Source organism: Engystomops pustulosus, chromosome 5, assembly GCF_040894005.1.
Source record: "Engystomops pustulosus chromosome 5, aEngPut4.maternal, whole genome shotgun sequence".
NCBI classification, from domain to species: domain Eukaryota; kingdom Metazoa; phylum Chordata; class Amphibia; order Anura; family Leptodactylidae; genus Engystomops; species Engystomops pustulosus.
The window spans coordinates 173,162,460-173,223,407 of record NC_092415.1 but is presented as its reverse complement, the minus strand read 5'-3'; the positions used below and the strand labels follow the sequence as shown (position 1 = coordinate 173,223,407).

Here is a 60,948-nt window from a genome sequence, read left to right as displayed (position 1 = left end):
GGATTCACACTTCCATTGCCCGCCGTACTGTAGCACGGCGGGCATGCGGCAGCGCGCAGGAAGAGGAGGTGAGCTCTGCTCACCCCCACCCCTCTTCATAGGGATATATGGCGCACAGCCATAATAATTGTTATTATTTATATGTATATGTACGTTGTATCTTACTGTTTTGTATATATGTGTAATTGTGATCATGAATGGAGGTGTTGCTGTTGTCGTTGTGACAAAGTCAGTTTCCCCTATGGGGACAATAAAGCATTCTATTCTATTCTATAGGATATGTCAAGTCTTTTCACGGGGTACGGAGTGGTATAGTGCCGCACGTGTGCTGCACCGTACAACTCCCGTAGGGCGGCGTGCACCCATTGCCGTCTATGGGGGACGTATATCGGCCGTATAGACATCCCGCATGCGGCAGTGTGAATGTAGCCTAAGACTGGCTTTTTATATTAGATGTCAGCTAAATATTCATTTGGCATATGCATCCTTTGCATGGTCAAGCCCATACAAATACAAAATAGGAAGATAGGAGATAACAGAAACACTAGACAGGGTGATATACTGCAGCCCGACTCTTATCCCCTGAATCAAGAGGCTGTCCTAATCAATCAGTGCCAATGAAAGTAGTGATATCGAGCGTCATTTGAGTATATGGCCATATATATTTTGTTATGGTTCTTACACCTGCGATACAACAGGATTGGTGCACTGGATGTAGCTACTGAAGCTGCTCCCTGTGATAATATGAAGATGTGACCTCGCACAGACAGTAGGCAGCTGCATTTTTATGTTTTTTACCTGCTTCTAATGAGTTCTATGTCTTGAAAATTACATTTTAATGTCACCATAAAGCCAAGAGTCAGATCATTAGCAGCAAAGTAATACTTACATTCTTGGCTCCAAAAGCCCCCGACTGGCAGCCATCATATGTTTCTAGAACTGAGAAAGTTCTACCTATAGCCCAAACTTATTATACAAAAACTTATATCATTTATGTAATTTGATTATTTGTCTGTATGTATCTATTAATGGTTGCTCAATGTCAAGAATTGAACAGCATTTCATGCTATCGTATTTTTGGTTTCTACAATAGTTCTCCTACATGCTCTGCAATCAAACACATGCAAAGCTTGGGCCCAAACAGAGATGGGAAGGGGTCTTAGGACATGGGACAGATGACAAAACAGGCAACTTTTTTTTTAAGGCTTTGGGAGATAAATTATATGTAGACATTTATTATAAGGGTAACATGCAATATACGGTTGTAACTGATTAAGCAGGGATTGATTTTGGAGTGTCTGCCTCAAAAAATTAAGACATAACCCATTAAAAAGCCCTAGCCCAAATTTTTAGTCTTTTTGGAGTAGGGTTTCAACCCTAGTTACAGGCGGGCACATTTCAAATGGCTATATTTCTAAACAAATTTCATGTAGAAAACACAGTTCTGTAATTAAAGAGGATAATCCCCGATCAAATATTGCACATGGATGGCGTTTCTACTTTTAAAATTACAATCGGAAGTGTGATTTTCATAAACGGCCCCCACTCCCAACTGTAACTTTAACTGTGGATATCTCTGCCTATGGCACCAAGAAAAAATATCCTTGTGCAATATAAAAGGTAGGATCTCCTCTTTAAAATGACACTAGAACTGTCTCATTTTTTTTAATATGTGAAGGAGGGAGATAACAGATGCAATGTGCTACAAGCAGCTACATGGACCAGAGGTAAGGAAGGTGTCATTGCTAGACATTAGAATCATTGGCCCCAATTGCTCAAGGCACTAGTCGAAAGAAATTCCCATTGGATTTTAGGATTTGGAGACGATACAGAAGATGAGGACATGATTTTATTTGAAACACTGTTGATATTTTGTTCAAAACTAAAATGTGGACGTTTGTTCATGGAAAACAATAATAAGACGTGAAAATAGGCCTAATACATTTTTCGAAGCAAAAGAAAATAAAATGACGGTCTTATTTTTTGAGAAACACTTGACATGGAGATTGGGTCTTCACTGACAGAAGGTGGTAGTGTACCAATCACCCACCTCATTTACAGGGTTGATCTGTCACTGCAGTTGTAAGACACTGTGGTCTTTGAACAAAATGTATAGCTGGATGATCGGTGCCACCCCCCCTATAGGGAGTCCCAGAGGTTCCACATCGTAGTGTGACACTACTGAAAGGAGGTCTCAAGAGACATTCATTTTGGGGAAATTTAGTGGGAAGTACATCTGTGTTAATAGTCCATAGCGATGGTGCATTTGGTGCTGTTCACATGGTGATGTTTATGTAATGGCAGAGTTAAAATAATCAATGACACATTTCCAAGTCAAGAATTGTTGGACAACAAATTTCACATAATTTTATTTCCAAATCCACAATAAAGAACAAAAGTTTATACAAATCAGCACTGTAAAAATGACAAGTCAGAGGCTATGCTGGCAAAATATAAAGGGAAACCATTGTTTCCACTTCCGCTTAATTATTTTCCCCCTCAAAAATGTATAATAGGCTCTAAAAAAACCACCTCTTGCAAAACATTTACTCTAAATTTTCAAAACTGGTGTCCAATTGAATATCTGGTGCATATCAATATATTAACATTTATAGAGAGAGCGATCAGTATGTCAATGTAAGTGCTCACCCTTTGACATGCACAGAAGGCATTGAAATGAAATACAAATATTGTTGCAATAAAAGTGTCCTAAAATTGAAAAGTTGGACCAAACATGCTTCCCCACATGTGACAAAATTAACTTTCATCCTACAGCAGAAAAAAAGTGATAAATAAATTAAAGTTTCTAAAGAAAAATTCAGCATCATCACATTCACATGACAACTACTCAAACAAATACTCAAAAAAATTATAACACTGATATTCTAAAGCTGATAAATACATGAACAAATAGAAGGTGCGTTTTTATAATAAGTGAAAAAGGGGACAGTGAAATTACATTAAATAAGACTAACACAAGACTTGAGAATTAGGATTGCCATTAAAACTAATGTAAGGATTTTTTTCCTATAATCCCTAATTTGGTGGATTAAGTTTAGAAAACTGGATTTTCAGTTAACGTTAATAAAACCGATGGGGGAGAATTATCAGAAGTGTCTGAGGAGCAGAATTGTTCTAGTTGCCGAAAACAACCAATCAAAACTCAGCTTCCATTTCCCCCAGCGGTTTATAAAATTAAAGCTGAGCACTGATAGTTCTAGTTGCCCATGCAAACCAATCAGAGCTTAGCTTTCATTTTATAAATAGATGTGGGAAAATGGAAGCTGAGCTTTGATTTTTTACAATGAGCAACTAGAACAGTTTTACCTCAGACATGTAATATCTTATGAAAAGTATACAGAATAATATGCAAGATGTTGATCTAGACACTTCTGGCATTCACGCACCGCTTTAGAACTTAATGGGGTTGTACACATACAAGCCTTATCTCCTACTTACAGGAAAGGGAATGAATGTCTGATCAATGGGGCTCTGAGCGTTTAGAACCTCACCCATCACAATAATGGCCGTCCCCATGTTTAGATGTAGGAGACACTTCCAATGCAGGGCCGGCACCAGGACTGGGCATACCAGGGCAAGTGCCGGGGCCCATAGCTGCTGGGGGGCCCCACATAAGAAATTCATGGGGTTGTACGTAAGGAATTAATGGGGGTGAGGGGGGCTGTATCTAATGAATCCATAGGGTGTGAGGGGTCTGTATATAAAATAACCTTGAGTAGGCTGGTATGATAAACTAGGGAATATTTTGGATTTCTGAATTTTTAATACCATCACGTGAGTTTGCGGCAAAGGGGCCCACTGAGGCTTTGTCTCCCAGTGGCCTACTAAACCTGGAGCTGACCCTGTGCCAATGCATTTAATTTTTGAGCGCTTTGCCTCTCCTAAACAGCCAGATAGAGATAAATGACACTGCAGCATACATGTGGGACTGCTTCTCTGTTCAAACTAAGGAGGACTTAGCACCCCCATTCTCATAGTTGTTGGGGTCCCAGTTGGGGAGCCTGTGTGCGTCTGTGTGTCCTTTTTTTTTTTTAAACGGATGGCACGCAGATGTACTAGCTGCAAAACTTTTTAATGGATCAGCACTCTTATTATACAACCAATCAATTAAGAAGTATAGCATGTGCAAGTCAGAACCAAGGATCTCAGACCATAGATTACGAGGATCCATGATGCCAAGAAGCAGAGCATGTCCTAGTTAGAACCAAGGATCTCAGACTATAGATTATGAGGATCCATGATGCCAAGAAGTAGAGCATGTCTTCGCCAGAAGCAAGGATCTCAGACCATAGATTACGAGGATCCATGATGCCAAGAAGCAGAGCATGTCCTAGTTAGAACCAAGGATCTCAGACTATAGATTATAAGGATCCATGATGCCAAGAAGTAGAGCATGTCTTCGCCAGAAGCAAGGATCTCAGACTATAGATTATGAGGATCCATGATGCCAAGACTGATGCCGATATTGGCCACATTTGTGTGCCGGTAGCCCATTTCCTTATTCTGTGTATTGTGGGTAAGTCTTGTTCATGGAATATCCCCTTTAAAGCAACTTACCTTCAGTTAGTGGTGCAATATTACCAGGACTACAGCAATGATATGTTCTATGGGCCACTTTGATAACATTTAGCCTTCCGGCACTGCTTTGTCGCTGCTGGTGCAGAGGAACAAATTGCTCTCCATTAGGTACAAGAAGATGATGCATTTGGGTCCTAGTAAATTAAGTGACTACAACATTACCATAGGCTTTACTTTACAAATATGCTGCTTTAAATTTATGAAAACTTCAGCCTTGAAGTATTATACACTGATGATACATTGTAATGCAGGGATTCTAATTAATAAAAGCTGGCAATGTATATATTATGACAGATCAATGACCATGGATACAAGCGTTTAGGTTTAATGCAATGAACAGAACAGCTAATGCTAAATGCAATAACACAACATTGAAGTGTACATCATGGTCTCAGCACACAGACCCCCTGGGATATTTTGATGGCATTCACCAAGAATTAAGTTGGGGTGTAATATGCATACACACTAGTGCCCCATTGAGATCCACATAGTGCCCTCACCACTTACCTCCAAAGTGCTAGGATCTGACTATAGAGGCCTATGAGCGGGCAAGTCACACATTTAATAAACCAAGGTACACTCTAAGTGCTCACAAAGAGAAGGAAAAAATAATATTTAACATGCAAACTAAACATATGCACTTTGGTGCCTATCTGTACGTAGAAATCCAGAACTACAACTTCAGCTAATACAAACCTTATAGAACAGATCCATTATACAATGCACCAGAATATATACAAAAGTTGAAATTTTATTACCCTAGTCGAGTTATTGAGATTGGATTTCAGGTCTATGAAAATAAATATTGTATTTGTGTGGAGCTATGTCTAATAATGTCGTCTATTTCACAAATGATACTTATATTTGCTGAACATTGCAATAATTAAAATAACAATATGCATGTATATATATTGTATATACATAAATACGCGCACACACACACTCAGTCACGCTCATTTGCTCTGTGTCAGGATCATCATCAACAGTCCCAAATTTCTGACACTAGTTTATAAATTTACTTGCTTACAAAACCTATTGAAACCAACATGCAAACCTTAATCTCGTAATTTGTATTATTTGACAAAGTAGTGAGATCCACATTTCAAAAGAACTGCCCAGTGTTGTATAATTTTTGGAAAAAAGGCTCAGAAAAATGATACCTCCCTCCTTGAAACCCCTCACCTTTTCTGTTCTCACCAGTCTCTACTTCCTGTTCCCGTTCCACTCACAGGAAATAGCTGCTCAGCCAATTACTGGCTAAAGCAGGTCAACTCCGAAGTCACTGATTGGATGAGCAGGCATTTACTCTGTGTGGAAACGAGACTAGACCCAGTGAGTGTGTGAAAATAGGAATAGGGGGAGGATTCATAGATGGGAATGGGAGAAAAAAAAGTATGGGAGCCATAGAGGGATCGTAGAGACTAGTTATTAATTATTCATTTTTAATGCACGTTCTACCCTTTGTCAAAAAATAATCTTACTGGACAACCCCATTTACTCAGTCAGAGCCAAAAAATGTTTAAAAAACCTTTTTTTTTGCTCTTAGTTATGTGTTGGCTTCAAAAAGAACTTTGCCGCCACAACACCCCCCCCAAAAAAAAAAACTTGTATAATGAGTCAAAGTTGTTCTTGCCAGATCTATCTGCAGAACAAGGATGTTTTTTTCTGCATTTTTTTACATATGGCTCTCTACAACCCATATAAAAAAAAGAAAAGAAAGGAAATGACCTTTTAACATAACACAGTAACCAAATTTACTTACACAGGGTAAATACTGTATGTTGTAAAGGAAATGATTTAATTTACATGAATTGTGCTTGTAGACATCATTTTTGGGGAGTGGTTTAACAAAATTTGACAATGCTGCACTATGAAGTTATCCTTACCTTATGTAACAGACACATATGATTGAACCCATACTTCCAATGAAGCCTGCAGCCTTTCCGCCTTATAGGAATCTCACAATTACCCCAAAATAATAATAATTTAAAAAAAAAAAAAAAACACACAAAAAAAACAAAACAAGAAAAATAAATGGAATGTGGAAAGAACTGACCACAGCAGATCTCTCCTTGTGATCATTGGATATGCATAAAAGGTTACATAAGAAACAGCATATTTATCGTCAGGTAGCATCAAACTATATGCATCTTGCATAATTATCATTACACCTATATAAATAAGATTTTTTTTCTGAAAATTTAGTTTAAATATCAGATCTCCATACAAAATTACTTCTTTGTAAAGGTAACTGCAGACTAATTTTTGCTACCATAGATACAAACTGATTGTATGGCCCATTTACAAACAAGAGTTTGTAACATATTTGTGGCCCTGAGTCTATCGCCATTCATTTACTTAGAAGGTTCGTCACGAAACCAAAAGTTTCTCGAGAGGAAGATGAATGAAAACGCGTTAGAACGTGAAGGCTTTTTACAAAATGTAGAATACACGATGCAGATCAAATATCTTAGCTTTCTATTGCCTAATAATAGAAAATGGATATTTATTCACAGCTTCATCCCACTATCTTCGGAATATTTAAAAGGAATAAATTTATGATAACTTCTGATGGGTATTCTACCGAAAAGATCACAATTCTGTAAATCCACATACTTAAGTGCAGGAAAAATAATAATAATAATTTAAAAAAAAAGTCCTCAAAATTCATCTATGTTTGTGGAAACATTTGGGGTGGCTGGATTTGAATCTTGAGAAATGGCTGCAACTGTGACGATTCTTGGGGAACCAAGGACCCCAGTGACAGATGCCTCCAGGTCCCCTGAGGTGACAATAGCCAGGGCTGTCCCACCTCCCTTTTTGTTTTGGTGGGTTTTCACATGTTTGGAGAGATGATCGCTCCTCATAAATCTCTTTGAACATTCCGGACACTCAAAACGCTTTTCACCTAAAAATTAGAAACACTTTTTAAAAAAAAGACTTCTGTATATTAAAAAATATCTTGGAAAGTGCAGCTGTCACAAGAAACATGGGAACATGTCAATGCTCACTAGTGAGCGCCAGCATTTCTATCTTTTTAAGCAAGGGTGTCAAACTCATTTTCACCGGGGGCCACATCAGACAGTTGGCTTTAATCGAACAGCTCATCAGAAATGGGCCTAATAGACAACTACCAGTACGTTGTCAAGTAGTTTAACACCTTCCAGGTCATGTTTCTTTAATGGCCCATCATGCAGAAAATCAACTTTGAAGTGATTAAACTGGTTGTATAAAGTCAAGTAGGCGGAGAGTTTAACATTAAAGTTAAGCTCTCCCCACCTCCTTCCCTATGACTGACATCATTCACCGGACATCTGGAGATCTGGTTAGCAATGTTTCTGGATGCAAGACCATCAATTACAGTGCAGGGGGCTTTCTGAGGGAGGTAGAGCTTGACTTCAGTTCTAAACTCTCCGCCTCCTTGACTTTATAAAACCAATTTACATCTCCCTTCAACTCTGATTTTCTGGACGATGTCACCACACTGGGCCATGAAAGAAACGTGATTTGGAAGGTGTTTACTTGCTACAAAACTTACTACTAGTGGTTTATTATTCCTTAACAGTTAACAGGCATCTACCCCCAGGATAAAGGGCAGTATGTAAATGAGCCTGAGGGAACCTGGAGCCCCTCAGGCTCATTTGCATACAGTCTTATCCTGGTGGTAGATGTCCTTTAAGCAAGCTGTTTAGTAGTTACATCTATGCAGTGTTACCATAACTATCAGCCCTTTGAGGGCACCTACAAAGCTGCACATATTATTAAATAACCTGAGACAACACCATTGGGGGGGAGGGGACATGTGACTCACTGTCTAAACCAGTCCATAAGTACAAAATCTGAGTCCAGCAGGTATACACAAAAATTGGGATTGTTCAGCTTGTAAAATGCACTTCTCAAGCTGTGCTCCAATCTGCGCTGAAGCCTCTGACAAAATACTAAAGCAAACTGGGCCTGCCCAGCTTGTAACATGCAGCTTACACATAACACCCATAATGACCTTGTAAGGGACAGGGCTTTAAAGGGTATATTCACACAAAATTCTGCTGTTGAAAATTGATTTTGCTGGCAAACACAGGGAATTTTTCAAGCTGTATTTAGAGGAACAGAGTTAGGCCTCTTCTACACTTGCGAGTTTGATGAGATAAACTCTCAACACGTGCTGCCTGGATCTCCCGGCCCGAACGCTGCAAACCGGGACTGAACTCAGCATGTCATTTCACTCTCGGTCTGCAGCGTTCGGCCCAGGAGATCCCGGCAGCAGGCGTTGAGAGTGTGATGCGAGTTCTACGCATCACACTCGCAAGTGTGGAACGGGCCGAATAGAACCATTTGTAACAAATCTGCTGTGCGTGCATTTCCACTTTATGCTGCACACAAAAGTGCTAGGTCTGTGGAAATGGGGCCTCGAGATGGTCAGACAATTTACTTTGTCAGCAAGGATGTTGGCTCCTTGCATCATATTTCTCTATAATGCAAGGAACTGAACTGTGCTCAGCCCGTGGAATCTGACCAGCGCAAATGTCCATTTCCACAGACCGATCATGTAGGCCAGGGAACCGGCGTAACATCCTACCTGTATGAGTTCTTCTATGCCTCTGTAGCTCATCACTCCTTGTGAATCTTTTACCGCAAAATATCCAGTTGCATACAAAAGGTCTTTCTCCAGTATGCCAGCGAAGATGTGCCCGCAGATGGGAGGTCTTCCCATACACCTTTCCACAACCTTCAATGTGACAGATGTGCTGCTTCTTTTTCCCAGGCTCACTGCTGCCTCTAATACAATAAACACATAAATAGTCAGCAATATACCATCATGTACTTGTGCCACCTGTATGATATGGGTCAGTGTCATTGTTGTAGATAGGAAAATCCAATGCAAAATCATGCGCCGAAATCAAGCTTGAAAAACGCTCAAATGAAACGGGCTTAAATCCCAATACAACTGCCTCCATATATTTAGCATATAATTAGAATATCTGTTTATATATAAATTCTTTATATACATTTTTTATTGAGATGTTCTTTTTTTTACCCACTAAATTCTGCAACAGGAGCCACACATATCAATGCTCAATAGTATGAGGATGATTTCCAATGGGAATTTCAGGCACATTTTTAGCGATATTAGATATTATGGTTGATGGCCATCTCATCCCTTATTACGATTTATTAACCGACTGTTCCATTTATGGTTACTATTAGGCATTTAAGAGGAGATTCACAATGCGTTTGTCAGCTATCTTCTCATATTCATCTAGCCTCACCCGCTGTCAGGATTGTGGCAAGGTTGTGAGGTTTTCGTTACCGTATATAAGTATACAGTATAAGCAGCAAAAATGTGCTGAAAAACCTCACCTCAGCTTACACACGAGTCAAAAAAAAACAAACAGTGTCCTCACCTTTCAACCCCCCCCCCTCCTTCCCTGGCAGGTCCTCTTCTATACAGTGATGCTCCGGCATTGGCTCCGTGTCCCCGTGCCGTCCATTGCAGGGATCGCGATGTCAGCCACACGCTGACATTCTACTATGTGCCCTGGCATCGGCACACAGCATGATTTCAGCAAGTGGCTGACGTCATGGTGACCGGGACGGACAGCACGGGGACACGGAGCCAATGACGGAGAATCGCTGCAAGAGGAGGACCAGCCGGGGGGTGTCGGAAGGTGAGGAAACAGTTTGTTTTTTTTCCTACAGGCATTATATTGGGGGCAGGGGCTTGCAGGCTATCTACTACAGTTGGCCGGCAGGCTATCTACTACAGTTGGCCGGCAGGCTATATACTACAGTTGGCCGGCAGGCTATATACTACCGGTGGCTCTCAGGCTATATACTACAGGGGGCTGGCAGGCTATATACTACAGGGGGCTGGCAGGCTATATAATACAGTTGGGCGGCAGGCTATATACTACAGTTGGCTGGCATGCTATATACTGGACTGGGATGGCAGGCTATATACGACAGTGGGCCGAAAGGCTATATACTACAGGGGCTGAAAGGCTATATACTGGGGACGCAGTGACCAATGCATTTCCCACCTTCAGCTTATACCTGAGTCAATAGGTTTTTCAATTTTTTGTGTTAAAATTAGGGGTCTCGGCTTATATTTGGGTCAATTTATACTTGAGTATATATGGTAGATTGCATTAAGATCCAACGTGATTCTTTTCAAATGCAAAATTTTATAACCAATGTCACCCCCCCCTCCTTTAGGATGGTTCAAATACTTGGAGTCTTAAAGCTTCCCGATTACCACCATGATGCGCTTTATTCTGATAACAACCATCTGGTTGAATATAAATCCTTCTCTGTTCTGGCAGGTTCCACACTACATAGAACCCCCCCACCTACCCACCAAATAAAAAAAAAAAAAAAGAAAAATTTGGAATTCTAAAAAAATGTCAGGGCAGATATCTGTCAGACAGCAAAGAGGTTTATCTCTTGCTGATTTGCTCCGGGTCAATTTTCATATCAAATAACTTAGGATCAAAGAAACGGTGTATTTTCTAGTATTTCTTTGAAGTTTTTTGCTTTAACTTATTTATTTTGATAGCCTTTCCATAGTAAAGGTCATCAATATCAGATCAGTTGACCTCGGAAATTTGGAATCACCCACGGATTCCAAATTTTGCACAATAAACATTTTTTTTTTGTGTTGCCATATTCTGAGTCTAAGCTTTTTTTCTTCTTACAAGCTGTGCGGGTTTATGGGTGGGAGAGTTGCTGTTTTCATTGGAAGCATTTTAGAAGACAGATGTTTTTTTATTCCAGTTCTTCGATGTATAAAACAAAACAATTCTGACATAGTTCTTTTATAAATGGCATTCACCATATGGGTTAAAGGGGAAAATCAGCTACAAAATCAGTCCAAAAGTTATGCATAACTTTTCCATTTCCTAGTGATGTAATTTTAGAGAAAATTTTGGTGATATTTATATGCAGATTAGCTCCTCAGTGCACCGGGGCCTGAGCTGTTCTTGCTAGCGCACCTGTTTTTTTTAATAAATCAACATCTTTTACAATATTATAGACATTCTCCATAAAGAGGGCATAAAAAAGTAGAAAAATGAGTGCACCAGCAGTTTGTGGCCACGTCTCCGGTGCATCCAAATTATTTTTTGCCTAAAAATAAAAACAACGTTTATAAAAAGGCTTAAACAATTTTGTTTTTGCTTGTTGGGTAAATTTGGGGTCTGATGGAACAACCCCATTAACCCCATTATCCCCTGTCCATAGAGATACAAGGTGAGCAGTGACTGTCTGACTGTTGGTACCCCTTTATTCAGAGAAAGCGAGCATAGAGTTTGGCCATCTTTGGCTCTTCCATAGAATAAAATGGAGCAGCAGGGGTACACACTTGGCTTCCAACTATTACTGAAACTCGGATATCATTTTTTTCTGGTTCTGGGGGAGCCCCATTCTCATTATCAGTGGGGGACCCAGCAGTTGGACAATCTTATGATCGATGGAGGACCCAGCAGTTGGGATCCAGTTGGCAGCCTTGTGGATAGAGGGTGACTTCTAACTTGGGACGACAAAGGCATTGCCGATTAGGTAAAAATCCTTTTTAACACACATGCAGACATGCAGTATATTGTTCTGCCATAGGATATGAACATGTTATATATGATATATAAAATAAGCCTTTAAAAGTGAGTCATTAGTGAGTCAGGAAAAAGTGACTCTTCTCAGTTCGTTTGCTTGCAAAGTAGGTTCATCATTATACAAGTAATGTTATTGGTACATACCTTCCTTCTCCTTCCCTGCAATTGGGACATGAACATGCCACTCTCCGCAGTCTCTTTCCTGTTTGCACCTCTTGATCAGATGACGGCTGGGACTGCTGAAGCTGCACTTGTGTAATCTGGTCGGGGCTGACGGCGCCAATGGTTGCGTTAGTGAGGCCGCCTACGGCGACGGTCACAGGTGCTATGGTGGCTTGCTGTACTTTCACTCCATCTGCTCCTTGCTGTTGACCTAAAAAGTCAGAACACAATTTAATATTCTGAAACAACTCCATGTATGAGACACAAAGTAAATTTCACAGACAACAATTTATATCTATTTTCCTAGAGTTTTCCAAAAATAAAAGTTTCATTTCCATGTCCTCCTATGCCCAACAATAAGGCTGGCCAAGAATATGCTACACAGCAGGATAGATGTAGGCTTACTGACAACGAGTATATGAAGGAAATCAAATCATGCATGATAAACTAGGGTCACCGTGACATTGGTAATCTCCTCATATTTCTTATTCCTTTATATATTTTTATTTTAAAAAATGATGGCACACAACGGATCCTGGTGTTGTTACCAGAGCCCCTCCATGCTATACAGGCTGTTACACAGTACAGGCAGTCCCCGGGTTACGTATAAGATAGGGTCCGGAGGTTTGTTCTTAAGTTGAATTTGTATGTAAGTCGAAACTGTATATTTTATAATTTTAGAACCAGACCAAAAAAATTTTGTCCCCAGTGACAATTGGAGTTCAAACATTTTTTTGCGGTAATTGGACCAAGGATTATCAATAAAACTTCATTACAGACGCCTTACAGCTGATTATTGCAATCTGGGACTATAGTAAAACATTCAGAAAGCTTCACCAGAGGTCAGAGGGGTCTGTCTGTAACTATGGGTTGTCTGTAAGTCGGGTGTCCTTAAGTAGGGGACCGCCTGTATCCCCCTCCCTGCTGCTCGCTCAGCACTTGCAATGCTGTTATCTCACTGCAGCAGAGGAAACTTCAGCACATAGTGGGAAGGGGGGTGCGGGTGCGACTGCACAGTGTAACAGCTTGTGAAACGAGAGCACAGATTGTCTCATTAGCATAATTATAAAAGTTGTTTTTAGAAGGAAGGAGGCCATGGATAACATATATAAAGAGGATTTCCACAGTCACAGTGCATGAATCTAGGAATAAGTGTCCCCGGTTTATCATGATGGATTTCGATGGTAGATTTCTGTAACCCCTTATTGTCCAGAGATCTATTTTAGGGTCCGATTTCTGTCAATATCAATGCAGGCTATTAGACCCCTTTAGTTTTGTCTTTAAGGGCATCCACCAGTGTGTGCTACCACTGGCAGGATCTGTCTTCTTTTGGTTTCTTATGCCCTTGTTTATGTAAAAAAAGTTTTGGGTTCATTTATGAAAAAAGGGATTTGGTGAAAAAAAAAATGTCGGTAAGGAGTAGAAGCATTTTTTTCTTAAAAACAAGGGCATAAGAATCTCCTAGATTTCCTTTAACCCATCGACAGCTTATCAATCTCTGAACCATGGAAACCATTGACCATTTTATAATTTTTATTTGGTTGGCTCTAAAAAAAAAATCTGAATTTATTTATTACAATTTACTTTTTTCTTTTAATTGGGATAAATGTGCCAAAGAGCGAGAAAAATATTTATTTCCGTTCAAAGCAATATTGCTTTTTATTTTTTAAATTTGCTAACGAAAACCAGAATGATGTCAAAATGGGTTCCCCGTTGGTTGTTTTTTTTTTTTTGTTTTAATGTGTCTTTTAAAATGTTCTTCTTTTCAACTTGTGTCTGTATTTGTGTATGTTTTATTTATATATAACCGGTCCCCTGGATGGTCATGAAAGTGCTGTGGCCTCAGTGATTCAGATCTTCTCCCCAGGACATCCAGCTGTTACCGCTAGACCGCAGGAGAGTTACTGCTGCAACACCTACTACCATTATCGCCCACTTACTGACCGGCAGTAAGACCCCCCCCTATCAATATGCTGCTGCGGGGGGATAAACTGATCAATATGGGCTCCAGTAGCACCAGCACACAGCAGCACCAGCACACCGTTCTCTACATACAGCTCACCACGCATAAAATATTTCTGCTTCACCATTACTGTGTTATAAAGTTGTAACATTTGCTGTGATTGCAATTCATTACTGTAACGTGATGTAGCTGTAACTCCAGTCACCAACAAGTGAGCCCAGTCCAAGAAACTAGCTCCGTGTGCTTTTGGGATTTCCCAGACAGAGCCTTAGGGTGCAGTCCCACGTAGCACTTGCCACAGCCCAATTGCATATGCGTTTCTATGGTGACCATCACCCGGTGTCTTGTATTGTATAAAATAGAGATGCAGTGGCATAAACAAACAAAAAAAAAAGCGCTACGTGTGACTGCACCCTTATAGACGGCAATGGCTGCCCACACGAAGCAATGCGACATGTCCTATCTTTTCCTATGTTATGGCGCCGTGCGGCAGGCATCGTTATGGAGAGGGGAGGGGGTCACCTCTCCTCCTTTCCATTGCGGTGAAGGTTGGGCTATGGGCAGCCTAAGGCCACACCCACACGACAGTTGTGGGAACGTATATACAGCCGCAAGTTTGAGGCTGGATATACGACCCCATAGGCACCTATGGTGCCCGACCGCGATATGGTGAGCACAACCTTACTGTACCGTGCTGTCACCTCAAGAAAGATAAAGCATGCTAGATCTTTGGCCGTAAGAACCATGCGGCATAGTTTTGTGTGGGGAGGGGTGAGTGCCGCTTATCTCTCCTGCTCTCCAGCGTGCTGCCGAGTGCTATGGCCGGGCAAGCACACATTCGTGTGAATCTACCCTAAAACTAAGGGACATTTACTCGTAGATCCAGGCACCATGACTGTGGTGATCCTCTTATATTTGTTATCCATTGTCTCTGTCCTTCTAAATTGTTGTAATGAGCAAGAAGTGCTCTGTAGGCATTACTAGAGCTCCTCAATGCTGCAGCTTCACAGACTGTTACACTGTGCAGTAGCACTTCCACCATCCCATTGTGTGCTGCCACTCCCGCTGCTGCATCGAGATTGGGGCAGAGGGTGGGGGAAGAGCTGAAAAAGCAGAGGGAGAGGGGGAGGCAGTGTAAAAGCCTCTGAAGCTACAACACAGAGGGGCTTTAGCATAATTTTTTAGGTCGATTATACAAGAAAGGAGGCCATGGATAACAACTATAAGTATATTACCACAGTCAAATTGTCTGGATCTATGAGTAAGTGTCCCTGGTTTATCATGATGGATTTTGATGGTAGATTTAATTAAAGAGTAGTGTAATATGTAAAAGACTGGAAGTGCATGAGCAGTACATGATGCACTGAGAGCGGGCATAATGTCAGGTGGGCTGCTATGATAGGCTGCATACTGATATAGACAGCTTAACACGAGAAACGGCAAAAGAAAAGTGCGACCCAATTCAAAAGGGAAATATAGTGATCCTAAATGTCCTCAGTAGACTCTGTTCTGCCGTGCCTGCCAGATCATGAAATTGCAGAAACAGGTCACCCCATACAATACCGATTTGTTGTAGCAATTTTCTGCAGTATTGCATGCTTCTTTTAGAATGGCAAACCCATATTATTCCGATACAATGAAAAACTCCATTCCATATGCTACGTGTGACATTCTGGCAATACTGTTAAAGGGAACCGGTTACCAAATTTTTCCTCACTAATCTACCAGTCCTCTCAGGTAGCGTATGAAATGTCCTTTCTCGAATTCCCCTTCACCCATTTACCTACAAAAGTTCTCCTCCAAAATCACGTAAAAATGAGTAGAGCCAGATTTGCCTGAGATGAATGAAGTTTAGAGGCAGCAAGACCTAGATCTTTGGTTCTATAGTATACGTAGAAACATGGTTTTAAACCATTTTAAATGTAAGACTCATTCAGATTATATCAGGCTTGAAGTTCTGTGATCTATAGAACTACTTTTTTGTAGGGGGCCCACAGATCTACATTTCTGGCCCAGATAATCTCTTCTAGCCAGAATTCCAGAATGTCCATTAGCCATATCCTCCTCTTCCCGTTTTTTAAAACTCAAGATGGACAACATGGAACTCATAGGGGGACATGTATCACTCCTATTGCTCTTTTTTTTTTGGTGTGCAACTTTTCGTGAGACTTTTCGCAGTTTGAGACTTTTAAGATGAAGAATCAAGCAGCATACGAAAGTTGTTTTTTTTTTGCAGCAGGTAGGGAGAATAGGGGTAGGGAAGGAGGGGGATAGGGAGGAAAAAGGTAAAATAAAGAGTAGATGAGCAGAGTATTTATATGTAAGCATATTTGAATGAATAAGATGTATTTTTGTAATTTTTTATTGTACCTGTTTAACGATATGATCAATAAAAACTTAAAAAAAAAAAAAAAGTAGCATACGAAAGTTAGCTGCCTCAAGGATTTCATCCAGTGTGCCGGATTCATTTTTGTAGCCCAGATATTTGTTCAACTTGTGAGGCTTTTGGGCTCTGAAATGGTCCCATTCTTGACCAAAACAGAGCATGGTAGACCCAGACCTACTTTTGAGAGCTACTATTTGCGACTAAAAAGTCACACACCACAAAAAGTCACAAAAGTGTGACTAAACAGGCAACTCATCACATGTATCACGAAGGGAAAAAAATGAAGATACATTGCAATGATTAAGTAGGCCAACTTCAAGAAACTTGAAAAAGTGGCAGCCGAAAAAATACACGTGCCCCATAATCTTTCCTCCGCCTGACACATCCATCCCACCTGTCACAATGGCTCCACCCTCTGCCCAGTCCCTAGAGTCCGTTGTCTCGGAGTCATCTTTGACTCTGCCTTATCCATTGAAGAGTAACTGTAAAGGTTTTTTTTCCCACAAATCAATAGCTCTTGGGTTGCTTTGCCTATTATCTTTACTATATGCATTGAGAAGTAAGAGTTCTCCTTACGGAGACTGCCAATTAAGGCCACCATGTAGTCGTGTGGAGTCTTATAGCCATGGATGCTCCATTAGGGGGATTCTGGGAAAATATGCAAATGGAATAAGGAAAACCACGCCTCGTTTAGCTACCTTGTAAGGCAGCTCCCTTGACATCAACCATGACCTACAAGAGGCTTTATGACATGATGCGGGATTAAAACCAAAACAGTATATCTATTCCAGAAGGAACAGACTCCCAACTGTAGACAGCACTGTGTAATGTTTTGACCTGATTTGGTATCTTCAGTACAGCGTAGGGAACGGATTTGGCTATGTGAGAGGCTTGTAACTAGGGTCGGGAAGCTAAAAGCGTGCTTTTCCTTATCCCATCCTGGAAACCTTTGCAGATTTTCCCAGAATCGCCTAGTGGAGCATCCATGGCTATAAGTCTCCACACACCTACACGACGGCCTTAATTGGCAATCTCTGTAAGGAAAACTCTTACTTTCCAACCAAACCAGTTCCATACGCTGTACTGAGGAGACCCAATTAGGTTGAAACAGCGATGTCTACAGCGATGTCTACAGCTGGAAGTCTACAGAACTTTCTGTCTTTCTCCTTGTCGTCATCAGTATCAGCTCTGTGCAGATAAGCTATTAACCCTTAGCGCTCACACAGCACAGGCTATAGACTTCATATAACTGGTTTACTTATGATTTCTACTTTTACTGGATTTACTTGTGGGAAACTACATGGATTTAAATTACTTAGAGAGAGAACACAAGGCATCATGGGATCTGTGGGCAAGCTAACTGGCCTCAGCCTAAGGGCATAGACTGACAGACATTAGTCTCCGCCCACTTCACTTCTGGTGAGAAAGATTTTTGTCAAACACTTTCAGAACAGAAAATGCCATAACTTTGGAAAGTATAGGGTGAGCTGCACAAAGTAGGCATCATTCTGTTTGTCTTCAAAGGGGGAATCACATATAATAATTTGGTAAAATCACTATAATTTTACAGTTACGCTTTAAGCTTCTGTGATCTCCGAGATAACTCTCTAACACCCCACCAGTCCACCCTGAACTCTGCTGCCCGGCTAATCCATCTGTCTCCTCGCTTCTGCTCTACCAGTCTCTCCACTGGAGGTCCATTACACAACAAATTCAGTTTAAAATATTAACCATGATTTACAAAGCCTTCCACAACCTCAATAGATCTTGGAACTCATCCGTTTTGCCTAAGGTTTTTGGCGCACGCAATCGGATGGTGTCAAATTGGCCCCGGCTTGCATGAGACACAATTTGGGGGGAGTGGACGTTGGACAACCCCACTGATTCGGACAAACCACGGAATTTAAAAAGCAAATTGTGTCGCAAGATCAGCACTCACATGCACCGGGAAGAAGAAGGGGAACTCCGGCGGACCTCAGCGGGGGAAGTGACAGATGCAGGAAATTGGACGCACAATCTTAGTGAACCGTGGCAGACCCACGACTGGATGGGTAAGTAAATGTGCCCCATTGTATTTTGTACTTGTCTTAATGTAATGTATGGTACTCTATAAATAAATAATAGAGATACTGACATAGGTGAAAATTTGAGTTAGTTAAAAAATCCAATTCACACTTTTTTTCCAACTGTCTGTAGCTCACCGAACCACGAGCCTGATGTGATCTGAAAGATGAAATTCTTATCTTTAATATGAACCAAATGCATGCATATAGTTAGATAAGTACTTGACTCATCTCATGCAAAATAGGACTCTACTCTGCTCATTTTCACATGACTTTGGAAGCAATCTTTTATAAGTAAAACGGGCGAGACTTTACATAGAAGGGGGAATTCTAGAAAAGGCAGTTCATATCCTACCTAATAGCTTAATGGGGTAAAATCTGGTGACATGCTTTCTTAACAAAATCAAGATCAGTAAGACTCACTGTATGTGCCTACTGGAACGATCGTCCGGAACACAGAGCAGCAGAAATGACACAACATGCCGATTTTAGTTCCGTGGCTCCGTGGTTAGGCCATTCATTTTAGCAAGCACATGCAATAAGTTCAAGTGAAAAAAACCTTTGTGTGAAGTCGGCAAATTTCCAAAGCAGAATAATGTTCAGGCAATTCCCAACTTAAGAACGACGACTTACAGTCGATCCCTAGTTACAGACGGACCTCTCTGCCGACTCTGACCTCTGGTGAAACTCTCTGAATGTTACTGCAATGATCAGCTGGAAGGTGTCTGTAATGCAGTTTCATTGATAATCCTTGTTCCCATGACAGCCCAAAATTCTCAAAACCCAATTGTCACTGAAAAAAATTGTTTTTAGCTACAGTTAAATGAACTTAAAAGATCGGACCACAAAGTTTGTAATCTCTGTGAACCTCATCAAAACTAACCCGATGAGATGTACAGAGCTGAAGTGGACAAACAGTGAAATTCACACGTTGTGTTTTCATTGCGTTTAGAAACCGGTAACAAGCACCCGGTGTTTTATATGTACACAATGCAAAACACCTGGCGCTATTTACTGATCGCATAGATTTCAACGGAAACTCATATGAAATTGGGGCGAGCCCGGCCATGTGCCGTTTAAAAATGTACCTGAAACGCCATGTGTCAACACGACCTGAAGCAGCAGATGTCAGAGTAAGGGTGCAGTCACGCGTGGCGCTTGGGCTAGGTTTGTAAATGCAACACAAGTGCCACGTGTGACTGCACCCTAAGGCGGCATTCAAAGGTGGCATTTGAACTGCGCCTTGAGATGCAATGCAAGCATCTCTAAGTCACACATGGTGCTTACAACGCATTTACAACCGCAATCATGGCCGGCACCAACACTTGGCATACCTAGGCAAGTGCGGGGGCCCACAAACGCTGTGGAGCTTATCACAGCCGCTCTGCACATCTTCACTTTCTAAGGTCACAAGGAAGACTGCGGAAGTGCTGTGTCCTGCACTGTTCCTACCCCACTTGTCTTAAATGAACAAGGCGCAGGACAAACACAGGCCTGTGTGATGCAGTACATTATATTTCAATACCTCACCCCATCATCCCTTCACTTGGAGCTGCAGAGAAAGCTGAATCTGTAACAGCTCAAGAAGTGGAGGAGGAGAACAGAGTGGAGGCTGCTCTGTGTGATACCAGGGTCTAAACCTGAAGACACCACAGGGTTTGTGATGACATGTATGGATGTGCATTACATGAGTGTTTTGTATATGTGATGATGTGCCCGCCTACCTGCGTTTGTCTTCATGCATCCGTGTCTGTCTGTCTGCCTGTATGCATCCGTGTCCATCGGCCTGCATGTATGTGTGTCTGCCTAAATTCATGTATCTGTATATCTTCCTGCATGTATGCGTCTTTCTGTATATGTGTGCTGGTTTATAGAATAAAAATATTAATCACCTCAAATGTACCTGAGAAGGAGAGAGTATTACCCCATATAAAAGGAACACAACAGGGTCACATCTACAACATCTGTCTGCATGTATGTGTTTGCACATGTGATATGTAGTTGTTTATATAAATAGTTGTATGTTTCTGCATACATTTGATCCTTTTTTTGTATTGAGTAGGTGATTTATTTACATACAAGTATGTTATGAATATTATTTATTAGAGAAGTACATAACTGTTTTATTTATATGCTTAGGGCTACATTTCAGTCATGCACTATAGGTGTCATTTCGCTCCGTCCCCACAAACTCTAAGTAGTTCTTTATTCTGCTCTTTAATGTATCCAGTTTGGGATGCTTTACATTTCAGTCCCAGAACCTCTTTCTCCTGCTCTCAGTGGGCATGCGCTACTTGAGATGTGTATTAAGACGTTCTGCAGCAGCTGAGGTGTGCATTATGGTTTTCTGCATCAGCTGAGATGTGTATTATTTTGTCCTGCAGCAGATGAGATGCGTATTATGATGTCCCGCAGCAGATGAGATGCGTATTATGATTTCCCGCAGCAGATGAGATGCGTATTATGATGTCCCACAGCAGCTGCAGTGCGCATTATGATCTTCGGCAGCTGAGATGTGTATTATGGTGTTCTGCAGCAGCTGAAGTGTGTATTATGGTGTTCTGCAGAAGCTGCGCTTGAATTTCAAACACTAATAAAGCACAACGTATGAATACAGCCTAACAATGTTTTTTCTGTCTAGCCATTTAAAGGAGTTGTCCAAAGGTTGGAAGATATGGCTGCTTTCTTCCAAAAACAGTTCCACCCCTTACCATTGGTAGTATATAATATTGCAGTTTGGCTCCATTCATCTCTATAGAGCTGAGCTGCTATACCAGCACAAACCATGGTCAGGTGTGGAAGAAAGCAGGAAAGTTTTTCAACCTCTAAACAACTTTAAATGTTAAGACCAGTTTCCCACAAGAGTATTTGGTGTCAGTATTCCCAAAATCCCAAACCAGGAGTGTAGCAAAAAAAATCCAGTAAAATCCTGCATGATTCTCACCGTACTAAAGTCACACCAAGAGACTAAGCAGAACATGTCTCCAAATGTATACAAAGTTGCTAAAAACATATGAATCATTTATTTGATTTCCCTTCATTTTTTAACCCCTTCACCTACCTCCAACACTTGTAATTGTGACTGGTACTCCCTGTACCTGCACTCCTGCTGCGCCGAGATTTGCAACGCTTACTGTCTGCAGATTAGGCACAGATGTAAAGTGGGCAGCGTTCAGCGTGATGGGAGTGCCAGCTACCGTAACCGGTGCAATCTGTGCAATGGTTGTCCCGCTGCTTGTGGACACAGGGGTTAAAGTTAATTGTTGTGGTAAGCCCGCATTCTGAACCTGTAAGTTCTGGAGACTTTGGATATTCTGAACCTGAACAGTTTGCCAGCTGATCTGACCCGAAGGGGTTAATGTCGGGGCCCTTATGAGAACTTGGGTTGGGCTTAACGCTTGAAGCTGAACGTTTTGCAGCTGTTGCTGCTGCAGAGTTTGTATGGTCTGGCCTGACTGAAGCTGAAAGGACTGTTGTGGTATGGCTTGTATTATCTGCTGCTGGGGCTGTTGGATCTGGATCTGCTGTAAGACTGGCTGCCCTACAATCTGGACCTGCTGCAAAGAATTGGATTGTTCTGACACGTTCTGGAGTCCATTTGCCTGCAGCTGACTGCTGCTCTGGCTCTCGGCCTCTGTGACGGAGGCCGGGGATTCTTCTGTGGCACGCTCACCACTGGTTGCTGTGCTGGTGAATTGGCCGGCCTCAGCCGAGCTGACAAGCGTATCACTACTAGTCAGCGTGGTAGACACGGTGGTCGTGCAGGTTGAGGATGTGGAGGAGGAGGGAGATTCGGGCATGGTACTGACAGAGGAAGTTGTGATGGGTGTGGATACCAGCTGATTTCCATTGGTAACTCCGCCATCTGTGGGCTGAACGATCTGTGCCGAGCTTCCCCCGGCAGACACACTATTTATCACCGGCAAGGCTAAAGTCACTCCTCCTATGTTTATGGGCAAGGTTGTCACTACTTGTTGTGCCCCAGGAATTGTCTGCAGCTGTAATGGTATAGACACTCCAGGACGGATCTGCACTGGAACAGTCTGATTTGCTAAGTTTTGAGCAATAATATTTCCGGATGTCGTCCTGTTTCCAGCTGTGATAATGGCTTGGTTATTTCCAGCAGGAATAAATTGAATCTGTCCTTGTAAATCTTGCAGAGCAGTGGCATTTCCAGGGCTGATCTGAATGTGCTGGCCTTCGAGTGTCTGGATCTGTGGGATGACCTGGTACTGTACATTTCCTCCAGGAGTCTGGACTTGGATGACCTGGAACTGTCCTGGGGCGGCAGCAGAACTGCTGGGTTTGGATTTTGTAGGCGATACATTTTCGCTGGTATTATTTGTTGAGGCTGCTGTACTGGATGCAATTGATATACCTTGTTGTGCTATGCCGCTCTCCTTCGAGACCGGGGGTGCGGCAGCAACAATCTGCCAAGCGCTACCCGCCAGTTGAGTGGTCACCAATTCTAGTTGCTGCGGTTGGTTCTGTAGCTGAACTAAACCTTGACTGGGATCTATGATAATCTGCTGCTGTCCGGCACCTTGGTTTTCCCCTGTGGTTCCTATTTTACTGCATGTCGCAGCTAGCAAAGCCAAAGGAGAGGGCTGGGAGTCCTAGTCAAAAAGAAAGTGGAAGGAATTAGACAGGGTGTGTTACCATCTGACAGCTTGATCATCTGATCTCTCACAGGAAGTGGTTGCCTTCTCAGAAATCGCTTCTGGCCCTTATATCGGCTTCTGCAAACTCGTAAATTCAGGAAGCCAGCGGCGAACAAATATTTGTTTCAAAAGTAAACTTCTAGGAGGGAGAATTTTACTAAATTACTATGCGAACTGTCACAGCAATGTATTGAAGTGCATCTGCACCATCTAGAGAATGCACAAGATATCCTACATATGTGGACAGAGGTCCCTGCAACTAAACTGTCCTGGAGATTTCTGCCCACGCCAAGAATGGCCACTGCGCTTATTGCATGTTTTACATTGCTTAGAGTTAAAAAGGATTGTCCCTTAATAAATATAGGTGATAAGTGTCTAGTTGATACCCCCTATAGAGGTTCTGTCTCTAAGCAGTGCTGCTCCATTCATATTCTAAAATACAGAATGCCAAATACTAGATCCCTCCTGCGTCCTCTCTTTGATTGTTGGTAATGTTGCACTTGCATTGTGCTTACTGCTCCATTCAAGGTCTATAACTTGTGATTGGTGGAGGTCCCAGAAATCAGACCCACAAAGATTAGGGCAGCTCCATTACCAATAATGACATGTCTTTTCCTCCAGTGCTGACTCACTTCTGCCCCCTATACTGCATTCTACCACCATTAGTGAGGGGGGCAGCACACAACCACGGTCAGTCTATGAAGCGAGGACTGTGCGCTAGCCAATTTATGACAGTACAGAGGACGAGACTCCGTGCATTGTAGCGATATATAATCACACTGCTCTGCTGGGAAGCAGGGACTCCTTGCATCACATAACTATGATGCTTGGAGTACCATTCTCTGCACTGTGGTCAGTCCATGAAATCCAGCCTGGGCACAGTCAGTTTTTCACACCACCGTTGTCTGCTGTTGGTCTATGACTCCATTCACACGGTAATGCACAGTATGAGAACAGTTTCATAATGTGGCACAAAACATTTTCTATTTAACCTCATCTGGAAATAAATTGTATGTATGTAAAGGTACAGTTTTATGGGATCTATATGACAATGGTGGTACCAGTCCACCATCACCCATCTGTCACTTTCTGGGTCACCTCCCAATCTCCGGTGATGATGTTTCTGTATGTGACTGCACCAATGTATATACAGCTGCATATGTCAAGAACTGCAGCCATAGACACTAATAAAAAGAGGTAATGCAATTTATATATAATAGGTGTCTGTGGAACTTAAAGGGGTTGTCCAGCCAGTGGATATGGGACAAAGTGCTGATCGGTGGGGGTCCCATTGTTCCACAATTGAACACAGCGTGTGGTCACAAATGTGACCCACTACTCCATTTATCTCTATGGTGCTGACAGATAGATGAGCACAGTACTGAGAATAGAGCGGAAGTCACATGTCTAATCTTTGGGGTACAATGGACCCTTGTTCTCCAGGTCCCTGGGGATCCCACCACTAGACCGACCACCGATCAGCAAGTAGATAGGACATAACCTCTTTAAGGACAGTTTTCTAACTTGTTCTCCATTGAAGGGATATTCCAGTTCTTGTAACTCCACAGTGCACCGGTACTAGGGCAGCTCTATAGTCAGGTTAGTGGCCAGGAAAGGTACTGCAGGCTCTGTTGCACCTGTACCATCCGCGATTGGTCATGACTCGAGCCAATTTAATATTAATAACCTATCATATAGAAAGGTGACCTTCTATATAATATTCACCTGTGAACCCGAGCCTTTGCCTTTTTTCTTGCCCTCGGTTTCGTTGGCTTTGCCGCCCTCGCTGGCCATGTCTTCCTCCGTCTGATCTGTAAGATAACATACGCTGACATATGTCACCCACTTGGCGACAAAACAAAAAGACAAAAAAGTTGCAATGATGACAATGGAAATGTGAGGAGCATGGCCCTGTGATGTGATGTATTACTAGCATGAGCATGGTGGAGGTGGGGGGCCACCTGTGTGTAACCTGCAGGCAGACACATGGAGGAGGAGGCTGGGGGTCGGGGGACAGGGGGAGGGGGCCCTGGTCCTGGGTGACAGGGGGTGTTACGTACCGCTCATGCTGTATTATAATGCTAGGGCTGATAATCAGGAGGAAGGGAAGAGGCGAGGGGATGGCACGGGGGTGGATAGAAAGGCCGGTCGCTGGTGCTGGGGGAGGAGGGATGGGGGGCCTGGCTCTCTCCCTGTACGAATGGCGCCGGTGGCTGGAGAAGGGGGCTGTGGCGTACACACTCCGTCTCTCCCCGCAGCCGGGGCCCCTGAGTGACAGCCCCGGAGAGGGGCCGGCCAGAGAGCCGGGGCGGACACCCCCTTTACCTCCCCCTTCCATCCCGCTACGGGATCCATCGCCTCCATCCAACCCCTAAACCTCTCCCGTCTTGTGCGGCCTCCTCCCCGGGACCCTCCTCTCTCCCCTCCTCGCCATTGCTTACCGCGCTGGTGGCCCCGGTGCTGTCCCGTCCTCTGCGCCCCTGTAGTCGGAGGGTGATGTCGGATTTTTCGGGGTGTATTCCGGGCGCCCGAGCAGCTATAATATTATTTTATTATTTTCCAGCAGCTGCTGGCAGAGTCCCCTCCCCCGCTCCTCCTCCTCCCCGCACATCCACAGGGCCCGCCCCCTCTCTCCACAGCCGAGGGGAAGGGGGGGCTTAACCATCTCCTCCCCGCCGCCGCCTGTGCACTGGGAGGAGAGGCGTCACTCATAGCAACACATCGGCCTGCAGAGATACATAGTACTACATTCAGGAGAAAGGCATCAGCCTGCAGAGATACATAGTACTACATACAGGAGAAACACATCAGCCTGCAGGGTCACAGTGTACTACATACAGGAGGAATCATCACCCATAGCAACACATCAGCCTGCAGGGTCACAGTGTACCACATACAGGAGGAGCACATCAGCCTGCAGGGACACAGTGTACTACATACAGGAGGAATCATCACTCATAGCAACACATCAGCCTGCAGAGATAAATGGTACTACATACAGGAGGAGCACATCAGCCTGCAGGGACACAGTGTACTACATACAGGAGGAATCATCACTCATAGCAACACATCAGCCTGCAGAGATAGATGGTACTACATACAGGAGGAACACATCAGCCTGCAGGGACAAAGTGTACTACATACAGGAGGAGTCGTCACTCATAGCAACACATCAGCCTGAAATATTCGGAAAACCCGACGAAAGTGCCGTGTTCCAACCCTTAGTAAATGAGCCCCATGATCTATGACCCTATAGTGTGGGGTAATTAGATGTGCTCTGATGATCTATTGGAGATGATTGGTTTCACATTCTGTTCACAGGAGTCCTATGATATCTGTGTCATCTCCTGGGCCCAGGTCCTCGGATCCCCATCATTAGACATGAGACAAAATTTTAAGGGGGAGATTTATCAGAAGTAGCTGAGATCAGAACCGCTCTAGTTGCCCATGGAAACCAATCAGAGCTCAGCTTTCATTTTCCTATTGCTGTCCTGTCTTAGGCGTCGTTCACACGTGGCATTTGCTCCCAGTTCCTAAAGTGACTAAAAGTGCTAGATAGGAGCATGCGCTGATGTTCTTTAGACCACACATAGATTTATCCAGTACAATAGTATAAGTTTAATATCCAGGAGTAGGACTACAAGTCTCAGCAGTGAGTGGCTCTAGCATCACTGAGTATGGGGCATGGCGGGTAACAGTATGATGTGTGATATGTTATATACAGAGAACTACTGTCCCCGGGCTGTGCCTCCCGCAGCTCTAGTGGAGCAGTAACCATCAAGTGACAGAAGTGACTTGTGCTGAAGGCTGACGTCACACGGGTTCTCGCTGGGTATTGGCTGGGACGGAGGCTCCGCACTGTATGCCGGGAGCTGTAGTTCAATAGACTGACGCAGGTCTCTCCTCCATATGCCTGTAGTCAGGGTTTGGCAGGCGGGACTGAGGTGTGGATTGTCCTCTCTAGGAGGGATGGCCGAGGCGGGCCAGCTGTCAGCGGTGGGAGTAGGGCTACTCCAGGGGGTGGTAGAAGAGGGAGTTGATCTTCTCAATGTCCTCCCTTTCCTCGTGTAACCTCGGACACTGATAAACATCCCCCATGTGTCAGCTGCAGCCTGAAAACACCCGGGCTCCTGCCTCCAATACACAGCATAATATGGCGTCATGTGTAATAAGACGGAGACAGGGAGGGAATTTAGTAGGACATGTTACAGTATTTTATTTATATTAGTGCCCATGTAAGAGTGAATTATTGTAGTTAAAAATTCTATAGCTTTAGTAAAAGGTGAAAAATGTATACGGTGCTGTATGTAAAATACCTCATAGATTGTAAGCTCTTGTGAGCAGGGCCCCTATTCCTATTGTGTCATGTGACCATGTTATATATTCTGTAATGTCTTATTTTGTCTGTATATTTACCCCATGATCTGTACAGCGCTGGGGAATAGGATGGTGCTATAGAAATAAAGATTTATTTATTATTCTTATTCCTCCTGTCCTATTTATAAAGACACAGCACTGGACTACTACTCCTATCCTGTATACATGGGTCCTGCACAGCACTACTACTCCTATTCTGTATATATGGGAACAGCACAGCACTACTACTCCTATTCTGTAAATATGGGCACAGCACTACTACTCCTATTCTGTATATATGGGCACAGTACTATTACTCCTGTCCTGTATATATGGCACAGCATAGTGCTGCTACTCCTATCCTGTATATATGGTAAAGCACAGCACTACTACTTGTATCCTGTATATAGGGTAAAGCACAGCACTACTACTTGTATCCTGTATATATGGACACAGCACAGTACTATTACGGTACTCTTGTCCTGTGTATATGGCACAGCATAGTACTACTACTCCTATGCTGTATGTATGGTAAAGCACAGCACTACTACTTGTATCCTGTATATATGGTAAAGCACAGCACTACTACTTGTATCCTGTATATATGGACACAGCACAGTACTATTACGGTACTCTTGTCCTGTGTATATGGCACAGCATAGTACTACTACTCCTATGCTGTATGTATGGTAAAGCACAGCACTACTACTTGTGTCCTGTATATATGGTAAAGCACAGCACTACTACTTGTATCCTGTATATATGTGCACAATAACAGTTCTACTATTTGTACCGTATTATGTTTATATGGCATAGTATTACTACTCTTATCCTATCTATATAGCACAGTACTACTACTCCTGTTATATATGGATATAGCACAGTACTACTACTATCCTGTACATATTGTAAAGCACAGCACTACTACTTGTATCCTGCATATATTGTATAGCACAGCACTACTACTTGTTTCCTGTATATATGGACACAGCACAGTACTATTACGGTACTCTTGTCCTGTGTATATGGCACAGCATAGTACTACTACTCCTATGCTGTATATATGGTAAAGCACAGCACTACTACTTGTATCCTGTATATATGGACACAGCACAGTACTATTACTTCTGTCCTCTATATATGGCACAGTATAGTACTACAACTCCTATCCTGTATACATGGTAAAGCACAGCACTACTACTTGTATCCTCTATATATGGGCACAATAACAGTTCTACTATTTGTACCGTATAATGTTTATATGGCATAGTACTATTACTTCTATCCTATCTATATAGCACAGTACTACTACTCCTATCCTGTATATTTTGGCACAGTACTAGTAATAAAAATGCCATGTTGATGAATATAAATTGAAGATTTACCTTTCATATATGTCATCATGGACAGCACTGTAACATGAAAATGTAGAGACTCTGGGGGATATGTATTTTTTATTTTGACTTGTTTGTTTCTCTATTTTTTTATTTGTTGGGACTTTCTAGATGCATTTCTGTGACTTTGCCAGCGTCTTAAAGGAAACAGCTAGGGCAGGTTCCTATACAGTAGACCCCTATTAATTGGCTAACACCCTTCTTTTAGCTAAAATTGTTTCCATCACATCCCCATAAATCAATTTTATCTTACATTACCTGGCATGAGTGGAGGCGTGTCCTGCTCAGCCAGCTCCTCCTAGCTACTTCTGCCCATACATTTTGCTTCCTTACTATTCAGCAGTTCTTGTCATGTGACCAGGGTGATGTCATTAAAGGTCTTGTACCCTTTACACTTACAAACGGTACCCCATGTATGTATCTGATGACATGAAATCACAGCAGCTTTCATGGGCTTCTACTTCTCTCCATCCTCCATGGAGGCTGCTGTTATTTCATGCCATCAGATCACATACAGTACAGTGCTAATGTGAGGAGGCTAAAGGATCTGGAATGATGTCACTATGGTCACATGACATTAATGTAATACAAAGCAGAGTTGTCAGTCAAAATAAAGGGGCATTTTTCACTGGCAGCCCTGGAGAGAGAAGAGTCAAGGCCTGCAGGCATGAGTCGGAAAATCTAAATTGGATATCAGAAAAACAACTGTAATTTAGATACAGAGCCCCACTGGCAGCTAATTTTAGTTGATATGGGGAGGACATGTATCCCTTTATCAGCAGGTATTGTTACTCAGGGTGGTAAAATGCTGGTGACAGGTTTTCTTTAAGAAGTTAACCGGTGTATGTGTCTGTTGCAGTGTTCCTAATTGTATCTTTAGGTTTTCTTTTTTTTTTTTGCAAAGCAAAGTACAATGTACCCAATGCTTAGTTCCATAAATGCACCTGAGAAGTCCCAACCCCCCCCCCCCCCACACACAAAACAGAGACAAAGCAAAAAAAGACATGTATCATCATGACAATTTAGAAAGATACACAGCACTGCTAAAGAATCCTGACTTCAGCCAACTTTAAAAAGTGGCAAAAAATGATACATGTAGCCCTCTGGCTTCTTTCTGACTTTTGGCATGGATACAAAAATATCTCCAAAATAACTTTACAAATCCAAGATATCTAGAAGGTAGAAGTCAGAGCAGTTCAGGTCAGATGGAAGAGACAGGATATGTGTGTGAATACATAGCTATCTCCTGACCAATTAGATTTGCTGAGTAGAACCTGTCTAACTATATGGTCACTGTATGGTGGTAATATTAGAATAGCTTGATTGAGCCTGCCCCTACACTAAACCCCTAGCTACACCCCTGATGAGTATTATTCCACAGAATTAAATGATTAACCACAAGGACTCCATCCTCTAAACAAACCATTGTCAGATCCCTCATATAACTCGGATTCATCACTTACAAAAATACAGTTATATTCCAGTGCAGTCCAGATTTCTTGTTAACGAAGTATACATCAAATTAAAAATGGACTGGCCTGAGGCAGGGGGTTGATGGATGGTGAACAATGAAACTGTAGGAGATGCTGGTGATTTTCCATGGATTAAGCAATTGTCTACTGTTGATTTGTCCGGCTGGAACCTGTTGTACCTGTTGTACCAGGAGCCTAAATGTACCTACTGCTCAAGGCACATCTAGAGGTGGGAAAATGAATGAATAAAATAATGACATAAAAATATTCCCAAGTACCATCTTTACACATAAAAATCCAATCCAATGCTAAAAAGGCATAACCTTCCCCTCCCTACCCTACTGGACATGCCCTGTGAGCAATGTTTTTCATTAGATCGCCTCACAAAATCACATTGGCCCACATTTATTTAGGTGTTTGCACCAGTTCTCTCTGAATTTGCACTAGAAAGAATGTGCAAACTACATGTGATTTTTTTCCAGCTTTCCAGTATGGAATATTAAATGGTGCCACTAAAAAGTACAATTTGTCCTCCAGATAACAAATCCATATTCATCTGAAAATGAAAAAGGGATGAGTCCTGTAAGGATTATGTAATGGTATACAGAACTAGAGTCTCTGTGGGAAGAGTCTGGAAGGAAGAGTCTGTGGACCAGTGGACCCTTTGGAGCGGGATGGTCTTGCTGCGGCTGGGTGCCACCAGGTCGTTCCACAGGTGCGACTAGGCCCGCGGTGGCAGCCAGGGAAACAGGGGGTATAGGACACAATCCGAGCCTGGGATGACAGCAGGAGTACGGCTTGGAAGGATGAGCTGGAACTCACAGCAGGCAGGCAGCTGGCACAGACAACACAGGCGGACAGGAACGGATAGGTCCACGGAGGAGAGTGGCTTGAAGGTGTCTGGGAACGCTGAAACACAGGAGCCACCAGGAGTGTCTGGGAACACTGGAGACATACAGGACATGGTAGTGTCTGGGAATTCTGAGACACGCAGGAAACACAGAGGCGTCTGTAAACACTGGAAACAGTAAAGCGTCTGGGAACGCTAATGGGCTTTCTCTTCCTTAGGAGCAGCTTTAGGAAGCTAGGTCTGGAAACCCTGGAAGAGCCGGCAAGGCAGAAAGGGAGGTGCCGGATTATAAGGGCGAGACAGATTAGCCAGCGCCAATCAGGAGGAAGCTGGCCCTTGTGTCCTGTACATATGGATAGAAGAGCCGGCGCGCGCCCTAGAGAGTGGGCTCACGCGCGGCCTAGTATGCGAGGACGTGGCTTAGGGTGCGGCCGTGACAGTACCCCCCCCCTTTAGGGCCCCTCTTCCTTTCTTCTTCAGCCTCTTCTTCCTTTTCTTTCACCTCCTCCACTTCTTCTTGGTGACGTGACACCTCTGGAGGAGGACAGGAACCAGCAGATGTGGAGATACCATATACATACCGAGGAAGGTCTCTCCCAGGACCCCAAGGTGACGATGTCTCCTAGACCTGGAACTGACAACGTACAGGCAGAGGCTGTGCTGAAGACATGTGGAACATCCCTTGGCTTTGAGTAGGACTCTGTCAACTTGAATTGCACCTCTGCGGACTGTGCAGCCGAAGGCAGGAATGGCTTCTGGAAAGCCGGAGACTGGAGTGGCCTCTGGAAAGCCGGAGACTGGAGTGGCCTCTGGAAAGCCGGAGACTGGAGTGGCCTCTGGAAAGCCGGAGACTGGAGTGGCTTCTGGAAAGCCGGAGACTGGAGTGGCTCTGGAAAGCTGGATACTGGAGTGGGTTCTGGAAAAGCTGGAGGCTGGAGCAGCTCTGGAAAGCTGGAGGCTGGAGCAGCTCTGGAAAAGCCGGAGGCTGGAGTGGCTTCTGGAAAAGCCGGAGGCTGGAGTGGCTTCTGGAAAAGCCGGAGGCTGGAGTGGCTTCTGGAAAAGCCGGAGGCTGGAGTGGCTTCTGAAAAAGCCGAAGGCTGGAGTGGCTTCTGGAAAAGCCGGAGGCTGTAGTGGCTTCTGGAAAAGCCGGAGGCTGTAGTGGCTTCTGGAAAAGCCGGAGGCTGTAGTGGCTTCTGGAAAAGCCGGAGGCTGTAGTGGCTTCTGGAAAAGCCGGAGGCTGTAGTGGCTTCTGGAAAGCCGGAGCCAAGCGAGGCCGACATGGGAGCCAACCTCGAAGTTGCTGGGGTTTTAGCAGACGTTGAAGCACAGAGGCAACTCTGCCTAGATGTTCTTCCCAATAAGTGAGCAGGCGGGACTGCTGGGTGACCACTCCGGAAAAAACAGCCAGCAACTGATGAGAATCCTCGGAAGAGTCCCTGATCCTGGTGGCTATCTCCTGACCAATTAGATTTGCTGAGTAGAACCTGTCTAACTATATGGTCACTGTATGGTGGTAATATTAGAATAGCTTGATTGAGCCCGCCCCTACACTAAACCCCTAGCTACACCCCTGATGAGTATTATTCCACAGAATTAAATGATTAACCACAAGGACTCCATCCTCTAAACAAACCATTGTCAGATCCCTCATATAACTCGGATTCATCACTTACAAAAATACAGTTATATTCCAGTGCAGTCCAGATTTCTTGTTAACGAAGTATACATCAAATTAAAAATGGACTGGCCTGAGGCAGGGGGTTGATGGATGGTGAACAATGAAACTGTAGGAGATGCTGGTGATTTTCCATGGATTAAGCAATTGTCTACTGTTGATTTGTCCGGCTGGAACCTGTTGTACCTGTTGTACCAGGAGCCTAAATGTACCTACTGCTCAAGGCACATCTAGAGGTGGGAAAATGAATGAATAAAATAATGACATAAAAATATTCCCAAGTACCATCTTTACACATAAAAATCCAATCCAATGCTAAAAAGGCATAACCTTCCCCTCCCTACCCATAACAGTCTGTGCAATAAAGTTGCATTGTTACTGGACATGCCCTGTGAGCAATGTTTTTCATTAGATCGCCTCACAAAATCACATTGGCCCACATTTATTTAGGTGTTTGCACCAGTTCTCTCTGAATTTGCACTAGAAAGAATGTGCAAACTACATGTGATTTTTTTCCAGCTTTCCAGTATGGAATATTAAATGGTGCCACTAAAAAGTACAATTTGTCCTCCAGATAACAAATCCATATTCATCTGAAAATGAAAAAGGGATGAGTCCTGTAAGGATTATGTAAGGGTATACAGAACTAGAGTCTCTGTGGGAAGAGTCTGGAAGGAAGAGTCTGTGGACCAGTGGACCCTTTGGAGCGGGATGGTCTTGCTGCGGCTGGGTGCCACCAGGTCGTTCCACAGGTGCGACTAGGCCCGCGGTGGCAGCCAGGGAAACAGGGGGTATAGGACACAATCCGAGCCTGGGATGACAGCAGGAGTACGGCTTGGAAGGATGAGTTGGAACTCACAGCAGGCAGGCAGCTGGCACAGACAACACAGGCGGACAGGAACGGATAGGTCCACGGAGGAGAGTGGCTTGAAGGTGTCTGGGAACGCTGAAACACAGGAGCCACCAGGAGTGTCTGGGAACACTGGAGACATACAGGACATGGTAGTGTCTGGGAATTCTGAGACACGCAGGAAACACAGAGGCGTCTGTAAACACTGGAAACAGTAAAGCGTCTGGGAATGCTAATGGGCTTTCTCTTCCTTAGGAGCAGCTTTAGGAAGCTAGGTCTGGAAACCCTGGAAGAGCCGGCGAGGCAGAAAGGGAGGTGCCGGATTATAAGGGCGAGACAGATTAGCCAGCGCCAATCAGGAGGAAGCTGGCCCTTGTGTCCTGTACATATGGATAGAAGAGCCGGCGCGCGCCCTAGAGAGTGGGCTCACGCGCGGCCTAGTATACGAGGACGTGGCTTAGGGTGCGGCCGTGACAATACCCCCCCCCTTTAGGGCCCCTCTTCCTTTCTTCTTCAGCCTCTTCTTCCTTTTCTTCCACCTCCTCCACTTCTTCTTGGTGACGTGACACCTCTGGAGGAGGACAGGAACCAGCAGATGTGGAGATACCATATACATACCGAGGAAGGTCTCTCCCAGGACCCCAAGGTGACGATGTCTCCTAGACCTGGAACTGACAACGTACAGGCAGAGGCTGTGCTGAAGACATGTGGAACATCCCTTGGCTTTGAGTAGGACTCTGTCAACTTGAATTGCACCTCTGCGGACTGTGCAGCCGAAGGCAGGAATGGCTTCTGGAAAGCCGGAGACTGGAGTGGCCTCTGGAAAGCCGGAGACTGGAGTGGCCTCTGGAAAGCCGGAGACTGGAGTGGCCTCTGGAAAGCCGGAGACTGGAGTGGCTTCTGGAAAAGCCGGAGGCTGGAGTGGCTTCTGGAAAAGCCGGAGGCTGGAGTGGCTTCTGGAAAAGCCGGAGGCTGGAGTGGCTTCTGGAAAAGCCTGAGGCTGGAGTGGCTTCTGGAAAAGCCTGAGGCTGTAGTGGCTTCTGGAAAAGCCTGAGGCTGTAGTGGCTTCTGGAAAAGCCTGAGGCTGTAGTGGCTTCTGGAAAAGCCTGAGGCTGTAGTGGCTTCTGGAAAAGCCGGAGGCTGTAGTGGCTTCTGGAAAAGCCGGAGGCTGTAGTGGCTTCTGGAAAAGCCGGAGGCTGTAGTGGCTTCTGGAAAGCCGGAGCCAAGCGAGGCCGACATGGGAGCCAACCTCGAAGTTGCTGGGGTTTTAGCAGACGTTGAAGCACAGAGGCAACTCTGCCTAGATGTTCTTCCCAATAAGTGAGCAGGCAGGACTGCTGGGTGACCACTCCGGAAAAAACAGCCAGCAACTGATGAGAATCCTCGGAAGAGTCCCTGATCCTGGTGGTGTCCAGGGCCGTATTTTACTGTAACGGTACACAGATAACAGAACTAGAGTCTCTGTGGGAAGAGTCCGGAAGGAGGAGTCTGTGGACCAGTGGACCCTCTGGACCACCGCGGGAGGTGATCCAGGACCGGAGTCTAAGTGGCACCTGGTCTTCACCAGAATCCGCCGCAAAGCGGGATGGTCTTGCTGTGGCAGGGTACCACCAGGTTGTTCCACAGGTATGACAGCAGGAGTATGGCTTGGAAGGATAAGGAACTCACAGCAGGCAAGCAGGCAGCTGGCACATGACCCAAGCGGAAAGGACAGGTCGACGGAAGTGCGTCTGGGAGCGCTGGAGACATACAGGACGCAGGAGTGTCTGGTAACGCTGGAGACACACAGAAAACGTGGAGGCGTCTTGAAACAGTAAAGGGTCTGGGAACGCTAATGGGCTTTCTCTTCCTTAGGTGCAGCTTTAGGAAGCTTGGTCTGGAAACCCTGGAAGATCCTAGGAGAAGATCTGGCGAGGCAGGAAGGCAGATTATAAGGGCGAGCCAGATTAGCCAGCGCCAATCAGGAGGACGCTGGCCCTTTAAGGCTAGGATAGCTGGCGCGCGTGCCCTAGAGAGCGGGGACGCGGCCTAGTCGGGAAGCAGGAGCGTTGGAGAGGTGAGTCCAGGCCGGGGGTTTGCCGCACCACATGGAAGGGCACGAGTGTACCCGCGATCCATACAGAGGATCGTGGGTGCAGCTGTGATAGATTAAAGTGATTTTGAACCTTGATAAATATTCTGGCAGTGTTTTCTGCTACGTGGGGTACTTGTAAGAGTCCCAGAAAAAGTAGAGAAAAAAAATAACAAAAGTGGCCATCAATTTGTGCCAAAATTGTGCCTAAATGCAAAGTTGCAATTCATGAATTCAATGCTATTGTGAAAAATTCTCTATGCAAATAATGTCCTACACAATGTGGTGGATAAGGAGTTTAATAATCTGGCAATAGTCCTTGAGGCGGCTCTTTTGGGCTCCTATGATGCCCTGTCCAACTTTGTCTATAGGCAAAGGAAGACTCGTGGGGTACACTATATATCTAATTTGGTGGTGACTGTGACAATATGGAACAGAGTAGTGGATGACGCTGGGGCTTGGTCCCCTGTTAACCCCCTGTGGTGCAACCCTTATCTTCCTGAGTTGTATTCCCGACCAGACTTCTACACACACAAAGAGGTTAAATACCTTATTTAAATTGTATCAAAATGTAATCTCCAGTCATTTGCATCCCTTAGCCTGGAGTTTAATCTAGCACCCTATACCTTTTATATCTTATCTTCAGTTGCCCCATGCATTGGGGGTGCAGTTTGGGAGGGAGACGCTGAAAATTGAGCACTGTCCCTTGAAGGCTATAGCTAGAATTAAAGATCTTGCAAAACCCGCATCCACCTTTTATTAGCAATAGATGGACTCCCAGCCTTTGCTTTCTGAGAGAAGCTGTAAAATATGGCAGAGATATCCCTGGACTACAGGATTGTCACCTCAAGGAAGTCACTTACAACTGATACTCTACGGTCATTAGTTCTGAATGCGTATCTGACCCCTTTTCATCTTTGTAAGATGCGCAGGCTCCCCTCAGATTTGTATGCTAGTTGTGGGAGGGTACCTTTTTCCACATGGTCTGGGAATGCTCATCCTTTCAGGATTATTGGATAGACATTCATTCCTACATTATTGAGTGCTTGCTCTCCTCAGGTGTGTCTTATGGGTCTGGTGAGGGATATTTTACAGTCTAAATTTGGGGGTGCTCTCTTTAGTTTACTAATGTTCTATGGTGATCTTTTCGAATTAGAAACCTCCAAAGCCTTCTTCTCTTGGTAGATCAATGCAGATCTTCAGGTTGGTAAGCTCGCCTATGCTGTCAGGGGCACTCCAGCTGGATTCTCCTTGATCTTGGAAGTATGGCTGCCTGCCCAGACTGCTTTGAACGCAAATGAGGAGTGGCTTCTGTAAGCATGTGGTGTGAGTGATTGGGTGAATGTGCTTCCACTGCTCCTTTACTACATCTGGACTGTTCTCATTCTGGATTTGCATTACGGTCTGATGAAAGCTATCCTGTACTGCTCCCTTTATTCTTATGCTTGATATTTATGATTGTACTTCTCTGGGGCAGTATGATGAGGGTTTTGTATGTTTTATATTGAAAATAAAGTCTTAAAAAAAAATTAATTTGGTGCAAGCAGGGTCTATGCCAAAATGTCTAATTTTCATTTGAGTCAATGGAAAGTCACAAAGCATCATTTGTATCATAACAACGCCAAACATAGACAAAAAAACCCCCCAAACAATAATACCTCAGCTCCAGTGAGCGCATGTATAAAACTGACCTGAGGTCATGGTCACATTGGGGCACATTTACTCCGACTGGAATGCACTGTGCCGCAAATCACTAACATTGTACACCTGATATCCTGCATGTGTCACTTCCCCGCTCAGGTCCACCGGAGTTCACCTTCTTCTTCCCGGTGTATGTAAGTGCTTGATCTTGCGACACAATTTAGAAGTTTAACCCGGCGCTCAGTCCGTCTGATCGTCCGTCAACCCTCCTGGTTTCTGTGGCATGAAAGCCAGCGCAGATGCTCCACAATACGATCGCATGCAACACAATACCCAGTTAAATACCTGTCACAGCGGCGCAAATACCGAAACCACTGGAAAATCAAACGCAATTGCGATCTGTGAACCCTTAGTAAATAAGCCACATTGGGGTTCATTTACTAAGGGCCCGATTCGCAGTTTCCCGACGTGTTACCTGGATATTTCCGATTTGCGCCGATTTTCCCTGAATTGCCCCGGGGTTTTCGGTGCACTCGATCGGATTGTGGCGCATCGACGCCGGCGTGCACACGACGGAAATCGGGGGGCGTGGCCGAAAAAAAGTGTCGCTGGACACGCGCTTAACCTTCACCAGGAATAGGATCCTGCACTCCGGCGGACCTCGGCGGACTTCAGCGCAGCAGCGACACCTGGTGGACGTTGGAGGAACTGCCTTAGTGAATCGCTGGAAGACCCGAATCCACCGCGAGAACGCGCCGCTGGATCACGAATGGACCGGGTAAGTAAATCTGCCCCATTATGTTTGTATTTGTCTAAAATGAATAATCAGGCGTCTCCCTGACACTAGCTCTTTAGGCCTCTCCCTCCCACTAGCTCTTCAGGCCTCTCATTGGCGCTGGGTCTTCATGCCTTTCTCTGGCTCTTTAGGCCTTTGCATTCTGCTGTCTTTTTAGGCCACTCCATCCTGCTGGCTCTTCAAGCCTTTCCTTGGCACAGGGTTTCCTCTCCTTGCTGCTAACTTTTAAGGCCTCTCACTTACTTTGGCTTTTCAGGTCACTCCCTCACCCTGGCTCCCCATGCTGCTGGCTCTTCAGGCTTATGCTCCAACTAGTTATTTAAGACTTCCTATGCCTTTTGCTCTCAAAGCCATTCCATGCCGCTGGCTCTTCATGCCACTTCTGCCACAAGCTCTTCAGGCCTCTCTATGCTTTTTCAACTTCTTCAGACCTCCCCTGCCTCAAGGCTGTTCCTGCTGGCCCTGGGTTTTATGGAACAGCCAATGGGCATAGTTATGATGTCACTAATGATATAACAATACAGGATTTATCTCATAATGAATTATCCATTTGAATAAGAATTCAAACGCATTTGTGACCTATTTTCCCAAAGGATCTTCCCAAAGTGCTGATTCGCCATGAGTTCTGCTTCTATTGTGAACTCAAGACCAGTTACCAAGCTACCAAACATAGCTACCAAACTAAAGCCTTTCTAAAACCCCATACACACAATGTAGAGCTATTTTACCAGATAATTTGAGCCATGGAGCAACCCTTTAAGGAGCCCGTTTCTTTTTAGACTTGCATATGGTAGAAATTGCAGATTTTAGGATTGTTTTTTTCATGCAGAAAATCTGCAAAGTTTTTTATTTGCACTTTCCCTTTATAAAACACAAACACTTAACATTGTGTTACATTTCCACATACCACAAAATGGCAAAGGGCAAACAACCATATTCAGTTTCAGTCATAATATTATTAAGGAACAGGCCCAACAATAACTCGGCAACAGTTCAAGTACAGTTCATGGGAAATGTCGACAGTCAACTTCAGGTTTCAAATAAACCTTATAGCCTGCTACTAGAACTTACTATTATCCACTAACAAGTCTGTATTTTATATATGTAGGAGCTGCCCTCTGCCAATGCAAAACTTGGCCACCAAGAAAAATTGGGGACTGATTTTAGGAAAATGAAACTACCTTTTTTCAATATAGTTCCCCTTCCCGTCCTCAGAGGGAGGAAAAGGAGCTATGTCTACATTAAACTGTTGATAATTTAACCTGAACCCAGTTTTCACCATTTTGATAGAATCTAACATGGGAAAAGGGAACCTGTCACCACAAAACCCTAAAATAAACCATCAGTATGGTAAGATAGAAGAAAAATAGCGTTCATAGAGTAGTAATGTTTTGTAAGTGGAAAATTCATAAATACTTGCTCACCTTCTTAGGTTGTGCATAATCAGTCGTTCTGCCTGATTGTGAACCTTTTTTCAATAGTCGGGGTGCAGCCTTCTTCCTCTTGTATCAGAATGCAGTAGCCTCACAGCTTCTGATTACTGGAATTATAGGATAAAATTATGGAAGGATATGAGGGCTCACACCTCTAGTAGTTATACAGAATTAATTTTATTCAGTTGTCTCTGGATACAACGCGTTTTGGGACTCTAGGGTCCCTCTCTCAAGTAAAAATAGAAACTCTTTCTAGCGTCCTTTGTAGCTTAGGTGCACATGATAAAAAATAAACCATGACCATTACCATTGGTGACTCTAATTGTGTTGTAATGTTGTCTGTGGATGTCCTCTGTGTACATTCTTCGGTACAAAACACTTTTTATAATCTTTTTAGATGTCAAGGAGACAGGAGAGAGTCGGACTTCCCCACCTCCTCACAGCTGCAGTGGCTTGTAAAATCCATCCCTCCACCCTCCCCGGGTCCCAGCCCCCAGCTTCACTTCATTACAAGCTATTTGAAAACTCTAGTGCATGCGCAGTGCACCTGACTTGTTGGTGCATGGTGGCTTGTCCCGAGAGAGAGCTAACCAATCCGATGCTCTGACATGCTCGCACAGGTCATTGCTGGCCATTGGATCGGCTGGCTCTCTCAGTCCTTCCATCCTGCCTTTCTTTAGTGTGACACAGTGCCTCATGTGCTGAGTCACCACTTATAATATTCAGTGACTGCAAGTTATTCTAATAGGATAATGATGCTTCATAGAATGTACCACTTACTTGGCTTGCTGGGTAGTCCAATGTGTTGCAAATCAAGGATTTATAGGAGGGTTTTTCTTGAGATCAGGGATATATACACTCACCGGCCACTTTATTAGGTACACCATGCTAGTAACGGGTTGGACCCCCTTTTGCCTTCAGAACTGCCTCAATTCTTCGTGGCATAGATTCAACAAGGTGCTGGAAGCATTCCTCAGAGATTTTGGTCCATATTGACATGATGGCATCACACAGTTGCCGCAGATTTGTCGGCTGCACATCCATGATGTTAATCTCCCGTTCCACCACATCCCAAAGATGCTCTATTGGATTGAGATCTAGTGACTGTGGAGGCCATTTGAGTACAGTGAACTCATTGTCATGTTCAAGAAACCAGTCTGAGATGATTCCAGCTTTATGGCATGGCACATTATCCTGCTGAAAGTAGCCATCAGATGTTACAGGGTACATTGTGGTCATAAAGGGATGGACATGGTCAGCAACAATACTCAGGTAGGCTGTGGCGTTGCAACGATGCTCAATTGGTACCAAGGGGCCCAAAGAGTGCCAAGAAAATATTCCCCACACCATGACACCACCACCACCAGCCTGAACCGTTGATACAAGGCAGGATGGATCCATGCTTTCATGTTGTTGACGCCAAATTCTGACCCTACCATCCGAATGTCGCAACAGAAATCGAGACTCAGCGTTTTTCCAATCTTCTACTGTCCAATTTCGATGAGCTTGTGCAAATTGTAGCCTCAGTTTCCTGTTCTTAGCTGAAAGGAGTGGCACCCGGTGTGGTCTTCTGCTGCTGTAGCCCATCTGCCTCAAAGTTCGACGTACTGTGCGTTCAGAGATGCTCTTCTGCCTACCTTGGTTGTAACAGGTGGCGATTTGAGTCACTGTTGCCTTTCTATCAGCTCAAACCAGTCTACCCATTCTCCTCTGACCTCTGGCATCAACAAGGCATTTCCGCCCTCAGAACTGCCGCTCACTGGATGTTTTTTCTTTTTCGGACCATTCTCTCTAAACCCTAGAGATGGTTGTGCGTGAAAACCCAATAGATCAGCAGTTTCTGAAATACTCAGACCAGCCCTTCTGGCACCAACAACCATGCCACGTACAAAGGCACTCAAATCACCTTTCTTCCCCATACTGATGCTCGGTTTGAACTGCAGGAGATTGTCTTGACCATGTCTACATGCCTAAATGCACTGAGTTGCCGCCATGTGATTGGCTGATTAGAAATTAAGTGTTAACGAGCAGTTGGACAGGTGTACCTAATAAAGTGGCCACACAATAAATTTTTTGCATCCCCTTTAGTTCAATGTGACAATATTTTTTTCTCATTTGATGGTAAATTCCACCAGCTCAGGGGTAATGCTAAGGGAAGCCCATGTGTGCAGTCATACGCAAATTTACTTCTGGGCTGGTGGGTGGCCAACATAGTCTTTTTGGAGAAACTGGATATTTGCCATGAACATATCCAGCTATGGTACCAATTCATAGATAATATTTTCATACTATGGATGGGTACCTTCACTGAATTTGAGGATTTTATGCAGATCTTGAACATCAATAATCATGGCTTTTTTTGCACCTCTGAATGTGATCGAACACCCTCACATTTCTGGATGTAACTAACCATAAGGAAGACAATGGATATTTAACCACTGAGGTTTTTTGAAAAAAGATTCTACAAATAGTCTCCTGATATAGAAGTCTGCACCCGCACTCTCTCAATAGAGGGAATCCAAGAGGTCAATACCTCAGGATTCATACATAGAAAATGTTCCAAATTTTCCAAATTTAAGGAGACATAAGGAACAAGCTCCCGCTCTTAAAAGACTTACAAGAGCCATTTAGTGGAGCTGCTACAAAAAACAGATGGTCACTTTCGATCCCTAAGGTGTACGAACAAAATTAAACAAGTCAACCCAGGATTATTGATACCTTTAATTTAGCTCATACAGAGGTACGAGATATCCTCAACAAACATTGGGACATACGTCTATATGATGGGAACCTGGATGCACTATTGGGACAAGACCACTCATAACTTACAGGAAGGGTAAAAGTTTATATGACCGACTAGTGAATAACTGTTATACGAGATCGCTACTTAAAGACAACTGGCTCATGAGAAGACCAAGAGGAACATTCAGGTGCAGACCTTGGGATTAGATAAGAGCCGCAAAAGAGTTTGTGGCCTCATCAACTGGTAAAACATGTAAGAACCTTGATTTCACCAGTTGTAAAGCAGAAGGGGTTGAAAACCTTACAAAATGCAGCTGCCCCTTAGACTACATTATAGGGAACTCTGCAAATAGGGAACTCTGTTACTGTAGAGCAGTGGTCCCCAACCTTTTTGTATCCAGCACTGGCTGTACCCAAAATGTTTTTTTCCAGGGGCTGGGTCGGGTAACCCCCTTACATACCTCAAATCTAACTCCAACCCATATAATGTGTCATTTACAGCAGCCATTGGTCTAAAATGCTCTCTTTCCTGAAGCTGCTCCCCTTTCTGTAGCCACCTACTGATAGTGCTCCCTTTCCAGTTGTCTGTCTATATAAGAAGGGGGGTACAGAAAAGGGGACATTATAATACCTCTTTTTCTATAGCCCCCCACACCTACAATGTCCCCTTGTCATTTTCACTGTGAGGAAAAAAAAAATTTATGCTGTACATATTGGAGTATAAGTCGAGGCACCTCATTTTATCACAAAAACAACTGGTGAAAAGTTATCGAATCAAGAATAGGTCTAGGGTGGGAAATGCAGCCGCTACTCTTTGATAAAATATCCAGCAACAGCCTCCTCTCACTAAAGAAATGTCCAGCAGCCCCCTCACTAATAAAATGTCCAGCAGCCCCCTCACTAATGAAATGTCCAGCAGCAGCTTCTCCTCACTAATAAAATGTCCAGCAGTAAGAGGCTCCTTTAGCCCTGCACAATAATAACACTTTGTAGTTACACACAGTAGTACAGTAAGACAATCTGTAATATGGGACTATATGAGACTTTTACAGGAGATAGACAGATGATAGATAGATTGATGATAGAAGATAAATATGGTAGATGATATAGATTTATAGATAGATCATAGATAGATTTATAGATACATAAATAAAAAGTAGATAAAGTAGATTATATAGGCAGCTAGTAAGATGATAGAAGATAGATAGACAGATATGAGAGATAGATACAGTAGAAGAGAAGATCGATTGATAAATAGCTAGATAGGAGATATATATGATAGATAATAGATAGGAGATAGATAGATAACTACACAGACACATGATAGATAGATATATAGACAGGACATAGATCCGGGCATTCAACCAAGTGGTATTAAAGGAGCAATACATCCTCTGCCTATAAAGGTCCACATGCAGAGGGCCCCGTTAGGACAGGGAGCCCTAGGCAAATGCCTAGTTTGCTGCCCCTAACGCCGCCCCTGCATGTTGGTGTGTAATCAATGAGGGAGGAGTAAATATGTTTATAAGGATGCTCAATTTGAGAATAGGCTGCCATTGCCATTACTGCTCATATACTGATATGGTGCCAGTCTGAATCCTTGATGAGCCAGTGAATATATGTATATATATATATATATATATATATATATATATATATATATATATATATATATACTGGCAAAACACTGTAGACTGTAGGGCTAGAATCATGTAGGTAGTGTTGTTAAAGGATAGATTCAGTAGGAGGTCTGTGTGACACTACTAAGTCACCAATACCTTTGAAGGGTAATCAGCAGGAGCACAAATGCACCTTAGCCTCTGCACCCTTTCCAACTCCCTCAGCACTTGCACTTTATGGGGGATGTTTATCAGGGTTTATTGCTAGCACTTGCAATTTTTTTTCCCAATCTGCCAGGGGGGCATGGAGGGGTGTGAAGGGAGGGCGCAGCCAGCGGGGAGTGCGCCAGCACGGGGCGTCCCAGGGCCTGGAATAGAAGTAAATGCCTGCAAGACCCTACCGAATACCTCTTGATGTATTTGGCTGCACCAGAGCAGAAGCGGGGCTATCATACGAGCACCAGCGTATTATAACTAACCCTGAATTGGTACAGCATGGAACCACCTAGAAACTTACAGGGGTCACATAAAATAATATCGCTGGCACCATCTCATATTTCAGGATTGTATATGGACCGAAAGCCGGTCCTGACGTGGGGATTTACATCAATATCCTGTAAGACGCCCAGCACAGATTAAAGGGTTTTTCCCATGAAAGAAAATTGAAATCTCAATCCCCTAGTGATGTTTCCACAATAAAGATCATTTTAACCCCTTACTTTAAAATTTTACTGAGTTTTATTGCTGTTTTAGCTCATATCCCTCCCTAGGCTGCTTAGTGTAAAATCCCAGGGGGCGGACGGGGACTATTTAAGCAGACGGATTTGGAAAAACCGCCGCATTTAAAACAAAAAAGTGTCGCTTGGGACGCGCTTACCTTCACTTGGTCCGGCCCGGTGAATTCTAGTGCGGAACGATGCTTTTCAGTGCAGCAGCACCACCTGGTGGGCGGCGGAGGAACTACCTTAGTGAATCCCGGCCTGACTCGAATCCACCGCAGAGAACGCGCAGCGGATCGCGAACGGACCAGGTAAGTAAATCTGCCCCATTATGTTCCATCTAGTTCTTTGTGGTGACAATGTGGTTACTGTCACGTCTGCGCCTGCTGTCTCCTCTCTCCGTGCTGGTAGGATTAGGAGACACTGGGGCTCATTTACTAAGGGTCCGAATAGCACATTTACGTCGGGTTTCCCGAACATTTCCAATTTGCGCCAAATTGCCCCGGGATTTTGATGCACGCGATCGGATTGTGGCGCATCGGCGCTGGCTTTCACGCAACAGAAATGGGGGGGCGTGGCCGTCGGAAAGCCCGACAGATTCAGAAAAACTGCGGAATTTAAAAAAGAATTTGTGTTGCAAGAATAGCACTCACATACACCGGGACAATGAAGGTGAACTCCGGCGGACTTCCGCGACACCTAGTGGATATCGGGCGCACGACCTTAGTGAATCCCGGCAAGCTCCGAATCAATGTCGGAGAACGCACCGCGGGATCGCGAATGAACTGGGTAAGTAAATGAGCCCCATTGAGTTTGTCATCATCCTGCAGTCTGAATTAGGTTCTATGGCTGTCTGACCTGATGTCTGCCCCACCCTTTTCTAATTCTGTCTTGCAAGGGTTAACACTGTGGACCTGTAATTGCTTACTCCTTCCACCTGTGGCAGGGCCTAGGTTCCCAATAAGTGTCCAGTTTAGCCTTAATTCCTTTCTGGTCAAACTGCTATCTTGATGTGTTTACTAGCTTCTCTTGTATTCTGGTTTCTGATATCTTGCCTGTGTCTCGACTTCTCTATTTGGATTGTGATTTGGTTATTGTTATTTCCTGCTGCTGCCGACTCGGATTGTATACCTTGGCTTATTGTATTTGTTTGTCTGTATTGTTACGTGTTCTCACCTTACCCAGGGAGGGAACGTCGCCCAGTTATTGGCCTCCGTTTAGCGGGGACTCAGTGTCAGGGCTCACTGTCCTTGTTTGTGTCCTGACATTACAGTTACATTATCAGGGTACAGGTGTATATACACTTCCATCTGGCTTCTGACAGATGTATCTGACCTGATACAATCAGGTTAAAAGTGGAGGGGTTTGGGTTGATTGACTGGCCTGCGGCTCCCTATTATATATTTAATACGGAGGCGTTCAGAAGCCAAAAGAGCCTGCTCTTCTTAATGAGCAGAGCCAAATGAGCCAGCTCACTAAAAAGAGCCGTAATTCCTATCACTAGCCTGGAATTTGTAGCTTGCAGGTTCTCTTTCCTCACGATGTGAGGGGGTGTCTGTGAACTCCATGCTAGGACTGCAGGGGGTGTGGCTACAGGCTCAGAGAGAGACAGAAACTCAGCAGCACGGATTCACACAGGAATCCAAGATGGTCGACCACCTGACCCTTAGTCAGAAGTTACAGGGTTGTGTCTAGGGGCAACTGAAATTGTGTACTGCAGGACTGATCGAGACAGGTTGGACTTATATGTGTGAAATGCTGCATTTTTATTAATAATGGTGAATTAGAGAATGTGTTATTTTGATAACCTGAGGACATATAAGAAATTTGTTGTTACGGGTGCTCCCGCGTTCCCTGTCTCGGATTGTGGGCGCACCCATGCTCCTCCTACGGATTCACCTGTCGCGAATCCGTGCCGGCTGTCAGAAATTTATAGGGTCAGCGAACCGCTGTGGGTTAGTCGCACCTGTATAACGACCTGGTGGTACCCTGTCGCAGCAACACCATCTCGCTGTGCGCGCGGGCTCTGGTGAAGACCAGGTGGCACTTAGATTCCGGTCCCAGGTGTTGGCTAGTTCCACCTCCCGCGGTGGTCCAGAGGATCCACTGATCCTGACAGTAAGATCTGGCCATGGATCCCGCTGAGGCTCCACTTCCCGGACGGCCCGATCTTGCCACCATCATGGTCCAGCAATCCCGGAAGATTTCCACACAACGGGAACAGCTGCTAGTTACCCAGCAACAGGTTCCTGAGACTGCTCCCCTGACTTCTGCTGCCCCAATCCGTCTTTGAAGAACTTGCACAAGCCTCCTCTGCTGAGACTGCACTGTTGAATCTTCACCAGGGGAACTGTTCCGTGGGAGAAATGTTGTCTAGTTCCATACCCTGGCCTCGAAACTCTCCTTGAACAATGCAGCCCTGTCTTTTTATTTATTGACACGATCCACGTCCTCCATCCTGTTAGGTCTGCCATGGTTGCAGATCCATGCACCCATTCTTAACTGGAAGATGGGGGAAATTCTTCAATGGGGACCTGATTGCCAGTCTCACTGTGTAGAGATGCCTAATCCAGTGCCAGTCCTGGTTTCTTCTGTGGCTCCCAAGGCCCTGGAGGGTCTTCCCACTTGCTATAAGGACTTTTTTTTACGTTTTCTCGAAGAAGCATGCCGAGACATTGCCGCCTCACATGTGGATCTGCTGTCAGGTACATCCCCTCCGCGGGGTCGTGTGTACCCATTCTGATTAGCAGAAACCGCAGCCATGTCGGACTATATTAAAGAAAACCTGCAGAGGGGATTCATACATAAGTCCTCTTCTCCGGCTGGTGCAGGCTTTTTCTTTGTGACCAAAAAGGATGGGTCACTCCGTCCATGCATTGACTACTGCGGTCTTAACAAGGTCACAGTTAAGAACCGCTATCTATTGCCGTTGATCACAGAGATGTTTGACAGTCTTCGTGGAGCCAAGTTGGATCTTCGAGGGGCCTAGAACCACATTCATAGGGAGATAAGTGGAAGACCGCTTTCAATACACATGATGGACACTTCGAGTACCTGGTGATGCCGTTTGGTCTCTGTAACACACCAGCTGTCTTCCAGGAATTAGTTAATGACATCTTTAGAGACTTGCTTTAGGTCTGTGTTGTGGTCTATTTGGACGATATTCTGGTATTCTCTCTGGACCTTGAGACTCACCAAGTCCACATACGGCAAGTCCTCAGTCGTTTAAAGGCCAAACGCCTTTACGCCAAACTTGAGAAGTGCCAATACCATCAATGGAGTCCTCCATTTCTGGGCTATATAATCTACGACAGAGGCCTCCGGATGGATCCTGCTAAACTGTCTGTGGTTCTTCAGTGGCCCCATCCTATAGCACTATGCGCTGTACAGCGGTTTCTGGGCTTCGCGAATTACTACCGGCAGTTCATCCCACACTTCTCCTCTCTGGTGTCTACTATTGTGGTGCTCACCAAGAAGGGCGCCAACCCCCGACTCTGGCCTTCGGCAGCTGAGGACGCCTTCAAGTCTATTTTTGATTCAGCTCCAGTTCTTGTACTTCCCGTCACAGAGAAGCCTTTCCATCTGGAAGTGGATGCCTCCTCAGTAGGGGCCAGTGCGGTGCCCACGCAAAAGGGTGCCAAAGGCCGAACCCTCACCTGTGGTTTTTTCCAAGACCTTCTCCTCCGCAGAGAGGAATTATTCTATAGAAGATCGAGAACTGCTGGCTATTAAGCTTGCCTTAGAAGAGGGGCTTTACCTCCTGGAAAGAGCCCGGTTTCCAGTCAGCATTTACACGGACCTCAAGAACCTGCTCTATCTGCAGACTACTCAGCGACTCAATCCACATCGTTGCTCACTGTTCTTCTCCCGGTTCGATTTCCTCATTCATTTCCACCTGGCTGAGAAGAACATCAAGGCTGACGCCCTCTCTCGTGCCTCAGATGTCATTTGGGAGGAACCGGCTCTTCAGCATGTCATGCCGCCTGAAGGACTGGTACTGACTGCGCCTGTGGATCTTCGACAACTACCTGGCAAGACCTACGTACGACCTGCGCTACGGAGGAAGATTTCTGACATTGCTCACGAGTGGCTGGGCATTGTGGGGTGCAGCTCTCTGTCGCCCTCATTTCCCGATTCTACTGGTGGCCAGATCTGGCCAAGGATGTTCAGGACTTTGTGGCTTCCTGTGCCCAAAATAAGCCATCACGTCTCAAGCCTGGTAGTTACACTACCACATAGTCTTGTGAAGTGACTTCAGCGCAGCAGTGACACCTGGTGGACATCGGGCGCCCTACCGCCGCTGGATCGCGAATGGACCGGGTAAGTAAATGTGCCCCATAATCTATTGCACATTTTAGGGTACAGACTTGCAAGAGAGGGGATAAGAGTGTTGGTCACAATTCCCTTCTCACATAATCTTCACCTGCTTTAATATTGACTATGGAGACATTACTTGTTGGGTTTTTTTTTTATAGTAGGTTGCTACTGGAAACAGGTACAGTCCAATCCTATATTACACTCCCATGGATGGGTCTACACAGTTTGGCTCCCTGTGGGAAATAATTTTAGGACATTTGTTCTCACAGAGGTTACTGGCATGGTTCCCTATTGCAGGGCGTACAGTGATAGATGTAAGTTTCCTTAGGCGTATGGCCCTCACGCTGGCAGAACCATTACAGGCGCTAAGTGGAGCAGAGGAGCCCTGTACAGCGCTCTCTCTTCTGGCTATATGAGGTTATAGATGAGGACGCCCTTCTGGTATGGGCTGCCGGCAGCTTGCTGCGTTCTGAGGTAAATCTTTCATGGTGCCATGATCACCGTTGTGCCCCAATGCTGGGAATGGATGTTGTTTAGCCCGTTAACACTGCAGCCCTTTTTTGTTTTGCGTTTTAATTTTTTACTCCCCATTTTTCCATGTTTTCATTTTTCCATGTACAGAGCTGTGTGATGGCTTATTTTCTATGTAACAAATTACACTTCAAAATGGTGGTATTTAATATTCCATGCTGTGTACTGGGAAACAGGAAAAAAATTCCAAATGCAGTGAAATTGGTAAAAAAACGCATTTGTGCCGTATTCTAGTGGGCTTGGATTTTACAGATTTAAGTGAATGCCCCAAATGACATGTCTACTTTATTCTTTGGATCGGTACGATTACAGGGATAATATATAATTTGTATAGGTTTTATAAAGTTTTCATACATTTAAAAAATTAAAACCTCCTGTACAAAAAAGTGGATTTTGATGACGTTTACAATGTTATCATTTTTAGGACTGTACGACCTTTTGATCACTTTTTAGAGAATCTTTTATTTTTTTTAAAATGCCAAAAAAGTTCCATTTTCGACTTTGGGCGTGATTTTCCGTTACGGCGTTAAATGCTGTGAAAAACCGTTATCATATTTTGATAGATCGGGCATTTTCAGATGCGTCGATACCTAATGTGTTTATGATTTTTACTGTTTATTTATATTTGTATCAGTTTTAGGGAAGACCCAAGGCTACCATGGCGACGGATCGCCGCTCCCTGATGACATCACTGCGATCACTACGATCCATAGAAAGATGGCGGCGCCATACATTTGGCAAATCCTCAAACACCCGACAATGATATTATCCAGTAACTGGGATGATGTACTGGTACACAATACAATATACATACAATCACATACACATACAATCTGAATGTCATAACCAATAATAGACTATCACTTCAAAATCTGTCTACCATTTTTAATAGTGGCATTATAAAGTGTGGTTTGTGTATAATCCTTGGACTAAAACAGTCTAAATTTCTTCTTCCTAACATCATCCCGCCAAAAGGTCATGAGATAGTACACATTACAAAGTACAGGGGTTCTCAATGTGTACAATGATGTCAATAATACCTGATACCTTGCACTAAAAGTTTTCCCTATTTTGCAAGTTACTGTACTTTTACTGTACTGTGAACGTAACAACATTATGGAACAATTTTGTTGATTCCGGATTTATTTAATCAGGTAGTGGGTGCCCATTGGTTCACTAAAATTGATCTCTACGGGGCCTACAATGAAATGAGTATAATACTACGTATAATAATAACCCATCTCTGCAAATTGCACTTTGGTGCAGAGATAGAACATCTCCTGGTTATCCCTTGCCGTGTAGGGTATTGAGGCAAGTAGGTAGGAACAGTTGGGAAAGAGGATTAATCTCAGGGCCCACTATATCTGTGTCTTTTAGTTACCAGTTACTTTAATTAAACTGGTGTGAACCAACCCTTAAGGCAGTGTTTAAATGGGGACTTTCTGAATCTTTCTGATCATCGGTGACTCATACCTATCCCAGTTCATTAGATTAAGCAATGGCCCTGGCACTCCATATTGATCTCAGGCTCAAGAAGTCAGGAGTGTATTTTTGAATCTTTTACTTTCCAGGGTTACATCATCACTCCTGATCTTTTTGTATGGTACCACTCAAAGTGAATATTGAGAACTAGGAATGCCCTACCAATCTTAAAGCCCTTTAATGTTTCTTGGGCTTCTCAAACTACCACCACAAGTTTATTAAAAACTTTTTTGTTGTAGTCAAGCCATTGATTAATCTAAAAAGGGTGCTGATGTGACCAACCAGAATCTAAAGCAGAATTTCTAATTTTAATTGCAGCATTACTGGCATAACAAATATGATTAAATCTGATACCCTCTCCCACAGCTTTTGTACCAGCAATACTCCAGAGGTGACTTCTGAAAATTTTTTGTCTTACAGTGTCATGGTTGCTGTCATTGATCATGACCAGAGCTGGCTATAGGCAAAGTGGAGTCCTTGGCAAAACTAAAAGTGAGACCCCAAAATAAAACAACTTTATGAACCCTCACATTCAGTAAGAGATTCCCTTTAGCCCTGCTCAATAATAGCACTTTGCAGTTTCCAAACAGTTATATGGTGAGGTACTCTGTATTATGACAACATGGGGAGAAAGAAAAGAACTGGACCGCACATCCACACATAATACAATGGTGAGGTACTCTGTATTATGAGATTTAACTCGATCCCGAGCGCCCACTCGATCCCAAGTGACATCAGCTGGCAGGGGTCTTGAGTCTGCAGAGAAATCTTTTGACATCTCTCCAGTTTTCTCCTGCTCTGACCAGGTCTATGTCTGTCAGGGACAGCCAGAAACCCTAGGGAGAAGGATGATGCAGTTTATTACTGCTTCTTCCATAGCTGATTCTCACAGCACAGGGCTGAAGCAATGCGGAGAAGTGGGGAGCAGAGTCGGCTCGTGACTGCTAGGTCTGTAGGGGTTAATCAGAGCTGTTGGGTCTGCTTAGACCCAGTCCAACGCCGATCAAACATCTGCCCCCACAGGGGGTCATTTCCCCCTTTAACTGGGGCTCTACTATATGCCCCTGTTACAGGTGAAAACACGAAAGTTGAAAAAAAAGATTTTTGTAAAATTTCCCCCAGGAGTCTTTTATGACCCATGGGGAAAATATAAATATAAACACACACATTACTTATTAATAAATATTTAAAAACAAACATTGATATTCCTCAATAAAATAAAAATAAAATTTCCCACTACACTATACAAAACATTGCCATAGTTGCCATGTTTGCGCCAGACTATACATATTGGGGCACATGTACTTACAGGGTTACCGGAGTTCACAGAAAGTGCATTGTCCGGCCATAGTGCACCATGCTATTCACTAAGATTATGCGCCCGATATCCTGCATGTGTTGCTCCTCCGCTCAGGTCCGAGTTTTCCATCTTTTTAGTGGTTGGGCTTGCGACACAATTAGAAAGTTAAATATTGCGCTCAGTCCGAATAAGTCAGATTGTTCGATGGCACGCCCCCTAATTTGTGTTGCATGGAAGCCAGTGCAGCTGCGCCACAATCCCACCGCACACACTTCTAAAATACCTGTGCAAGCCGTTTTAGCCCCGAAAACAGTGCACAGTCCGAGAAAAGTGCAGTGCACGGCCCTTAGTAAATGAGCCCCATTATATATCAAAATGACCGTCACATACTAGAGAATTAATTTACAATGGTCATTTTGAGCTAATTTGAAAACTGAAAAAATATATAGTAAACATTACAAAGAAAACATATTTTTCTCCAGTTTTTAAAATTTAACCCCCCAAAAAAATAAAAATGGAAAAAGGTCCCTTAACTTTTTATGCTAAGTTATTCCTATAGCTTAAAATTTCATGCAAAAAAAAAAGATTTGTTAAAAATGCTCCGGTCAGCACGAAGGAGAACTTAATAGGTGATGGATAATAGGTAGATAGTTAGATGTTTTTCAACTACACTGTGGGTAAGCAAGAAAAAGCCCACCAGAAATATATGTAGGAAAAATATCAGCGCTCCAGTCCAGGTATCAGGTGAAATAAACTCCTACGTTTCAAGCATGAAAAAGGCTGAAATGATAGAACTTGGAATAAACTTGATAGCTCATTCACTGTCACCTACAGTATAATGTCACTTGAATAAGAGTGCATTCACACGATGCATTTAACGCATGCATTTAAAAACGCATTGCAACAGCTGAAGAGAGATTTGCCTAATTAAACAGCTGTTAACAGTTGTATTTACAAAACGCAAATGTTAACACGTGAGTTAACATTGCATTAACAAATGCATGCGTTAACACAATGTTAACACACGTGTTATCAACGCATTAACGGATGCATTTTGTAAACGCAAGTGTTAATAGCTGTTTAACCGGTTAAGGACTGGTCCCTTTCCTGTTTTTTCATTTCCATTTTTCATGTGACGGCTTGTTTTCTGCATAACAAATTGCACTTCATAGTGATGGTATTGAATATTTCATGCCGTGTACTGAGAAGCGGGTAAAAAATTCCAAATGCAGTGAAAATGGTGAAAAAACGCATTTGCGCCATTTTCTTGTGGGCTTGGATATTACGGCTTTCACTGAGCGCCCCAAATGACATGTCTACTTTATTCTTTGGGTTGGTACGATTACGGGGATATCAAATTTGTATAGGTTTTATAATGTTTTCATACATTTACAAAAATTAAAACCTTTTTTTTTTTATTTTGCCATCTTCTGGCACTAATAACTTTTTTATACTTTGTTGTACGGAGCTGTGGGTGGTGTCATTTTTTGTGACATTTGATAATATTTTCAATGATATCATTTTTAGGACTGTACGACCTTTTGATCACTTTTTATAGATTTTTTTTATATTTTTCAAAATGGCAAAAATTTGGGCGCTATTTTCCGTTACGGGGTTAAACGCATTGAAAAAACGTTAAAATATTTTGATAGATCGGGCATTTTCGGATGCGTCAATACCTAATGTGTTTATGATTTTTACTGTTTATTTATATTTATGTCAGTTCTAGGGAAAGGGGGGTGATTAGAATTTTTAGGTTATTTTATTATAATTTTTTAAACTTTTTTTTATTTTTATTTTTACTATTTTTCAGACTCCCTAGGGTACTTTAACCCTAGGTTGTCTGATAGATCCTATCATATACTGCCATAATACAGTATGGCAGTATATGGGGATTTTCCTCCTCATTCATTACAATATGCTGTTAGCACATTGTAATGAAGGGGTTAAAACGAAATACCATGGAGATGGGTCGCCGCTCCCCGATGACGTCACGGGGAGCAGCGATCCTAGGCAAGGGCGCCGCCGTCTTTTTGAGGCTGCCAGCAGCGATAGCTGTTATAACACCCGCTATCGGTGCGGTAAGTCTTACCGGCTATGGAGAGGGCTGAGCCCGAGAGCCCTCTCCATGCAGCGGGACCCGACCGCCGCCGTGAATACACAGCGGGCGGTCGCTAACCAGTTAATTAGATGAATCTCTCTTCAGCTGTTGCAATGCATTTTTAAACGCATGCGTTAAACGTGATGTGTGATTGCACCTTAACAGTGCTTTCATACAATAACCCCTAATTAATTTCATTATTAATATGTATGCATTGGGCCACATTTATTCAACTGGATGCTTCAGTTTCCTGTCTGACTTTGCACTGAAAAAGAATGGGATAAAGCTCAGCTGCAGAGAATTGTGCACCCAAAAGGGCATTCCGTTGCCAATTCGGACGCACACATTTATTACAGTGACTCAAAAGAATTATGTCACAATTGTTAAAGGTGCATGAAAAAAAAGAAGGTGCACACTTTCTGAGCAGTGCAGGGGGCGCCAGATTATTGAAGACCATGCGCCAGCATTCAATAATCTGGCACACTCTGCACATTGGTAAGGCAAACTGCACATAGGGCAGTTTGCACAACTTTTGATAAATCTGGCCCATTGTGTTTTGAAACCTAGTGTGAACCAAATGCATATTACCAAACGCATATGTAACAACAAGCAACAACATGGGTTGTCTTTTAACATTAATAATAATAAGGATTAACAATATAAAACATATGTTCCTACTAAAACACATATGCATTTGAGGCAGCCGGCCCAGAATACCGGAGTGGCTGCTAGTGTGGCCTTGAGCATGCTGTGGTCACAGTGCTTAGTAAGGGGACCAGAGGGCTGTCCTACAGCCTGGCAGGTCTCCAGCAGGTGGTGTGTGCAAGAAATATGGAGGGAGAGGCTGATGCAATGGTTTCTCCCTGGGGCAACCTCTGAGGTGTCTGTAGGATGAGTCCCTGGGTGATGGATGGGGAAGCCCGTGGTGGTAAGCAGCCGTATCCAGGGATCAGACAGAGGCAACGTTGTGCAAATCAATTTACAGTTCTTTATTGAACGGTAGGCAATGGCCAAAACGGGTAACAGCTGGAAAGGTCATGGAGAGTTGGTCCGCAGGAAAGGTTCACGCAGCCTGATAGTAGATGCTGGTTGGGCTGGTTCAGATGGAACTGAGTCCAAGAGTTAGAAGCTGCAATTATGGGCTTACGTCTCCGGACTGGCCCTGTGTGCTAGGCAGAAGGCCTAAGGCACTTGAAGTTCCTGGGATTAAAAAGGCTGTGGCAGTACTGGTATGTGCTGCCCAATCTGACTTGACTGACTGCTGAGACAGACTTGACCCTCAGACTGAACAGACTATGTGCTCTCACCCAGCAGGGGTTTTTATACTCCACCTTGTCAGGTGACAGCACCTCTCCAATCACCTTCGAGCTTGTATAACAGACACATCATTGGATAATTACATACACCAGTTAACTGTTGCCTTGCCAAGCAGATTCTACAGCGGCAATTACACTAAGTTCTCGTAGCATTATCTTCTGGATGAGTTGCGCAGGCTCACCTGATAGATCCTGACATGGAGAGGGCTCTATTCGCAACTACCACCTTGCCTATGCGTTGGCAGGGGTGTTGCACATGTCTCCCAATGTGTTTCAAAAAGTAATAGAAATGCATCATGTGAATGCAGCCTTAATAGTCTCAATACAGCCACCCACAGTCTATATGCACCCTCCAGCTACGTGTGATGCACCCTCCAGCTCCAGTGATATCTACATACATCATCCCATCTACAGACAGTGTATGTACTGTACATTCCCCCAATTATTTAACTATATACAGATACAGAAAAATGTATGTGACTGAGGTGGCAATTAATAAAATATTAAAACAAATACTTACCTCCCTGTTCTCATTCCGCTGCCATCTCCTCTTATCCCAGCTCTCCTGCCGGGTCGTGGCTCTGAGCAGGGATGCAGGCAGTGTGTGAAGAACTCCTCCAGATTGTACAGAGTGGTTCAGAAAATGGGTCTTGGCTGCACATTCTGCATTTTCTGTCTTATAGGTGCTATTGATATGTGTCAGATAGCACAGCGGAAGGTCCATACTCCTGGTGGGTGATACAGGCCGTCGCCCCAGATTCACCCACACAAGTGACCATTCTGCCACCCCTCTCATGTAGCTCAGGCTGGGGTCTATTTTAGGATGGTTGCCCTGCCCTTATGATAGCCCTCATCTTGACCTAGCCACTTCGATTGCTAATTTCCAAAATATAGCACCTAGTAATACTACTCTGGATAAACTGTTTGTTCTCGATAATCTCTGCTTTCAGGGGCCTAGCCTTTTCTCTTGGGGCATGGAGTGGCTGGCGGTTGCGGCCTAGGCACTCTAGTGTCACGGTGCTTGGTATGGGGACCGGAGGGCTGTCCTACAGCCTGGCAGTCTTCAGCGGGTAGTGTGTGCAAGAAATTAGATGAGGGAGAGGCTAATGTACTGGTTCTCCCTGGGGCAACCCCTTAGTGTCTGTAGTATGAGTCCCTTAATGATAGATAGGGGAGCCCTTGATGGTGACAGCCGCAGTAGGGACCAGACAGAGGCAACGTTGTGCAAAAATAACTTACAGTTCTTTATTCGAACCAACAGCAGGCAATGTGCCAAACGATTCCTTACAAATGGTCGGGTTACTGGGAGTGATCTTGGAGAGTGAACCTCAGGAGTTAGGTCACCAGCCTGGTTGCAGATGCAGGCTGGGATGTAGCTGTGTCCAATGCTGGAAGCTGTAGCTTTGTTCTGGTTGTTCTGTGTGAGCTCACTAGAGGTGTGAGACACATGCTGTCTCTAATCACTCAGTGTATATGCTCCTCTGTCAGGAGCTGGGGCCTAAGAGCTGCTCATGAGGTGAGAGCTCAGCACTACCTATTCTGTTAGCCTTCACTAACTGTCACTTCTCATCAGCCCCTTGTCAGGTGGTCTCACTCACCAGTTACAAAGGTGGAACATCATTGGATAACATTAGTAAAACATGTTAACCCTTGCCTATCCAGGTAGTATCTACTGCTGCATATTACCTCTTGGTGCACTGAATGGTACAAGGGGCTTATTCGCAACCACTCCTCTGCCATGCACAAGATTTTTTTAAATGTGTCACTTAGTACCTTTAAAAGAAGCTCCCTTGTGGCAAACTATTAGCATGCTTGTTTATACACCCCATCCTTCACCTTTATGGCATACTTGAAAATATTGGGGCTTATTTACTAAGGGTCCCGCGGCCACATTTTCGACTGGTTTTCCGACTTTTCGGGGATCGCGCCAGGGATTGTGTTGCATGTGATTGGATTTTGGCACATCGTCGCCGGCTTTCATGCGACAGAAATCGGGGGGAAGGCCGTCGGATGATCCGATGGATTCGGACAAACTCGCAGGATTTAACTTTGAATTTGTATCGCAAGATCAAGCACTTACATGCTCTGGGACGAAGAAGGTGAATTCCGGCGGACTTGATCGGGGAAGCAACAGATACAGGATATCTGGCGCACGATCTTAGTGAATTGCGGTAGCTGTCCATTGGAGCCGGGGAATGCAAAGGTACGGGTAAGTAAATCTGCCCCATTGTCTCTGACCAGTGCAGTTTATCACTAAATTCTGGAGAGAATTCTGTGGTTGGTTGGATATCTCTTTGTCCTTCTCATCTGCATTCCATCCGGAAACCAATGAACAGACAGAGAGACTATCATACAGAGTATCATAGTATATAAGGTTAGATGCAGGTCCATCAAGTCCAACCCATAAGAATGTTTTTTTCTCTCCATAACTCATGATTTTTTTGCTCTCTAGGGAGGCATCCAGGCCTCTCTTGAACATGTATAAAGAATCAGCCATAACAACCTCCTGTGGCAGAAAGTTCCAAAGTCTCACTCCAAAAGTCCCCTTTTCCTGGTCACAGGCCTAGGTATAAAAAGATGTTTGGAGAGATCCTGATACTGCGTCATCAGGTATTTGTACATTGTAATGAGGTCTCCCTTCAGCCATATTTTTCTAAGCGGAATAACCCGTTTCTAAGCAAAATAACCCCATAACCCAAATTAGAGCAATTCTTACGGTGTTTTGTCTCTGATGCTTAAAGGGTTTTTTGGTCATAGCAAGTTGGGCCCTATCCACAGGACAGGATCTAACATTGATCAGTGGGGTGTCAGTGTTAAGACCCCCAAGGAGCACGAGAACAGGGTGCAGAGAAGACAAGTACGGTGCTTGGCTATCTTCGTCAGTGCCATAGAGATGAGTGGAGCAATCGGCTCATGCACAACTGGCTGCTCCGGTCATCTGGGTGCAAATTAGGTAAAACAGGCTCCTGTTCTCATGATCCATGGGGATCCCATCACTGAGACCCCCACAATCAGCAAGTTAGGCCCTTTCCTATGTATAGGGACTAACCTGCAATTACCGGAGAACCCCTTTAAGAGGAATGGAAATTCTTTTTCCCATTTGCAGTATTTGCTTTAAATAACTGTGTAAATTCTTTAAACTTTTCTTCGTTCTTCTGTAGCAATTCTCATTGTGTAGGGGAGTTTGTTAACCCCTTTAAAAAAAAAAAAGTTATCAACAATTGGACACAGTCTGGGCCCAGTCTCTTTCGAACCTGGCTAAAGCCCTAGACAGACAAAGATTCATGTAAATAAAAAAAGTTCTCCTGGTCCTGAGTATGTTGTGGTGGAGCGGATATGGTTGTCTACCAAAAATCTATGTCTCAAGGTTCCATTTAGGAAGTTTGCTCCACATTATGTTGGTCCATATTCTATCACTGAAATCATTAATACAGTGTCCTACAGATTGCAGTAGATTGCACATTCTGTATTCAAAATAAAAACACATTCCTCCTGTGTTTCCAGTGTCCAATCCACCATCTCCTGTTTTGTTTGAGGGTCAATTGGAGTTTGATGTGGATGTGGAGTTTGAGTACCTAATCCACTGAAAGGAGTATGGCCCCGGCCCTCTTAGGCATTATGCCCTTCCTGCCTAGCTCCTTCTCCTTCCTGCTAAGGCTTCATCAGGAGGAGGAGGCTGTTAAGGACCACTTTTTTTCTCTCTTGCTTGTTACAGCTTTACTATGTCTTAAGGCAGTGATGGCGAACCTTTTAGAGACTGAGTGCCCAAACTATAACCAAAATCCACTTATTTACCGTAAAGTGCCAACATTGCATTTTAACCCCATAGCGCAATAAGACGTACCCTTACGTCTTGCTGCGCATGGGGGAGTATGAAGAGGGCTCACAGGCTGCCGGCGGCATTAAAGAGCCGGCGGCATGTGGGCGCCGCCATCTTGGCTCCGATCGTCACTCCCCGTGACGTCACCGGGGAGCGGCGATCCGTTGTTATGACAGCCTCGGATCACACAAAGATCCGAGGCTGTCATGATCGAGGCTATCTATTACAATGTGCGATCTGCACATCGTAATAGATGGTATGCAAAATCCCCATATACTGCCATACTGTAGTATGGCAGTGTATGGTAGGATCAATCAGACAACCTAGGGTTAAAGTACCCTAGGGAGTCTGAAAAATAGTAAAAAAAATAAATAAAAAAAAGTAAAAAAAAAAAAATTATATTAAAAAAACATAAAAATTCAAATCACCCCCCTTTCCCTAGAACTGATATAAATATAAATAAACAGTAAAAATCCTAAACACATTAGGTATTGCCGCGTCTGAAAATGCCCGATCTATCAAAATATAATAACCGTTTTTCACTGCGTTTTACCCCGTAGCGGAAAATAGCGCCCGAAGTCGCAAATTGCATTTTTTAGCCATTTTGAAAAGTAGAAAAAATTCTATAAAAAGTGATCAAAAGGTCGCACAGTCCTAAAAATAACAGCGTTTAAAACGTCATCAGAAGTCGCAAAAAATGACACCACCTACAGCTCTGTACACTAAAGTATGAAAAAGTTATTAGCGCAAGAACACTGTAAAATGAAGATTTTTTTTCTGTACAGGATGTTTTAATTTTTGTAAATGTATGAAAACATTATAAAACCTATACAAATTTGGTATCCCTGTGATTGTATTGACCCAATGAATGAAGTAGACTTGTCATTTGGGGCGCACAGTGAAAGCTGTGAAAACCAAGCCCACAAGAAATGGCACAAATGTGTTTTTTCATCATTTTCACTGCATTTAGAATTTTTTTCCCGCTTCCCAGTACATGGCATGGAATATTTAATACCATCACGAAG

The 60,948-nt window shown here is 43.9% G+C and overlaps 1 protein-coding gene across 2 annotated transcripts; it reads right to left on the bottom strand.

Moving 5' to 3' along the window:
* Positions 1 to 4,174: 4,174 nt before the first annotated feature.
* Positions 4,175 to 26,022, bottom strand: SP4 (Sp4 transcription factor). Of its 2 annotated transcripts, none has more exons than XM_072153830.1 (6): positions 25,880 to 26,022; positions 25,164 to 25,249; positions 21,839 to 23,393; positions 12,348 to 12,576; positions 9,176 to 9,375; positions 4,175 to 7,507 (listed from the first exon to the last, which is right to left on the bottom strand). In XM_072153830.1, the coding sequence occupies exons 2-6, from the start codon at positions 25,230 to 25,232 to the stop codon at positions 7,260 to 7,262; spliced, it is 2,301 nt and encodes a 766-aa protein (XP_072009931.1). In that variant the 5' UTR covers positions 25,233 to 25,249; positions 25,880 to 26,022; the 3' UTR covers positions 4,175 to 7,259. The 2 variants fall into 2 exon arrangements, with proteins under 2 accessions (XP_072009931.1, XP_072009930.1); XM_072153829.1 differs by lacking the exon at positions 25,880 to 26,022 and adding an exon at positions 25,499 to 25,596.
* Between the last annotated feature and the right edge of the window lie 34,926 nt (positions 26,023 to 60,948).

What these genes read in the sequence shown, in the direction of transcription:
- SP4 (XM_072153829.1), bottom strand. An exon ending in GCAAAGGCTCGGGTTCACAG is followed by an intron (nt 23,394 to 25,163) that starts GTGAATATTATA and finishes CTTTTTGACTAG; the next exon opens with GACTCCCAGCCCTCTCCTTT. An exon ending in TGCAGGGAAGGAGAAGGAAG is followed by an intron (nt 9,376 to 12,347) that starts GTATGTACCAAT and finishes TTATTGTATTAG; the next exon opens with AGGCAGCAGTGAGCCTGGGA.